Genomic DNA, 72089 nt, shown 5'->3' with positions numbered 1-72089 from the left:
GGGCCACCACATTGGGCTTTATACCCCAACAACCTCCCACTTAATGTCCAATGTGGTACTTTAAGTGTGAGAGAAGCTACTATACAAGCTAATGTACAAGAGATGTAGAGAAGTGATGTACTACCCTACACCTAACTGCTTGTGAAAATGCACAAAGCTCTCTGAGGGGAGTCCTTTTGTAAGTAGATCAGCAGGATTTTCTATGGTGTGAACTTTGACAAGCTGAAGTTGCTTATCCTCGAGCATTTCCTTGATGAAATGATACTTCACATCCACATGCTTTGTCTTTGAGTGATAAACTGGATTGCGAGCCAATTGTATAGCACTTTGACTATCACAATATAACACAGGCATCTCTTCTTTGATTCCCAAATCTGTTACTAGTCGATTAAGCCAAATTGATTCTTTGCATGCCTCTGATGCTGCAACATATTCAGCCTCTGTAGTAGACTGAGTAACACAATCTTGTAATCTAGAACGCCATGATACTGCTCCACCAGCCAATGTAAAGACATACCTTGACATAGACCTTCAGTTGTCTAAGTCACCTGCATAATCTGAGTCTGTAAAACCCTTTACACTTAGCTCCTCGCTCCCATAGCATATACGCATACTCTTTGTAGCTTTCAGGTATCTCAATATTCCTTTCACTGCCTCCCAATGTTTCTTTCCTAGGTTTGACATGTATCGACTTACTACTCCCACTGCCAATGCAATGTCTGGGCGAGTAGCAATCATTGCATACATCAAACTACCCATTGTAGACGCATATGGAATCTTATCCATTTCAGCCTGTTCTTCCTCAGACACATGACAATCTTGTTTGCTAAGTTTCACATATAGTGGAAATGGAACACTCAATGCCTTTCCCTTCTCCATATTGAAACGTTGCAAAACCTTGTCAATATACTCTGTTTGAGATAACCAAATCAGCTTCTTTGATCTGTCTCTCTCAATGCGCATACCAAGTATATGACTTGCCTCACCCATGTCTTTCAGGTCAAACGATTTTGCCATCTTTGACTCAAAGCTGAAATTTCTTCCAAGTGCTTGCCAGCAATCAACATGTCATCCACATGCAAAATAAGGATCAGACAAATACAATCCTTAGCCTTCTTTGTATATAGACAGTGATCGAACTCACTACGTTTGTAGCCTTGAGAAAGCATAAACTTGTGGAATTTACGGTACCATGCCCTCGGTGATTGTTTTAAGCCATAAAGACTCTTTAACAACTGGCATACCCAATCTTCCTTGCCTTTCTCAACAAACCCTTCTGGCTACTGCATGTAAATTTCCACATCTAAATCACCATGCAAGAACGCTGTCTTGACATCCATTTGGTGCAACACCAAATCTAATATGGCAACCAATGCAAGAAAGCATCTCAATGTAGTCATCTTGACCACCGGAGAGCAGACTATATCAAAGTCAATGCCTTGTTCTTGCTTAAAGCCCTTGGCAACAAGCCTTGTTTTGTACTTTGGTTGAATATCATGAGCCGTGATCTTATACCTTTAAACCCATTTACAAGGTAGAGCCTTTTTGCCCTGTGTTAATTTAACTAGATTCCATGTCTTGTTTTTATGCAGAGCTGTCATCTCTGACTGCATGGCCAATTGCCAATTCCCGGAGTCCTTCATTTGCACTGCTTCCTTGTAACATGAAGGATCATTGCAATCAGTCAACATGACATAATTCATAGATGGAACAAACCTATCAGGAGGTCGCGTGACACGTCCAGATCTACGCACAATAGGTGTCTCAGGCTCATCCACAACCTGTGGTTCTACTCTATCCTGTCCTTGCTCCTCTTGAGCCCTGACATTTTGTCTTGCACGTGCAGGTCTATCTTCTTGGAAGACAACTCTTCTAATCTCCTCAACCCTCTCAGGTTTAGAATGATATTTGGATTCATTAAAGTGAACATCATTGCTGCGGACAACCTTTCTAGATTCGGGATCCCAAAGTCTGTACCCCATCTCACCAAAATTACCATAGCCTAGAAAGATGCACTTTCTACTCTTTTGCTCAAGTTTGTTCCTAAATTCCTTTGGAACATGAGTATATGCCTCATAGCTAAAGACTCTGAGATGCTTGTATGAGGGCATTTTGCCTGACCATACCATCTCTCACACTGAATCCTTCTGTAAAACCTTGCTAGGAGATCTATTTACAAGATGAACAGCTGTTGATATAGCTTTAGCCCAAAACTCATTTGGCAGCTTTGCATTAGACAACATACTTCTGACTTCTCTTGTATGGTCCTATTCATCCTCTCAGCAAAACCATTTTGAGGAGGATTGTAAGGAGTAGTAAGTTCACGTTTTATACCTTTTTACTCACAAAAGTCCTGAAAGGCCTTTGAAACATACTCTCCACCATTGTCGGTGCGTAAGCATTTAAGCTTCTTGGCACTCTGATTCTCCACAAGTGTCACAAACGTTTTGAAAACACTAAACGCTTCATCCTTGTGCTTGAGAAAGTAAACCCATACTTTCCTCGAGTAATCGTCTATAAATGTCATAAAGTAAGAAGCTCCCCCTAGAGATAGGTTAGGCATAGGTCCACACAAATCACTATGAACAAGTGCCAACTATGTATCTCTTCTACTACTTCTATGCTTATGTGGCTGCTGTGTTTGCTTACCATTCATACAATGTTCACAGAATTAAAAATCATTAAATGAAAAGCCAAGCAAATAACCAGAACGAGACAAGATTTCCATTCCCTTCTTGGACATATGTCCTAACCGGCTATGCCACAAAGAAACGTTCGGCTCCTTGGTTACATTGATTACATTTTTAGAGACATTTGATACATAAATCATGTAAAGTCCTCCAAACTTTACTCCATGTGCTACTGTCATAGAACCCTTAGATATCTTCCACATATTCTGTCCAAAAGTGGTGACGTAGCCAGCATCATCAAGTAAACCTGTGCTGATCAAGCTCTTTGTAATGGCGGGAACATGTCTCACATTCTTCAGCGTGAAAGAAGAGCCATTCTGAAACTTCAATTGAACATCTCCAACACCTAAGATCTCACATGTCTGTCCATTGCCTAGCCGAACATGATCTTTAGTGGTCACATAAGAGGTAAACCACTCCTTTTTTAGAGACACATGAAGTGATGCCCCTGAGTTTATAATCCAGTCACTCAGTGCATTTCCATCAGATGCTATAAGAAGAGCTGAGTCCATTGTATTCTTCAAGAAGTAGATGTCTCCTGACACTAGACTGTCATCCTCTGCAACAGTGTTTGTCACATTTATTTCTTGAATCTTCACTGAGGACTTGTTCTTCTCACCATGGTCTTCAGCTTTCTCTTTGCCTTTTTCTGCTTTCCATTCTCTGCAGTCTCTTTTCATGTGACCCTTCTTGCCACAATGGTAGCATTCTATGTCACTCTTGCCTTTAGCACTGCGGGACTTGCTACGAGACTGATTCCTCTTTCCACCTTTGTACTTTTCTTTGGTCCTTCCCCTGACAACTAAGGCTGTTCCTTTGCCTTTGTCCATTGTCTTTCTATTGGTTTCTTCAGTAAGAAGACTTCCTTCTACACCTGCTGTGTTCAAACCATCTGGAGGTGCAAAATTACTCAAAGCTGTGCGAAAGTTGTCCCAACTTTCCGGCAATGTGATCAACAGGAACATAGCTCTAACAGGTTCATCAAACTTGACACCTTGAGCTGACAACTGACTATAGATTGTGTTGAATTCATTCAGATGATTGGACATAGGTGTCCCTTCTTTCATCTTCAAGTCAACAAGCTTCTTAAGCTAGTATACTTGTGAAGCTGCACTCTGCTTCTCATAAAGATCACTCAGCTTTAACCATGCTTGATAAGCCGACATCTCGTCTGCTACATTGAAGTAAACGCTTTCTGCCAAAGTCATCATAATGGTAGAAAGTGCCAATTCATCCATTTCGCTCCATTCATCTTCGTCCATATCTTTTGGTTTTATCCCCTTGAGCTTTATACGTTTTATCTGCTTCTTTTGTACCAACACGTGCCAAATCTTCTTCTTCCACAATGGGAAACTGGTTCCATCTAGCTTCTTGATATTGTAAAGAGCAGTGTCCTGTGATCCAGCCATAGCTACGCTTCACAGTAGTTTACTTTCCTAGGAAAAATTCGGCAGAGTTTCCCCTGTAAAATGACCTCTGAACCAATATCAAACTGTCAAATGAACCAAGAAGGCTTCAGATTTTGCATAAATTTCGGCAGAGTCTCCTTTGTAAAATGGTTCTGGTGTACTCAAAAACAGACCAAAAAACAGCTCAAAAAACACTGTCTCTCTGACACTGTAAGCTGCGGGTAGACCTGTCCTGCACCTGTATTGTCTCTGACTGTCCTGTAAGCATAGACTGCGACAATGCCTCAACGAGAGTAAAGCAAAGATGCAATCCCAACTGTCTAACTCACAGTCAACACATCCTAGCTGCCTATCTAAGGATGCTCGAGGGATCGCTCCAAGACCGGTATCACCGAAAGGATCTCAACATTCGAGAATCCCCCAGCTCAATAAAAACTCACTCGACCCTCAAAAAAGGCTGCAGTAAATCTGACAGTACATAGACTTCCCACAAAGTCATACATCCACAAATTTCCCACTGTATGCTGTAACCGCTGCAGCGGTTGTTTGCTGCGTGACTCACAGCCAGCAAACCCTCAACAAACATACATCATCTCTGACAATACATCCCATGTGGAAGTACCTGCAATGTCAAGATGAAATCTGGAATATGAAGCAGCAAACACAAGCTACTTGATGAACTAGTGGATGTCGCCTACAGTCTCTGTGTAGATGCGCCCGTGTCGTATGTGACACGCCTCCAAGAACTGTGAGCCGTCCTTCAATGTGTAGACAGCCACAAATCAACACTCTGGGAGTGTTGATATCCTCAACACCTGCAGTCGTAGGCCAAAAACCCCAAATTTGCAGAGTCGGATCTGCACCCGTTGAGACCACGTAGTCGAAAATGGTCTGCGCACAACTTTGTCGAAGCCGAATGGTAACCGAGATGACCTCAGAATGAATGTCTGAGCACACCAAGCCCTATGGGCTCACCCACAAGATTTGGGGACGTGTCTTTGCCTGTCGAATTTCACTCCAATCTGAGCTGGTGACTCTAGCCTCCTGCAATGCTGGCCAGAGCCTCGATCTGAGCTCTGATACCAGTTGAAGGAGTACGAGCGGAAGTGCGACGCGAGAGAGAGTGCGAGAAGAAGAGCACGACGATATGGTGAACTCGCTCTACTGTAATGTGTAGAGCATAGTGAGTTCTTATTAGGTTTTTACAAAAGAATATGTGTACATACCTGGATGCCCACCCACTTACCTGGGCGACCACATTGGGCTTTATACCGCAACAGATTTGTTTTCCAACCTTTCTTTGGCAAGTCCATTAGGGTAGTCTTGGATGATTTTTGTACTTATAGTGATAGAATCTCTCATTGCCAAAAGGTCAAGGAAGGACTTCAATGGCTCTACCAATATGGGGGGCCAACTTAATCCAGACAAGTGTCATGTAGCAAAAAAGAAATTTTTCTTTTTAGGACATGTGATCTCAAAATAAGGCATTAAGGTGGACCCTTCACGTGTTCAAGCCATTTTAAGTTTATCACCACCTATTAATGCACGGAAAGTGATTATGTTTGTACAAAAGGTATTTGGCAAAAAAAAACCCTAAATCCGCAACAAACAGGGTTTACCTTCCCCTTATTTGCTTACTATTGACCTCTGTACTAGCAGACATCACTTAACTTTTCTTTTGGTCAGTACCAAGCGAGTAGGGCTCTTCGGACTAAGTGACCTTACCTTATTCGCTTGGTACTGACCAAGGACGATGGTCAGTACCAAGCGAACAGATGCATCAAATAGGGTTTACCTTTCCTTATTCGCCTGGTACTGACTACACAAAATACAAGTGCACAGAAGGGTAGTAAGTAGCATACCTCTTCACTGTGTGTAGAGTTCCGCGTCACTGAAGCACTGCAGAACAAGAGTAAGAGAAGGAGGATGCGCGAGAGTAAGAGGTGATGGAGTTTGCTTACCAAGTAGCGCCGATGGGGGTAGAGTTAATTAGAATGATGCACAGTAGAGGTCAAGAAAAGAGGAAGAATAGTTGAAACTTAAGATGTTTGGCGGGGGTAATGCCTCAACTTAGAATGCTTACGTCAGGGAGGGTGACAACTTCACTTATGCGCGAGATTGTGGTTGGTAAAGTGTATTGCATGGGAATCTAAGACAATTTATTACTGGTTGTCTTTGAGAGTGTAGCCCACGTGCCTTTTTCAATGACCGTTTAGGGTCAAACAGATGCCAATCTCCCTTGCAGTCGCCATCTCCATCTCCATCGCCGCTGCCTTTTCCTTTTCGGCGCTCTTCCCCTTGGCTAGCTCTCGTGATCCTGCGTTTAGAGTCAGATGCCAATCACCCTTGCATTCGCCATCGCCTTTGCATTTTCTGTGCTCTTTCCGTTGGCCACTTCTCGTGATCGTGCGTTGAGAGTCAGACGCCGATCGCCCTTGCAGTCGTCATCTCCATGTCCAAGTAGAACAAACAGATCGCCGTTGCCTTTGCATTTTCTGCGCTCTTCTGCTTGGCCACATCTCATGATCCTGTTTTAAGCGACCTCCATTGGGTTGAGTCCTTTATTGCCGCATCGCCATTGCCCCCCTCTAGTTCTTGCTGTCGATGGCCTGCAACATCACAATCCAACTCGGTGCCATTGGATATTGCAGAGACAGGTTCTTTATCCTTGCCTCTCCCCTTTGTATGTGCTATTAATTGTGTGTGCACCGAAGCCACTGCGTTAGGGTAAGAACACATGCATAGTTGGAATAATTACTCCTTATGTGACCGTGCCTGAGTTTGGACATAGTGAGTGAGTAGGCCTATAAATCTATCACTGGTAACATTAAATGCTCTTATCTTACCCACCTATTCCGAACGCTTGCGTCACAGGACAGAACCAAGCGAATAGGGCCCTTCGAAGATTCTTGGGGCCCCTACTCGCTTGGTTCTGACTCAACTAATGTCACTTCTTATGACATTAGCGCACATGACAAAACCAAGTGAATAGGGTCCTTCGGTGATTCTTTGGGCCCCTACTCGCTTGGTTCTGACTCAACTAACGTCACCTCTTATGACATTAGCACACGGGACAGAACCAAGCCAATAGGGCCCTTCGGTGATTCATGCGGCCCCTATTTGCTTGGTTCTAAGTCAACTAACATCACCTCTTATGACATTAGCGCACGGGACAGAACCAAGAGAATATGTCCCTTCAGAGATTCTTGGAGCCCCTACTCTCTTGGTTCTGACTCAACTAACGTCACCTCTTATGACATTAGCGCACGGGACAGAACCAAGCGAAAAGAGACATTGAGGGGTACTCGAGGCTCAACATTTGCTTGGTTATACACCAAATAGTTTTGGCTTGCTTTTTCTTTCATTCATGGGGATCATAGTCCTAGAGACAGACGTGAGCGAGGATACATGTGAAGAAAAACTATTCACGTTCTTATATAACGCCCGTGCTCATCACCGTGCACCAGAACTATCAAGAATGTTCAATCTAGAGTTTTCTATACAGAGGATTATAGATTGCTCATTTGAGTACCTACAAACCCATTTGCAACAATATGAGGCAGTCACTTGTGACAATTCCATGACAGTTGATGGCATGAGATATGTGCACCCAGTTGACCTTGACCCTGACAAGAGTGCTTCAAGGAGACTAAATCGCTGTCTAGAAAAGTGTCCCTCCAATGCACTGCTTGTACAAGACAGGTGTATGAAGCACTTCAAAAAGTGCAGCTTAGTGGAATTCTACCATGGGTTTGTTTGTTACTTATACTTGCAGACGGATGTTGAGTCAGAGACTTTGCAGTCAACAACTTTTGATAGTTGTCCATTGGCGTCGGAGGAAGAGGTAGATGATGTGGAGGTGCAGTTCGAACCAGAAGAAGAGCAACTAGAGGAACTAAAGGAAACATCTGCTTGTTTCTCTTGCGGATGCAGAATAGGGTGCAAGCAATAAAGTCCAAGTAAGGAAGTGACTTTGCCTCTGAATTGTGCTCCCAGCTTTGCTATGGCGTGCGACGCCCACTATGTCCTGCTCACAGATATCATGCATTAGCTCAATAGACGGGAGGAATACTTCCTAGTGGCAATTGCAAATTTTTGTGAGGCATACATGGGGTTTTTGAACGATGATAGAGTTGACCAACATCTTGCTGACACAGCTATCCGCGACTCACAGTTCACTTTAGGGTGACTGATCAAAGGTACGTTCAATGAAGCGAAGTCCTGAGAGGCCAATTTTTGAACAGATGAGCAGTTTGAATCAACAACAAAAAAACTCGGCTTGGAAAACATGGGTAGACACGTGGCACCCAAAGATCAAGTAATGAATAGTTAGTCTATTCACTTGTGGGGGAGGTCGATGCTGGAAATGGACGAGAATCAGATAGTAACTTTTTGTCGTGCATCAGATGGTATTAGAGATGGCCCAGTGATAAAATATCATGATCATTTTTTTTTGCTACCAGGTGCTAGCGTATGAGGATAGTTTCCTTAGAAAAGCGGGAAGCTCACGGCAAGGGCTTGTCACTAGAGTCCAAGGCAAGGATGCGGCGCTATCTCACTACATCGGGTGTTTCAACCACAAAAAGGTTTGTAGAAACAATTCAAGTACTTGGCAACTTTACTCATCTCACTTACGGCCCATAAATTATTTGCAATTTTTATGTAGATCAAAATATACCACAAGGAATACTCCGATGACAATGCAAAGTTCCCACTGTTTGCAATGAGAGTTATTATAAGATTGTGTGGTGGACACCCCCTCCCACTAAACGCAGAAAGACTAGTTTTGATTGAGAAACAGTTTGCTCTACGCGTATTTGGCATTGGGTATGGGTGCCAAGCACTCAGAGCCTCCTATTACATGTCCTACACATCTCAGGCTCTAGGTGTAGGGGTTGAAGACCCGAAAAGCTTAGATCCATACAACAAGAGGCTGTTTCTAAGGGAAAGAAGAAGCCTGATGCCCATGGGGATGCTGCCATCAAACAGAGGAACGAGCTCGTCTACAGAGCTTGCACATCGAAGAGGTACAAACTGAGGAAGAAGGAGGTGCATTGAAGAGGATAAAAACGACGGGCCCGGGTCCATCTTCTCTCGCTCCTGACTCGTGACCGTCACCACCTCGCATGGAGCTCCGTATTTGAAGCTCCCCAAGCCATCTCTTTCTTCTCTTTGTGGATGTGTTGTAAAGACCGTGTAATTTCTGAACTCTTAAGAAGTTCCTTCTGCCTTGCTCTATGAATTAGTCATCTATAAGTCCATTGGTGTAACTCTAATAGGCTATTGGCCTTTTCTTTTCCTCCCCGATGTTGAGTGTGCTTAAAATAAGTCCATTGGTGTAACTCTAATAGTCTATTGGCCTTTTATTTTCCTCCCCCATGTTGAGTGTGCTTAAAATAACCTATTCTTGCCATGTAGTGGGTTTTTTCCATGCCTTGTGTGGACCATATTGATAGTGAGCCATATGTCTTGGCAAAATATGGACCATGGTTGAACAATATGAGCTACATTGAAATAAAACAAAATGGTCAGTAGAGTACAATTTAAAATTTTGTTTTGTATACGCAGAATGCCAACCCACCATGTAATGTGTGATATGTTGCCCACCCCACCCTGTAAGGTATGTCTTTTTCCAATCCAGCAAGGCTACTTGAAATGATGTGAGCTTACTTTGGTCCCAAGAATGCTGCTCAGCGTAATGGAAAATTTTATCTAGTGATTTCCACATGTTTGCCTTGTGATTCTAGATTGCCCCACCATGAGCATTCTCTTTAACGACTTTATGTAACTGTTTCCATTTGTTGAACAGGTTTCTCCTTTCTTCTCTATCTGAATCTTTTAGGCTAAACCCAAGAAACCTTCTTGTCTTCACTCCGCCTATCGATGCTTTCCTCGGTACCTTGTACCGAGTTTCAGACATCTTAGGGTCCTCTTCGATTTTGGCATTGCCTCCGTGCAAACCAATGTTTGAGAGCACTCCCTCTAATGCTTTGATCACTCTGTTCACTCACTCTCTGGCTTTGATGTCCATGCAAAACATATGTACAAATGAAGCACCTTTTCAATTATTTGATAGAGTGCATGAAGTGTACATACATGAACTCTACTCAGAGGAATATCAAGCACTAGTTTAAAAGTTTTATCTTGAAGATGTCTGTTGGGAGATTTAATCCATTGCACACCCTCAAAGTGATTGTGCATCATCCATGCAATATAAGCATGGATTTTCCACAACTGCTCCGTGTGTTATGTTGCACATACACTTAAGAGTCTTTAAGTCACCTGCCATGTGCCATTCCACTGTGTAGTCACCAAATCCTTCTAATGAAAGAATAGCTCCATTTCTTGGTTCACTAATGATAGAAGGAATTTGGGTTTGACTAAAAACCCAATCGAGGATTTCAAAATTTTCCTTATCAACCTGCAGCATTGAAAAATGAAAACACAAAATCAATAACCAAATAATCAATATTTTTGTTATCATAGAGTGAACGAAGTATACCTGAAATGATCCTATAGTTAGAACGTTGTTTTCTGATTGCACTTTAAAGTATCATGGATCCTCTTTCGTTATTGATGGATCCAGAGCTCTGTTCATGAGGGTAATGGTGACTCTCTCCAACTTCTTCTTCTTCAGGACCTCGCACTCGTCGAGCTTGAAAACAAACTTGAGAACCCCACCGCACTTGTCTTGACTGATGTCAAAGAAGTGAACTGCATACCTTTGCAATGCTTCAAGATAAAGTGCTTGTTAAACTGTACCTTTCTGCCACCCTTGCCTAAGAACGTTGCTTCAATATGGAATGGTGACCCAAGTTTCTCAAACACCTCATCGTTTACGTGCCGGCGAGCAGCCTTTACAGGTGATGGCTTTGGCAACAATCATCCTCTCTGTAGTTTATTTTGAGACTTTTTAGCTAATGCTTTGAAGAGTTCCCTGTATCCCACATGCGAAATGCCACTCTCATCAAGTATTGCTTGCACTTCCATTGGTTCCAGCTGATTCTCGTTCATGAAGGAGGTAAGTAGCCTCCCTTTCAACTTACAAATTTTTTTCTGAGTTATCATCTCTTCAACTACTTCTTTGGGAACTAGACGGCTGTAATGCACTCCGACATTGAAGCCTGCACCATTCGAGTTTGGATGCAGTAAAGACCTGCCAAAAAAGCACAATGCGTTATGATCATGTATAGGAAAGTAAGTGTATCCATTTCTTTAATGAAGCACATTGAAGAAACAAACTTCAAGTTACCTTAAAGATCGTATTTGTTTTTTCAGGCCACCACTACCAACCTTCATGTTCTCAATGTTGCACAAATCTTTTCTTCTTTTCCAACTACCAAGAACGGTGTCTTTCTCTCACAAACTTGTGATCTTCTTCTCAAGGTCTTGGATTGTCTCTCTCTTTGATGAAATCCTTTGAGAGCATGATTCATTAAGTTTCTTTAGCTGCATGTTCTCCATCGCCAGGAAGTTTCTTTGCCTTTCCGCATTCAATCCTCTCATTTCCATATGTTCGGTGTATCCCAATAGCCCATCCTTGCCATCCCCTGTGAAATGTAAGAGGTTAGTGATATTAACAAAGGGAGGTGGCACATTTGTCGCAAGATCCTTTGGATAAATAGACCCATCGGTCCACAAATCCAAATGATGTTCCTTGTTTGTCCTTCTAAGTTCTTTCTCCCATTGAGATAAGAAAGACTCCTTCCTACGTTTTTGCAACAGTGCGTTCTCTTGCAATACATCAACATTAAGATAATGTGTGTTCTTTCTTTGGGTAAGTGTTAAAGATGAAGGGGTTGAGGATTGTAAGTTCAAATTAGTGTTTTCATCACGAAAAGATACGTTCTCCATTCCTAGAGTTGATAGAGAAGAAGACGGAGAAATATCTCAGGTTTTGGGAGGGAAGGCCATATTCTCAAGTTTAGAGTTGATAGAGTTCATGTGGCTTATGTTTCTAGAGGGAACGCTTGTAAGTTGACATTTCAAATCATTAGTCATATGGTTAGTTGGATTCCTGACAAGAGAACGAAGGAGAAAAATGATCAAGACGGCGGCTACCTACCAAAGAATGTCATTTTGGCTTTTTGTTGCGCAGAAAAGTATCACATAAAATGCACAACTTAACATTTTCATTTTCTCTCTCTAAGCCGACGTGGCACTTCTTACAGGGCCCAAAAGTAAGTCCAACTTTCTCCTAATGCGAGGTTTACAAGGAACTCAAAAATAAAAATAAAGACCTCGATCTGGAGCTGAAGTTAGAGCAATCTCAACATAGAGACCTGGCCTTGATGCGGGTCCAAAGAGAAGATGAACTACTGAAGGAGATAGCTGAACTCAAACGAGTCAACCAGCTACTACTGAGAGAGGAAAGGCCAAAAACACAAGAAGAGGTAGGCACTTTGGAGCATCATCAATTATAAATTCCCTGAGTATCATTTGCTAAAATGGAGATGTAGTCCATAGTAGAGTTGAGTGGTGAGGAAGATTTTTAGGTACCCATTACAGAAGAAGACATGGTGCCCATGCTCCATCTCTCAAAGGCTGAAGAAGAAGCTCTAAAAGAAAAAGTTACAGAAGAGGTAGATGAGCAGTGGAAGGTAGCAATGGATTGGGAGCTGAGAGTACATCATTTCGTCAATGTCACACAACTCACTCCCAATCAAATAAATGTGGAATGGAACCAACAGTGCCTTCCCTACCCTCTGATCAAAGTTGAGTTTGCACAGGTAAAAGAAAGGCTTTACACTGACATGCAAGTTGAGGGCGCAGATAAAGACCACCCATAAGTGCAGGTTGAGTTGGCTCAAAAAGAATCCAAGGTACTTGATTCTGCTCACAAGAGCACCTGCGCCCCTGCAAAAGGAGCTGACTTTCTGTCCTGTACCAAGAGTAAGGACCTGGATAGCACATGAGGCACCACTAAAGAAGTGGCCAACTTGGCTAAATTACCCCAGATTGCCTGCTCCAGAAAAGGGACAGCCGGTTGAAGAATACATGGTGAAAACCCTAAAGGGTGGCATGTCATTCTTTAAAAGTCTACCAGATTTGTCGTGTGCTATTCTATATAAGATCTTACAAATGCTGCTCCCATGCATCGAAGTGTTCAATGAGCCAGAGCAAGCGGGTGGACCCTGGATGTCATTCCTCGAGGGTAACAACGGTTTGTGCTATGATCTCAGTGGCCAACCTTCTGAAGAAGTCCTTTATGGCTTCTATGCTAGGTGCATGTTTCTACCTTATCACAATATGTTAGTATTTGAGGAAGCATTTTACATGGTATTCTTCACTTGGCAAACGAAGATGTTTGCACCAGTGATCAACAACCTCACATCAAGGTTTGTAGGCTACTTAGTAGTGGAGTTGAAAAACAGAGTAACAATGCAATTTTTGCAAGTGCCAGATAAGGAACGAAAACACAGATATCAGAAGGCTCTAACAATGCTAAAAGACCACCTCACCAGTCGCCAACTCGTAGACTACTTCAGCCCATAAAGTTGTGTCAAGGGAGGACACAGGCGAGGAGGGGGGAATGTTAGCCGCAGGCTAACACGGATACCATTTTTAGGAGTTCTTGTTGTAAAATACTTATTATTTTTTATAAATCGGGAATATTGCAACTCCTTTTTTATCGGATAAACTTTGTAATTGATGAGTCGGGGCTACAAGCTTCTAGATTCTATCAACCTGTCATTACCCATCTTTGGAAGTACTCCCAGATTATTAGTTTTGACCACCGAAAACCTTGCCTAAGGTATAAAAGCCAATTTTTGAAAAATAATATAAAGTTTTGGATAATGAAATACACAACGTGATCTAATGGCACTCACTCTCCTTCTTGTGCTTCCTACTCCCTCCCCGGTTGTCACATTGTAGTTACGTTTGTTGAATTGCAACCGTAGGTAAGAGCTCTACGCATTGATGTAAGCAGATCATAGTATTTCGTAGCTTTTGGCATTGCCAACTTGCGGCCTAATTTCATCATAACTAGGAATTTACACTTTTGACTCAAACACTAAGCATAGGCGGGGTATTGGGGCATCATTGCTAAGCATTTAGATGCATTCTAGGTCAAAAATCCACTCTTTTTTATAATCGCAATTGTGACACTTGACCTAAAGTGGAGTATGAGACCATAAGCATGTATTCTTAGGTCTTATAATCTTTTCCTAGAAGTTTCATTACGTCTGGATGTCATTTGATACTGTAACGGATGTGATTTGTTTCCCGATGAGCGATTGGGTTTTGGTGATTTCAGTCACTTGAGTGCAGCTTGAGTTAGATGCAAGTTGTTAGTTGTTTTTCGAGAGATTGATACCCTCTTATAGCCTCTATGCACTAGTCAAGTCAGCTTAATCCCATGGATCGACAATTTAATCGTGGTTCTCGCTAATACTGCAATAAGATAGGATAGTGAGGTGAGACACGCATCCCATAGTCCATATCCAAGAACGATTCTTGGAAACATGTACCCTCCTGGATGACCTCTACAAACACAAATTCAATTCCGCTCAACAACCTCCAACCATACTTAGAAGAGCCCCTACACCTCCTCAACGCATAGCAACAATTCCACCAGTGCAAAGCGAGAGGTCAACATAATCAAGCTTGAAGAGCCAAAGGAAAATAATGTCATGACAGAAATTAGGAGAACGAGATCTCAAGGAAAGGATGAAGAGATGGCAAGTGACAACCTTGTGGGGACAAAGAAAGGAAAGAAGAAGATCAAAGAGGATGAAGTAGAGAGTAGTAATAAGAAGAGGAAGTGAAGGCAACCTCGTAGAGTCATCACCATGGACGACTTTCCTCTTGTTAAGGATCTTGAACCCTATAATGTGATGGAAGACCTGAAAACTCAATGACCTAATATCAGTTGTCCACAACTCATGCATCTTTCCTCCTCAATGCGTCGTCAATGGCCCAAATTGGCTAGCACAAGGATTCCCAAAAAGATAAGAGACAAAGTTGTGAAGTCCATAAAGTCAAGTACCCCCAAAGATATAGAGCCTGTAGTAGAAGCATATGTAAAGGGAAAGAGGGTGTTAACTGTTTATGTAGATGGGGGTGCACAAGTGTGTGTAACTGAATAGACAATGCATCAATTGGGTTCCGATGTTATAGAATCATCGGACTATCATGCAAAGTTGGCTAACAACTCCAAAGTTAAATTTCTTGGAATCATAAAGGATGTTCAAATTATTTTCTTGGGACTTTTGTGTTATGCTATCCAAGGGGGAGGGCTATCCTCTTATCCTTGGAAGGCCTTGGTTAATGGAGGTAAATGTAGATCAAAAGTGGGGTAGCGGTAAACTTGTCCTCCAAAAGGGTAAAAAGATTGTTTATGACATGAAGTTCGGTAAACAATCTATCATTTGCTATGAGACAAGTACATATGGGGATCCAGAAATTGATGAGAGAGTTTATGATGAAGAACACTCTTACATGAGTGAGGAGTCGTCAATTGAAGTAATGAGAATTGTCTTCCAACCACATACGAAGGAGTCTACAAAATCAAAGGAGGCCAAAGTGACAAAGGAAGAAGAATTTTTGTTGGAGGACCGAGTAAGGAAAATGCTATCCAAGGACCTCAACAAAGAAGAGGAGGAGGATTATATCAACACGTTCAAAAGGTACCCACATCTTTTCATCACGGACTACTGAATGATCAAGGAAGAATGTAATAGGACTTATTTTGCAAAGTTTTGATATATATATTTTTTGGATTCAATTTTCTTCACTTCAGTGTTTTCCCACAGTATAGGACTTTATTCTAATCGTTTCCATGAAGTTTCAAATTTTGATCAGGGACATCTGTCGAGAGCCTAAAACCTAGATTCCAAGCCCGTAGCACAAAAGCTAAGGAGGCTTGCGCCGGTGCAACAAGAAGCACTTTTTGTGGAGGTAAATCAGCTTCTAGAAGCTGGCTTTATTTATCCTATCACAAATGCAGAATGGATCCCTTGAGTTGTTCTAAATCCCAAAAAGAATGGTAAATGGAGAATATGTGTTGATTATAAGATTCTAAATGCAACAACTAAAAGGGATCATTTCCCTCTTCCCTTTCAAGATGAAATTTTAAATGAAGTGGTAGGATATGGATGATACATAGTTTGTGATAGTTATTCTAGCTACTATCAAATTTGAATTGTGGTGGAGAATCAGCACAAAACCACCTAAATATAACTCCATGGGGCTGTTTTGGATTTCATGTCATGCCATTTGGTTTGACAAATGATCCGCGCACCTTCACCAGGTTTACAAGATCTGTTTTCCAACCTTTCTTTGGCAAGTCCATTAGGGTAGTCTTGGATGATTTTTGTACTTATAGTGATAGAATCTCTCATTGCCAAAAGGTCAAGGAAGGACTTCAACGGCTCTACCAATATGGGGGGACAACTTAATCCAGACAAGTGTCATGTAGCAAAAAAGGAAGTTGTCTTTTTAGAACATGTGATCTCAAAATAAGGCATTAAGGTGGACCCTTCACGTGTTCAAGCCATTTTAAGTCTATCACAACCTATTAATGCACAGAAAGTGATTATGTTTGTACAAAAGGTAAGGTATATGTCACACTTCATTCACCTCTTTTCTCAAATCATCTCTCCTTTGTAACAACTAACAAATCAAGAGGTATTCTATTGGAAACAAGAACATATGGAGTGCTTCAACGAGGTGAAGAAAGTCTTGGGATCCCTACCTACCATCATGCTTGTTGATCCTCAAAGCACCTACTACCTATGTCCAAGTGTGGGTTCAGATGCAATCAATGGTGTGTTGATGCAAAAGGACCTAAAGGAAACTTATATGCGGCCAATATACTTCATTAGCAAAGCCATGACTCAAGGACAAAAGGGCTACACCGACATCGAGCAACTTGTTAAGCCATGACTCAAGGACAAAAGGGCTACACCGACATCGAGCAACTTGTTTTGTTTCTAATACTGACCATAGGGAATTTAGAGATTATCTTTGGCCTAAATATTTTATCATTCTTACTCTAGATAAAAAATCTACCATATTCCATAAAACACATGCACATATCATGTAAGATTTCAAAGTGGGTTTTAGAGCTTCAAGAGTATGAATACACATTTATTGTAGAAGATAACACAAGGGCTAGTTTAGCAGATATGCTCACCTACAAGGTTTGAGAGAAGAAAACAACCCCTAAGCTGCAAGGAGGGCTCAACCCTTTCCCCCAAAGTGAACTTGAAGATGCCCACACTCTATTCTTTGATGGAGCCTATCAAATACAATTAAACAAAGCAGCTGGAGTAATGGTCATCCTTAATGAAGAGAAGAAGGTGGTCTTCAAGAAAGGTATACAACTCCATTTGGCACACTCCAACAATGAATCTAAGTATGCAACTCTAAAAGTGGGCCTAGACAAATGTAAGAACATGGGAATAAAGAGACTAATGGTAAAAGGAGATGCTTTGTTAATTGCTAAACAAGTGTAGGGAACTTGGGCATGCAAGAACTACAAGCTTTTGATATGGTTGCATGAAGTCAAAAATCTCATGAAGGAATTTGAAGCCAATCAAATACAACACATCTCACATCAGCATAAGAAGGAGGAGGATCAATTGGAAAACACTCAATTTGAAGTAGTTGTGGGAGCAATCAATCTCAAAGAGCCTCTGTTTCAAGGACAAGAGACCGTGCAGGATATCTTGTATTTTTTAGAGACAAGTGAGTGTCCAAAACATCTTGAGAGGGTTCAAAGACATCGACTAGTGAGGAAAGCTTTTAACTACTAGTTGATTGGTGAACATCTCTACCAAAGTGGGAAAGATCTAGTGCTTAGGAGTGTACCTATAGTGAAAGAAATAGAGAGCATACTTGTGTCTTTTCATGATGGTGTGTGTGGTGGGCATTTTGCTCAAGAAATTACGGGACGAAAGATATTTTACAAGCAGGTTTTGTATGGCCTGGTCTACATTGCAATGTTCAACATTGGTGTAAATCTTGCACATCATGTCAACAAGTAGGTGATTTCAAGATCTCTTATGGACCTATAGTCCCATTTGTCTCTTATAGCGCATTTGAGAAATGGGGCATTGATTCCATATGTCCATTACCTCATACAACCACATGGAAGCAAGTGTATCTCAAGTAATTGCAGCACAAGTGATAAAGTTTTTGCTTGACTACATTTGTAGTAGGTTTAGGAAACCTCTTAAAATATTTCTTGATAGAGGTCCAGGTTTTAGGGCGTATGTACTTGATACTCTGTTGAATATATTGAACATTAGGCATATCCATTCTACACACTACTACCGACAATGTAATGGTCTTGCTGAAAAAATGAATGATGTTCTATGCAAGATCATTCCCAAGCATGTGAAGGATAGTCCCCACGATTGTAACAAGCACCTCATAACATCATTGTGGGCTTATAGGACGTATTTTAAAGTGTCTACTCAGTTCACCCCTTTTCATTTGGTATATGGACATAAGGCAATTTTTCCCATTGAAGTGGAGCTAGGGAGCTTAAGGGTGTTGGCTAGGAGTATCAAATTACCAAAGGAGAGGTTGGAGAAAAGGATACTAGGTCTTCAATGACTTGAGCTTGACAAAGATGCAACTGTAGATTACTATATGTCTCAAGCCATCAGGAAGAGGGAGGAGCTCAATAGAAAAGTCAAGGATAAAGGCCTAGAGGAAGGTATGTTGGTCTTGAAGTAAGTTAACCATTTGTAGATTTCTCAGAGCAAGAAGTTACTTCAACGATGGAGGGTCCTTATGTCATCTTCAAGAAGGTCAAGAATGGAAGCTTTGGCTGCAAGATCTCAATGGCAAGGTACACAAGTACCCTGTCAGTGGATGGAGGATGAAGAAAATATTTCAACGCATATATCCTCATCATGAAGAGGAGACAACAACCATCAAGCCCCCACAAGATTCTTTACTTCAATAGGTAAGGCCCTTTGGATTAGAGAATGCTCCATTTACTTTTCAGGGAATGATGGCAACAATTCACAGCGGTATGGACACAAAGAAGGAGGCAACTACTGCTTAGGTGCATAAATGCATCCTAAGCTTAGGGGAGGGAAAATGATGAGTACAAAATTTTTGAGACCTCATTTGAAAACCATAATACCATTTGTACATATTTACACACTTTAGATAGTCCACAATTGCATATTCTACCCCAACTTGTATATAAAATAATTGCACTTGTCCTTTTCATGTTTCACTTTTATCGCTCATATTTTAATTTTACTTTTTAATTTCAACTTTGTCTTTATCTTTTATCTTATCCTACCTCTTTATCTTCATCCTTTCATTCTCACACTCTTGTATTAAAAAAAACACTCTTATGCATGTGTAAACCTATTATACCTCACATATCATTCACTTTTATACTCTATTTACATAAATATTTGCCTAAATAATATTTTGTAATAATTAACCAAATCAATCACTCATATTTATCCATGGTTTTATCCTTTTCCCATATTTTTATAGTTACACATGAAAAATCTTTAGAAAATTCCATGTGACCTGGACCCCGTAGACTCCCCGTTTTCACACTACACTCTAGGGAGGATTGAAAAAGAGGATGCATGCACACCATAGGAGATTTGATTCTCTTGCATCACCTCCTTGGCACTTAGTTCCACCTACTAACATGTGCGGGATGGGGATGAAATCATTGTGACCCAAAGGAAAGACGTTTTAGTTTGGCTCTTTTTCACCCTACACTCTCCACCTATGTATGAAGACACCCACTTTCTCAATGTCTCTTTTGGAGCCTTTCCACCAAATTTTCAGTTCAAGGAATTTCTCAAGTCATGTGGAAAATTCTTGTCCATCTTTGTACATATAAAGCATGCAACAAATTGGAGTTACGGAGTGAAAGTTATGGCCAAAATAGTGATTCCAGGTAAAGCTATTTTTAATGTGGACCAGCCATTTTTGCCGCTCTTTGTCACCATATATTGCAGATTATCCATTCTTAGTCACTCTTAAACTCAGTAGCAACTCTCTCTAATCTCCCACCCACATGCACCATCCCTTTCTCCATTTCTCTCTCTCTCTCTCTCTCTCTCTCTCTCTCTCTCTCTCTCTCTCTCTTCCTCTCTTATGTATGTTACTAGATACTCCTCCTACACTAACTACCATTTACCATTATCTATTCTCATAATCACAAATAATAATGATATCAAGTGGAGATTTGGAGGATATTACAACAGATTTGTGGATATTCAACTTAAAAAATCAAGGTTCAAAGCGGTCATCCCCTCCGTCAAAAACATACAGCATGCTACTCTCACCTACACCGAAGACATGGTAAGAGGAAATGGAAACTCTCCTCTGTGAGTTACCTCCAGGAATGAAATGTTGAGATGTAGAGATAAAGAGAGAGACGAGACAAGAGACACACCATGTACGCTCCCAAAGACTCATTCATATTGAGGACAAGATACAAATATATAGATGAGACCAAGTTGACTAGAGTGAGCCATATATAGCTCCAACACCCCCACTCAAACAAAAATATCTAGCTTTGGATGAAAAAACCCTTGTGGAGTTCAAGGAAAAAACCCAAGCCCCTATACAATGTGAACGTATGAACCAGTGATGATGATGTGAAAGTGAATTATGTATCTATGTAAAAATATACAAGTGACTTAGAGATCACGTTGCGCAAATGTGGAGTGTGCATAGTGCATGGTACCTATAGGATTACAATGTCATATGTACAAAGATATTACAATATCAAGGAAGCTAATCCACAAAGAGTGAGGCTGAAGAAACTCCAAGCTTCGAGTGCAAGAGGATGAAACGTGACTCGCTGAGGCCTTTGGTAAGAATATCCGTAATCATCTGGTCACTTGGAGAGTGTTCAACCATAATGGCTCCTTTGCGTACTTCATACCTGACATAATGATAATGGACAAATTAAAAATGTGCTTTGACTTATTATATTGAACATAGTCTTTTGTAAGACTAATAGCACTTTGGTTGTCACGCCGCAAGGGTGTGCTAGAAAGATAAGAGTGACCAATATCAACCAGCATTTGTCGAATCCAAATCAACTCACGAGATGCAAGTGATACCGCAACATATTCTAACTCGGTCGTAGAAGGTGCAACATAGTGTTGTTTCTTATTGGCCCAAGAAACATTACAACCATTTATAAAGAAGTAATTTCCACTAGTAGATCGCATAGATAAATGTGAGCTTGCCCAGTTTGCATCTGTGTAACCCAAAAGAGAAAGATATTGCATAGAATCCGATGTGAGTTGTCGTTGATAGACCAATCCAAAATCTATAGTGCCTTTCAAGTATTTCAATACACGCTTTTCTGCATACCAATTATTAAGAGCAGGACGTGCAAGATGTTTTCCAAGATAATTAGCAACAAACAGAATATCACGATGAGTGTTCATGCCAACAAATTGAAGACATCCAATCAAATTATCATACGGTTGATTTGTGACAAGTTGACCGCCATTGTTAGAAGTGTTCTTTGTAGAGCTCGCAAGACAAGATGTGCTGGCTGAATGTGCAGATTCCATACCAAATTTTTGAAAAGTATCTACAATAAACATTGATTGTCGAAGGAATAAAATACATTTTTTATGGTTTCGTTGGATCTGAATGCCAAGACACGAGTGAATCTCTCCAAGATCCACCATATCAAATGCAGAAGACAATAACCTTTTCACCTGCTGAAGAAATCCCAAATCATTGGAAACAAGGATGGTATCATCCACATAAAAGTAAGAATCAACCTTGGTCTTTTATGTATAAGTTGGGGTCTGAAAAGCAAGAGATGAATCGTTTAGAGGTGAGAAAAATATCAAATTTTGTATATCAGGCTCGCAAAGCTTGTATGAGACCATATAGTGCCTTATAAAGTTGAGCAACAGGGTCTTCTTTACCTGGAATAACAAACCCTTATGGTTGTTCCATATAAATTTTCTCTTCCAAGTCACCATTAAGAAAATAAATCCACACATCCATTAGATGAGCTTCTAAATCAAATTGAGCAGCAAATGCCAATAAAACTCGAACACTTGTAATGCAAACAACTTGTGAAAAGGTCTCTTGATAATCAACACCAGCTACTTGGGAGTAACCTTTTGCAACTAAACATGCCTTGAACTTTTCAAAAGATCCATCTGCCTTTTACTTTTGTCTTATGCACCCACTTACACTTAATAGATGTACGATCAGGAGGTAGTTCAATTAGTATCCATGTACCTTTAGAGATAAGAGAATCATACTCTGCTTCCATAGCCTCTTGCCATTGATCTTTTTGTGGCCAACAGATAGCTTCATCATAAGTAACGGGATCTTCAGAAGTAGATAAAGAATTCTCAAAAATATCATCATCATAAACATGACATGAGCCATATTCAAAATCAATAGGCAAATCAACAAAAATATCAATATCATCATTGGCAACATTCGGAATGGATGGTTGTGAAGAGGAAAGTTGCTCTATAGAAAGAGTTTCATCATATAAAAGAAATGGAAAAGCCTGAAGCAATGATTTAGTATCATCAAAATCATCCATGGACCATGAGCCTCCCATAAGCTGTTTGTTAAAAGCAGCATCATGATTCACAATTACTTTCTTGGAGGAAGGATCATAGAATTTGTAGCCTTTGGAAGTATCATAATATCCAATAAAAATAACTTTTAAGACCAAGAGCATCAAGCTTTGTTTGTGTTTCTTTGGGAACATGAATATAAGCAATACATCCAAAGGTTCAAACATGAGATACAGAAGAAATGTCACCTGCCCATGCTGTGATGGGTATCTTACCAGAGGGTGTAGTAGTAGGAAGATGATTCTGAATAAATAATACTGTCAAAGGAGCTTCAGTGAAGAAAACACAAGATAAACCAAAATGAATCAGCATACATCTTACAACATTGAGAATAGTGCAATTCTTTCGTTCAACAACGCCGTTTTGTTGAGGTGAATATGGAATAGTGTGTTCATGATGAATTCCATTGTCAGCTTAGTAACTCACAAACTCTCAAGAAACATATTCACCTCCATTGTCACTACAAAGCTTCTTAACACTAGTTCTGTAATTGGACACTTAAGTGTCCTGAGACACTAAAGTGTCCTATTTTCCTTCCAAGTTTTGGTAATTTATTTGTCAAGCTAAAAAGAAGTTTTTAATACCTTGCTTCTACCATACATTGTTCATGAGCGAAAGAAAACACTTGATTTTTCTCCATGTCAAAATACAATCCGTATGGATAGAATTTTGGTAAGTTCTAAGTCATAAATTTTAGTAAAATTTCAAGCTGTTTTACCAAAAAAATCATAAAATTCTTATATTTTTTTGTAGAGATGGCCATTTTTATGTTTATAAAAGCCAAGTGTTAGCACTTAGTGTTACAAAACAACGGAATGCATCTTAAAGACAAGTTTCCAAGTCACACGCAAGTTATAGACATAATTTCATACTTGAGCACGTGCTGAATAAGAGCATAATTTTGGTCTTCCAAAGGTCCCCTCGTGGAATTGGGGCTATTCTAGTTCAATTTGACAACTACAAATGACTTTATATGTTCAAACCAAGAAACTAATTATTTTTGGGGCTCCCTAACTCAATTAAATCTCCTTGCTTGAACTCTATCTTGAATTGTTTATAGTGGAAAAACTCTTGAAAATATTGAGTTCTCCATAATAACATTAAAACCAAGGTTTTGGGCACCCCAATTGTGTATATACCATGTACTTTGATACATTTAGTTGATCTACATAGAAAATTTGATATTTTTTGAGGTTTTGAATGCTTATGTCTCAAGAATGAAAATATCAAAGTTCTCTCTTATGTAGTTTTGAATATTTAAAATAATCCAATAATTGTTGCATACCAAAGCCCTTCTACTTGCCACCTTTAGTCCTCAATGGAAAGGGTAAGCAATGCATCACTTTCTAAAACTCACAAATACATCAAAAATATATTTTTCTTTGTATACAACGATATGCTTGAAATGGCTATATCAAACACATAGAGCTTTTCATTATTTTATATACTCCCAACTCAATTTTTTTTCACATGAAACTTTCAATTATCTATAGAAACATTGTGGAAAAGACACCTAGAATTTTCTACAAGGCTGATTTATTTTTTCTTGAGCTTATAAAGTAAATTTCTTAAAATCATCAATCGCAGTCTTACGAGGGTCAACTTGATGAGTGTAGTTCTTGATCATGGTAGATTCTAAAATGCAAGGTTATATTTTTAAAAGATCCTCTAGCTAACATATTTAAAAGTATCAAGAGGGTGGGTTTTCTTAAATAAATTGTCTAATGCAAGTAGCATTTAATTTAAATTTGTAAAAAAACGACACTTACGTGTCCTGTTTTGGTACCAAACTAGTGTTAAGGCGACGACCAGTTTGAAGTTTCGCAGCCTTGTGGAATTGTGTTTGAAAACAGATAAGGCCTTTGATTTTTGTCTAAGTAGATATACAGTTGTATACAGTGAGAGATCATCAATGAAAGTAATGAAGTAGCGATATTGTGATCTCGAAGAAGGTAGAGGTCCAAATATATCAGTATGAACAAGATCCAATATGTCATGAGAATGAGTTGTATTTGAAAGAGAAAAGGGTTTACAATTATGTTTCCCAAGAGCACAAAACTCTCAAATTCCCATATGGGGATGAGCTTTAAGATCCATGCCATGAACAAGATCACGACGTTGAAGATCAAGAAGTTTTGAGAAATCAACATGACCAAAACGATGATGCCATACTTTGCAATCATGATCACCTGGAGCAGTGACAACATTTGCCACAATATCATGAGAGAGAGTTCATACAAACTATCGTTTTGAGGAACAGTGGCTATAGTGTGTCCATCTCAATTCGGCATTTGGTATGATCAAATCCAACAAAGAGACCAAGATCAACAATTCTAGCAATTGAAAGAAGATTATGTTGAATATCTGGTACATATAATACTCCTCGCAAAATTCGAGTGGAATAAGATAAGGTACCAAGATATGAATCTCCAATACCCTTTACTTGACAAGTCGTATCATCAGCAAGATAAAAAACACGTTTAACTGGTAGTGGATGATAGTTATGGAGCCACTTAGACTGATATGTCATATTTCTTGTAGCACCAAAATCGACAATAAAAAGTGATTCATTACGTACATGAAGTATTCTATCTGGAGCAATTGAACATGGGATGCAGCTTGTTTCTAGTTCAATATTATTTTGATGTTCAGTAGCATATGATCTATTACGATCTGTGCCGAATCGACACTTATAGCACATACCAAAAAATCAGAAGTTCACGATGTCAAAAAATAAATCAACAAGAAAACGTAATCAATGATTCATTACATTGATTAGCAATAAACACCACAGAAAACACTAATCCTATTCTTCTTAACACAAAACAACCACAATTAACAAGAATCAATCCTCAAAAAATAAAATTTGTAGCAATTTTGAATCTTACATGCGAATCGCATACACATACTGTTTTGTCACCATGAATTGAATGGACTCATGATCCTTACCGCTCTAATACCATGTTGAGATGTAGAGAGAAAGAGAGAGACGAGACAAGTGACACACCATGTACGCTCCCAAAGACTGATTTATATTGAGGACAAGATACAAATATAAAGGTGAGACCAAGTTGAGTAGAGTGAGCCATATATAGCTCCAACACGAAAATCACTCCAACACTATCCCCTTCAATATATGTAATATAGAAGTGGAAAATTTTAGCTTTTGATCACCTGCAATGTTTACCTCACCTTCTCCCTGCTCTCACCTTCTCTCTAAGTCATTTTGGTCAAGAGGAAGAGTGTAGAAGCTGAAACTATACATATTTCAAATAATGAAAAATTCTAACCCAACCATGGTTAAGAGTAGATCCAACCCTCTCCAAATTTTTATAAATACCCCTCCTTTTGACCTATCAGAGGAGATGTCTATAGCACTTCACAAGGTTGCTATAACCTGCCTAGTCTACACCACCCCATCACACTACTTCGTGTGCGTCTTCTACCTCTCAATTGAAGCATTTATTTTCTATTGTTTTGTCTCTTGTATCATTGATTTCTTGTGATCTGTTTTTTTAATTGATCTCAATCTTAGTGGAGGAGAATTCTCCTAAGATTTAAGATGGTTTGTGTGTGTGTGTGTGTTTGTGTGTCTATCTACGGCAGGAGAGGGGGTCAGGTTAGCTTCAAAAACACCATAGAAAGAGTGTATAATTGCTTTAGAATTTTATATATATATTATAGAGGGGGTCAGTTCAGCTTCAAAAACACCATAGAAAGAGTGTATGATTGCTTTATAATTTGTAGATACAGGGTTGAATTAGTGTTGTAGGGTCTGTAGATAGGGGATTTTTTTGGTATGGTTGCACGCAGGTGACTTCCGCCATAAGTATTGAGGAAAATATTACTTTTGGGAAAACATATATGATATCTATGCATTGATGTGTGTATTTGTGAAGGCTTGGTTTGCTAATTCTTACTCGTGTAATGCTTCCTAGTTCACCATATTAACTAGGTAGTACCCCTTTGTATTGGTCTTTGTTGCCTAGTGAGAGGAGCTTGAGGGTGGTGATAGAAGCCACTGTGTTATAGATTTTTTGCCTCATTTCTAAGACAATTATTCTTCCATGGAGATATTCCAGGATACCATGATGCATTTAGAAGTTGTTCAAAATAATCTTTTGTCACTAAGATTATTATTCTTTCATGGAGTTATTCCATGATGCCATGATACGTTGTCATGATTATTAGAAGTCGTTCGTACTGGTCGTTCATCTTATTGCTATGATCATTATTCCATAGAGTTGTTTCATGATGACATGATGTATTTTCATGATGATTAGAAGTCGTTCATACTGATTGTTCATTTTTTATTGATATGGTTATTCTTCTATGAAGCTATTTTGTGATTCCATGGAGCACTTCTATGATGATTATAAGTTGTTCGTACTGATTATTTGTTATTGAGATAGTTATTCTTCCATGGAGTGTTTCTTGATTCCATGATGTTTTTCCATGGTGATTCAAAGTTATTTGTACAGTTCATTTATTAGTGAGATGGTTATTATTCATGGAGTTGCTTCATGATGCCATGATACATTTTCACGATGATATTAAATTGTTCATACTGATCGTTTCTCATTAAGATGGTTATTCTTCCATAGAAGTGTTCCATGATTCCATGATGCATTTCCATGGTGATTAGAACTTGTGAGTACTGATTGTTCATTACTGACATGCTTATTGCTTTATAGAGTTGTTTCACGATGCCATGATACGTTCTCATGATGATTAAAAATCGTTTGTATTGATCATTTTTAATTGAGATTATTATTTTTCCATGGAGTTGCTCCATGATACCATGTGGGACGTGTTGATGCAGCCAAAGTTTGTCGAATCTGGGAGATGGTCTATGCCACGCAAAGGTGGAAGTCGAGGGTAGTGCAAAAGGCTAGGGCAGGTACCAAGGCCCTAGGCAACCGAAGGGTAGCGGGAATGTATGCTTAAAGCGGCTTTTTAGGCCAAAAGTGTTGTGGAATGGTCCAAATGGGATAGTAGTTCAAGGTTTCCAAAATACCAAACAATGTCCTGAAAGGTAGTGTTCAGTGTGCTCTAGAGGCCGGTCCAGATGGCTCGTCAAACGGAGCCCCCGTGTGCAAGATATTGTAGTTTGGAGGAAGAGTGTGTAGCAGATCCCCGACGGGTAGGGTAGCTGGGGACACGTGGCCCGCGTTGAAGTCAGTGCATACATGTGTAGAGCTTGAGTTATGGAGCATGCCTGTCTTCTTGGAATGCAAATCTTTCGGGAGCCGGGTCTGAGCCTAGTTGACCGCATGGAAGGATGTGCCATCTGGTAGTTTTTAGGCCTCGCCAGGGTTCTCGGTAATGGGGTGCACTAGGTGGAATCAGCACGAATCGACTACACATCAATCGAATGCTTGGTCGGCCGGATACAAAAAGATGGAGTTGGGAGCCATGGGCTGTGAAAGGCCATAGATAAATTTTTCCGTTTTTGGTTGCCTCGGATCGCACGCCTGGGAAAGTCGTGAAGCGATGCAGATTATGTTGAAGGAAGCCGGTGATGCAAGCCTTCATCCGGGCTTTGCAGCTTAGTAGTAGGATGTTGGAGCAATAAAAGGGGTCTTGGAAAAGAGGGCCAAAAAGAGGGGGAAAAAAAGAGGCCTTTTATATATTTTTTGAAGGGGTTGAGGGTGCATTAAATCCTGGCTACCATGTGGCATTTCAATGGTCCCACAGGCGCTGAGGGAGGCCCGAAGTTGGGTGTATATGGGCTGGGCCATGAGCCCCCATTAGCACACAAGAAAGCGTGGAGAGCTTGCAGCTCTAGCTATTGTGGGGTCGGCGGCTCTGCGTGCGGCGCGAGGTGGCCAATGGGCGCGCCCACAGTGGTTTTGGGCGAGGAGACTGGTGGAAGTTCCATGCGCAGGAGGTGCGCGCCCGCGTGCAAGAGGGTGAGGCGGCCATCCGATGATGATGTGGCACCCAACTGAAGGGTGGTCCCACGGCGCCGAAATTTTGAGGAAGGGAAGAGAGGCAATAGCGACATCGGTATTGCCCTCCCCCCCCATGTAAGAGGAAGCTCCCACAGCAAGGCAATAGAGTAAGAGAGAGAGAGAGAGAGAGAGAGAGAGAGAGAGAGAGAGAGAGAGAGAGAGAGAGAGAGAGAGAGAGAGAGAGAGAGAGAGAGAGAGAGAGAGAGAGAGGCAGAGCATGATGGCAGCCGCAAGACAAAGCGAAGCGAAGGCTGGACCAAAGCAAAGGAGAGGAAAAGGGAGGGTGAGCCGGACTAAAATGGGTGAAAAGTCAAAAAAGGAGTAGTGCAAGCTAAATTCCCCCAAGGGGTAAAAGTGTAAAATGAAGGATAAAAAATAAAAAAGAAAAAAAAATGCCAAGAGACAATAGTGACATCGCTATTTCCCCCCTCCCAAGTGCAAAGAGAGAAGAAAAGAGCAGATAGAGCAAGGCGGTGCCCTTTCCCAAAAGATGCCAATTCAAGATGCCAAGTGGACCTATTAAGTTGTAAATTCCCAAATTAAAGCCCCCCCCATAAAAGTCAAATAGGGATCAAATTTGGGGCTTTTTTCTTGGCCTTCGGAGTTTCATTTGAAGCCTGCAAAGTGGATTTCTCTAGCCAGTTATCTCCTTTGTAACTTTTGCTTGAAAATGGCCATGATAATGGCAGTGCAAGCTGTTGTATCGGTATTTTGAAGTGCAATCAAGCCACAGTTGCCTCTTGTGCTGTTGTTACCCCTTTTCTTTCTCCGGCTTTCATGGTTCTCCTTGGTGCTGTCTATGTGGATGTGTGTATCCCCCCGGACCAGCGGTGTTTTGAGTGAGAGAGTGAGATTGAGTGGCAGTGTATGTGTGTAAGGGTGGAGACTGGCAGTGGTAGCAGGTGTACCTTGTGTGGTGGTTTGTGGAGTGTGTGAACAGTGAAAATCGAGTAGGAAACGGTCTGCTAGTATAGAGTATTTCTTTGAAGGTGTTTTCTGAGAGGATAGGGGTGTTGTGAATACCCTGAGCTATAGAGAGGCCCTTGTGTTTGTGCCGGGCATGTTCCCCCATTCCCCCTCTCCATCTTCTGGTGCCCCCAAGGAGGAGCACGCTGATTGCTCCCATTTAATTGAAGTGAAGCATTTTTTTCGCGTTGGAAGTCATGGCAACTAAAATCTATGGACCTATTTTCATAGGAGAAGAGAGCCCTACCGAGTGGATGTTAGATTTTGAGTTGTATATGCTATCGTTGTGTATGCCGAACGAGGATAGCAAAATGCAGACTTTTCCTTTGGTGATGCGTGGTAGAGCTAAAGCATGGTACAAGGCATTAGAAGGTTGAGCCGAGGCAAGCATGGCCAGCTCTACGAGAGAGGTTTCTTCATGATTTTTTCAAGGAGACTTCCCCAGTCGAGATGGATGCAAAGTTGAAGGTGCTTAACACTAGACTGGTAACCTGACAGGACATAAAAGTGTCCTTTTAGGGTTTTGGAAAAAAATCCAAAACCATAGTAGATCCACTCATTTTGAAAAATCCTTTCATGAGCTTATAGGTGAAGGACTACATCATATGGAAAAAATGAGAAACTTGTAAGATTTATCATCCCCTGTTCCCTACAAGTCTCCAAAGTTGATGGACCAGTGCATTTTGCCCAAAACAGCAATTTCTTACGGTTGATTGCATATAAATAAGAGTGGGGGATTTTGTAGGACATGAGCTAAAATGCCCTGTTAACTTCAATGGGTTGGTGATCATAAAATTTGGTTGCTTTTATCTCACTAAATGTTTTTGGGCAAAACAAATAGGTACAAAAAAGTTGCATTTTTTGCCATTCTACGGACCTATCATCAAAGTTTCTATAGTCACGCTCAATACAGATATTATATAAATGTTTTCTTAGTTCCCTTTGGGCCTTTGGATTCAAAAGGAGCCATGGAGCATGTCAAAAGGATAATGTATCTCTTACTAAGTGGAACCTTGGGGGCAATGATAAAGTGCTAAATACAGCAAACATGAAAAAACTGGGTTTAGCAGTATGACCTCTAGAAACCCATAGAAATTACTCAATATCTAGCCAAGTTTGTAGTTTATGATTAGATATGGTTACTACCAACAAAATACACACATTTGACCTAAGATATTAGCAATATTGAGAAAGTTATACTTGCTACTCTAAAATGTCTCGTATTCTTCAGCAATCAAAAAACTCAACCATCATCATATACTATGCTATATAGCGTATTAGGTCCCCCAAAACTCAAGGAAGACTAGATTTATGTTATACATTATACTTACATAATCAAAATTGAATTTGGATATTAAGAAAGCCACCAGAAAAATCATAAAAGTGCTAATTTTGGCCAAAAAACAGGATTATGCAATTCTTATAAGTTGGTCATAACTTTCAATTTTAACACTTAGCTCTCCCTACAAGCATCAAAACATGTTGACAACTATAAAGGCATATCCTCTAGCAATCGAAACCTCACAAACATGAAGTTTAGAGTGGTATAGTTGCAAAAAAAAGAAAAAAAGCCAAAAATAGGACCCGTTTTTTCACACAGTTTAGGTTCAAAAATGTTGTGCAAGAGTAAGGTTAATGGTGAAATTGATACTCCAAAAAAATGTCAAGTTTTTTTCAGCTCAAAAGGAAATTTTGTGGATATATAGCACCTAGAAATTCCATTTCATACTCTTCAAATAATTCAAGAAAAATGGTCACTTAACAGGACACAAAAGTGTCCAAGGAAATAAAAGTGTACTGTTACCATTCTAGTGTTAAGCAAGATGTAAGTGAATAATTCTATTTGTTTTTAGGTCATTTTGAAGAGTGTTGGACAGAGTTAGCGGCAACCATGCAATTGTCTAATGGAGACTACTTCAAGCTAGACAAATTCATGGTGTGTCTGCATCCCAAGGTGAGAGAGAAAGTCGATTTCGAGAGCCCGGAGAATTACAACGGTACGGTAGCCATTGCATGGTCGAAGAGCAGAAAGATAAAGGAGAAGATAGAGCAGAGTGTGTCAGGCTACGACACGATGGCCCATGTTCAACCGTAGAGTCCGAGAGAGGTTGCACATGAAGATAATCATGAAAATCGAGGTGTAGCTATTGTGCCGCAAAGTTGGGTACGCACAGTACAAGATTTATCCGAGAAAACGCAGGAGTTGTGGCTCAGTGTCTTGGTAGAGGTCAAGGGCAAGGACAATACAATGGTCCAAGAGAGCAAGAGGTGGAAAATCCTGTGCAGCCGGCTCCGCAAAACGGAGGTGAGGTTGAAAGATTAAACATCATAGGGGTGGACAAGCAGGATGTCGAGAAGGCGTACGAAGGGAGAGAGCAACCCGATCCTAGCAAGAGAAGGAGGCATTGCAAAATCAAGCAAGCGGATTTCTAGCTAGGATGCGCGGCTATCCCAAGTACAATTTGGTGAGTGATGTTCAAAATCAAAAGGCAAATAGTACGTTTGGTCAACTGTTAGCTTTAAATCCAAAGTTGAGGAGGAAGTGGTCTACAAGTGTTAGTACCAGGCTGCCGAGAGCTAAGGGAAATGTCCAAGAAGTGCAAAACATGGCTTTGAGGGTAGGTAACCCCACTGACGTTCTTCCGCTTGTGGATGCAATTATAGAGAAGAGGATGTAGGTACAAGCCTACATAGACGGTGAAGCACAGGTTTGTGTTATGACAGAAGCAATCATGAAAGAGACGGGAGTTAAGGCACTAGTTAGGTCGAATGTGCGCATGAGGATGGCTAACCATACTAAAGCCAGGTGTCTGGGTGTGGCGCATGATGTGAAGTCAAGGTGATGGGTATAGAGTGCCTGATACATTTTTTCGTGATGAAGGCAAGAGATAATGCTTACCCTATCATTTTGGGTAGGCCATGGCTTAGGCCATGGCTTTTGGCAATATGAGCAAAGAAAGATTGGGAAAGAAAAGTGTTCACTTTGCCTAACAAAGAGAGAGGCAGACAAATTGTGCTTGATTTGAAGACCAAGGAGAGGAATTCTTGTCCTATGGAAGTTAAAGATGAGTGTGACACAACGAGCTATGAGTATGAGACAGAGATGGGCTATGATGAAGGTTACACTAGCACAAAGGTGAAAGAGATCAAGGATGACATACTCAAGATAGATGCAGACTTATTTGGAGTCACCATAGATGGCTCCCCACCTAAAGAAGAAGGTATGCAGTGTCGGGCTCATGGTTTAAGCATAGAGGAGGTTTCGAGCATGATACGTGAAGATTTAACCAAGGGTGAAAAGGAAGTATATTTTCAACTGTGTGAGTCCTATCCTAATCTATTTCCGATGGGGTACAAGCATTTGCGAGGTGCAAAAGGGGTGGAGCACAAGATTGTTATTAAGGAGGGACATAAGCCTAAGGCACAAAAGCTAAGAAGACTAGGGGAAATCCAAAAGGAAGCCCTTTGGCAGGAGATCACTAAGCTATCGGATGCAGGCATCATATTTCTTGTGAAAGAGTCAGAGTGGGTCTCACCAGTGGGTCTCACCAGTGGTTATAACCCCTAAGAAGATTGGGAAGTGGAGAGTGTGTTTCGACTACAAGCCATTGAATGCCGTGAATAGGAGGAATCATTATCCCTTGCTGTTTCAAGACAAAATCCTAAACCAGGTGGCTAGGCATGAGAGATACTTGATTATGGACGGCTTTTGAGGGTACTTTCAGATAGGGATCTCACATGAAGACCAGCTGAAGACCACATTCATATCTCCATGGGGTTGTTTCGATTACCCTGCAGGATACCATTTGGATTGGTGAACGCATATGCCACCTTCCAAGATTGGATGAACATGGTATTTGGTCCATACCTGGGCTGTTTTATTGGGGTCTTCATGGATGATATTGGCTGTTATAGTTCAAGATTAGATCACCTATTGAAGCTCCAATTATGATTTCAAAGGCTTGATGAAGAAGGAGGTCAGTTGAATCCCAAGAAGTGCAAGATAGCAGAGCGTCAAGTGCAGCTGTTTTTAGGTCATGTGGTGTGGCAAAACGGTATAGAGGCTGATCCCGAGAAGGTGAAGGAATTGGTGTTGATGGAGCCACCATCAGATGCTCAAGGTTTGGCTTCGTTTTTTCATAAGCTGAAGTATTTATCATGTTTCTTTTGGATGCTCTCGCAATATGTGCATCCTCTTCAAAAGAGGGCTCAGCAAGTGCTGGCTATGAGTGGGATGGGGAAGCTCAAGAGTCTTTTGATAGACTCAAAGATATTTTGTGTCAATTTTCCAGCGATGTGTCCTCCCAACCAAGAGGACAACTTCTATGTGTCTATGACAGTGCGCACAGTTGCTATTGGAGCGGTTTTGCTACAAAAAGTAGGGAGAAGCTGCAAGCTGATCTACTTCGAGAGCAGAGTGATTATCCCAAGAGAGGCTACCTACACCGATGTAGAGCAATGGGTGATGGTTCTAGTCTTTTCTTGCAGGAAGTACAAAGTCCATTTAATTGTGCGTAACTTTTTGTGTTGATGGATAATAATCTATTGGTAGAGGTAGTGCTACACAGTGAAGCTAGGAAGGAGGATTATGAAGTGGGTGTTGGATCTACAAGAGTTTGAGCTTGATTTTAAGGTAGATCACACTAGTCGGTCTCACTTGGCAGACATTCTTGTCAGCAAGGCCATCAATTTTCCGGACTATCCAAGAGTGGTACGCGATGAAGCCAAAGAGGAACCCAACTTGGAGGATGCTTTTACTATGTGGTTCGATGGAGCGTATCAAAGGGTAGTGCAGAAGGTAGGAGGAGGTGTGGTGATACACGACCCACATAGAAAAACTATATTCTCGAAGGCGTATGATCTGGAGGCGTATTCCACTCTGCATTTGGGTTTAAAACAATGTATAGAGTTTGGTATTTCAAGGTTGGTGGTGAAGGGAGATGCGTTGCTAGTCATCAAACAATTGTTAGGCCAATGGCAGGGAAAATGCGATTCCTTGAAGCATTGGTTTTTTTCCATCAAGAAGATGTTGAAGTCTTTTGAATAAGTCCAATTAAAGCATGTGAGAAGATAGCAGAACCAGGAGGCGGATTGGCTAGCTAGCAATAGAGTACAGGTGCATGTTGCAGGTTTATATGTGGCCCCAGCCACTTATGCAGGTAGAGAGACTCTCAAGGAGACTGAAGGTTTTTTGGGTATGGGGCAATGTTCAGAGGGTTTGTCCAAGCTGCAAAAGAGAAGAGTGGTGCAAAAGGCTCGCAAATTCACACTGGTGGGAGAAGATCTCATGAACTATGGGCGCGATGGAGTGCTTAGAAGGGTGATGTACAAAGAAGAGATATGAATGGTGCTGGAGCAATGTCACGAAGAGAGCGGAAATTAGGGCAAAGACCAGGTTCTATTTCGAGTGCTTCGAGTGGTATTTTGGTGGCTTCCATTGTGAGAGACGTGCATTATTGGTGTAAGATGTGCCACGAGTGTCAGACTATAGGTGAGAGACGACTTGTAGCGGAGTCACAAGGTGTCATCATCACACAAGGTGCTTCAAAGAAGTGGGGTCTGGATGCAATAGGCCCTCTCCCAAAGTCTACAAGTGGTAATAAATGCGTAGTGGTAGCCGTTGACTACCTCACAAGATGGGTCAAGGCCAAAGCAGTGAAGGAAGTAAATGCTACTGTGGTGGCTCAGTTTCTGCTTGATAATATCTGTTTCCATTTTGGGGTTCCGTGGGTGTCGGTTTTTGATAGAGGTGAGGGGTTGAGAAGTAGGCTCACGAGTGCATTAGTGGAGAAATTGAAGATTCAACATCGATTTTCCTCTCCCTATCACCCTTAATGCAATGGTCTAGTTGAAAGTGCTAATGGTCAAATCATCAAAATGTTAACAAAGTACGTGTATAAGCAGGAAGCTGACTGGGAAGCAAATCTAGAGAAGTGTATGTGGGCGTATATAGCATCCTATAAAGTGGCTACAAACTTCACTCCATTCAAGCAAGTTTATGGTAAGGAGGACGTGTTGTTGGTGCATGCACAACTAGGTTCTTTGAAGGGTATGTGGCGTGTCAATGCCACTCAACAAGAAGTTCTACAAGATCGGATAGCCAGTTTGGAGGCTTTACAGATGGACAGAGAGGTAGTCGTAGATTACTATGTGAAGCAGAGGGAGAAGCAAGTTGCCAAGTTCAATCAGAACCTGTCAGACAAGAAGATAGAATAAGGAGACCTAGTTATGAAGTACGAAAGCTACCTGGATTTCACATTCCAGAAGAAGTGGGCAGGTCCATATAAAGTGCAGAAGGCCTTTTGGAATGGGACCTATCAAATGGTAAGAGCAAATGGAAAGCTTCTTAGGAACAGAGTCAATGGTGTGCGGCTCAAACTGTATTTCGAGAGGGACCTATGTGCATGAAGTGTAGCAGATTATAGTCAAGGGGGGTCGGCAACCCACCTGAAACATGTGGTGTGTGAAAGGAAGGAGATGAAGCTTTGTACATAGTCTGTACATACAGTCATGGTATTGTGAATGCTTTTAATCATCACCTGGTGTGCCAGTTTCAAAGTTCTGTACATATGCTTTTGGTCGAACATAAATGTTCAACGAGGGGGCTGGGCAATGATGGTGCAGCCAAAGTTGGTCAAACCTGGGAGATGGTCTATGCCAGGCAAAGGCGGAAGTCGATGGCAGTGCAGAAGGCTAGGGCACGTACCAAGGCCCTAGCCAAGCAAAGGGTAGCGGGAATGTATGCTTAAAGCATCCTTTTAGGCCAAAAGTATTTTGGAATGGTCTAGATGGGATAGCAGGTCAAGGCATCCAAATTTCCAAAATAGTGTTCTGAAAGGTAGTGTTTAGTGTTCTCTAGAGGCCGGTCCAGACCACTCATCAAACGGCGCCCCAGTGTGCAAGATATTGCTGTTTAAGGGAAGAGTGTGTAGCAGATCCCCGACGGGTAGGGCAGCTGGGGACAAGTGGCCCGGGCTGATGTCAGTGCATACATGTGTAGATCTTGAGTTATGGAGCATGCCTGTCTTCTCGGAATGCAAATCGGAGCTCTGGCTACCAAGATATGGTCAGTTAAAGATTTTCTGAGGGCCGGGTCTGAGCCTAGTTGACCGCATGGAAGTGATAGCCGGCTTTCAAAACCATGCCCATGAGAACCACACCCTAAGGAAGGGAGGGGTTTTGTTACCAAAAAAAAAAAAAAAAACCCAACTAAAAGGCCCTTGCCATTCACCATACCCCTCCCCCAAAGTTAACCACCGGTGGGGCGCCGCCAGATTGGCCACACCCCTCCAATATCACCACAAGACGATCTCTCTCTCTCTCACACTGCTCGGCCCCACCCATAGTCTCTCTCTCCTACACACCTGTTGCATCATCCGTCCGGTAGGCACCATTGGTATCTCTGCCACACTTAAGCCCAGTGGGCCGCCATAGATAATATCCTCTCTCTATCTTCCAAATATTCTCTCTCTCTCTCTCTCCTCTCTGCTTGTCCACACTCCAGCCACGGTGGGCCATACCCCCATCTCTGCTCGTCCACACCCCCTCCCTTTTGGCCTTAAGCACCCCCAAACCCCCCCCTTTTTGGTGGACCATTACCCTAAGCACCCCCCCCCCCCCTTATCTACACCTAGCTCTCCCCCCCCCCCCTCTCTCTTGGAAGTAACCATGGCGGGCCTTAGGGCAAGCATAACCTCAACCTCCCTCCATCTCTCTCACCCTATCTTCTCTCTCTCCTCTAAACCCCATCATATCCTCCCTCTACCCTATCTCCCCACAACCCCTCTCACTCTCTCTCCCTCTCCTCCCTTGGTGGGAACCACCCCCCCCTTACCTACTCCCTCTCTCTTCCTCTCGTTGACTAAAACACCCCCCCCCCTGTCCCCTCCTTGTTGTGCCTGCTGTCCACTACCCTCGCCCCTCGGGCCTTGCGGTCCTCCCCTCCTGCCGCGCACGGTTCTGCCATACACCACACCCTTACCCTATCCCCTCATCCCCCCCCCCACTCTCACTCTCTCTCGTGCCCTGTCTCGTCCGCTCACTGTCCAGCTCCACACCACCGCAAGCTCGCGCTCCATCCATCATTGCCGCAATTGCATGCACACACACACACATACACCCTTTTTTCACCATCCTCACCCCCCCCCCATCGCTGCTTCGTTTGCACTACCAGAAACTGGAATAAAAAAATTATATATATATATATTGCATACATTCCCCCGTTACCATGCACGCTCACGCACGCACATTCGTTTATATATATACACATATACCCACTCATACACCAATACGTACACACACACACACACACACGCATATGTGCACCACACACAAATACAAATACAAAAAAAACGAAGGAGGTTTACGTCTACGACATCGACAAAAAGAAGGAGTACCCAAAGCATATGCCGCCAACAACAAAAAGAGGAAATGCGCTGAAGGCATGCCCCGGCCGACCCCGAAAAGACATACACTCTACACCGACGCATCGGCTACAAACCATTCGCTGGTATTACACAACCACGGCACCATTTTTAGTAATTTATAAGTTATTTTCATCATTTCTTCAGTTTTCACCCAAGCCGTTGTAAATTATCACCTTGTAAATTCCCTCTCTCTAGGTAATGGTCACAAAGGACCACCTATAGATTCTCATCTTTTAATAACCTCCCAAAACAAAGCAAGGGTGAACCACACCAGGTCCACCACCAGCTTTGTCTCCCCGAGTAAGATTACTCTAATCACACTAGGATTACCATAATTCAAGCAGCCAACACCTATAAATTGGCACTGAGAGGTCACTATCGGGGGGGGCAGCTCAGGAGAGGTCAGGACTTGATAGAGTGTAGTGGGAAGAGTTGACACTATCACCATCACGACGAGGGGGCTTGTGTGTTGGGTTTGGCCTTGGGAATTTCACCATGCGAAGGGAGCCACGTCCATCTCTCGACTCCAATGGTTGATGCATACGCGTATACACACTCTTGATAGCAAGCTTCACAATCATTGAGTCATCTTAGAGAACGTACCGAGTAGTTTGCACCACCTCTTCTCCCTACCTCTCTATCACCACAACGTGCCATTTGTAAATATTGCAAAAATAATTCTCCCTCACACCCCCGAGGGTTTTCATCATTTGTAAACCTCTCTCTCTCTCTCTCCGTGTGTAAGTTTGCGGTGTTCATATCATCGTGGTTTGCATCCTAGCCGCTCAAAGCTAGGTGGTGCCCCCTGTTCTCTTTACCCTGGCAGCACGCCATTCGGCCCCTGGTATTTTAGAGGCCGTTAGGGTTCGGAGTTCGCTTTGCTCCTGTCATTTGGTGCCCCCACAAAGGAGGGCTTCTAAGACCCTTCAGTTTACAATGCTAAAAGTGATGCCCACTATCAACCATGGATGAAGGGCTGAAGGAATTTTCTAACTAGAGGACGGAAGAAGACGAGACGAAGGAGGCACTAGCCGCCTTCATCGAAGTACTACTGTCAGGCTGCAAGGTCGTCAGTATTCAAGAGGTAAATTCTTCATCTCGTGTTGCTCATTCTAACCATAAATTGAGATCATCAGGTGGGAGGTCGGTGAGGTTCCATCACTGTTGTCAACCAAGACACACTGTCAATGAGTGCCAGCAACGAAGGTAGCGAGAGGGCTGAAATCGTCTACATCGACATTCATCATGAAGAAGTCATTCACATCAAAGAAGGAAAGAAAACGGTGAGGCCTCTTTTCCCTAAAGAAAATGCAGTCAAAGTTATAACTCCAAAGTGGCCAAAAGGGGCTGCATGAGCCAAAGGTAAGGAAAATTTAAGCCAATCTGAAAACACATGACCACGAAGGGAGAAGCATCTGGCCAAGCAAGTGCTTCAAGCTCAGAAAGCCGGGTTATATCCAGCTTGCCAAAAAGGAAGTCATCCGAAGCTAAGTGGTGAAAGGTCGCCAACCGATTTGCACGGCGACGCATGCGAGTGCTACCAATCCACTTCGACAATCCTGAAGAAGAAGTGGTAAGAAGATTCCCATGTCCTAGGGAAAAGTGGTTCGGCTACTGCTCTCGCTGTTTTGGAAGACGGGTAGAGGATCTTCCTCCTCTCCCTGTACAACTTATCCTGAAGAAGCTCTCTACCATTGGTGAAACCCAGTGGGCTAGGGATGAGCTGAAATTGAATGGAGTAGGATTCATGCAACATGCCGACTACAGAAACTACCTGCAATTGCTACTAGCCAAGAGGCTGGGAGTGGTCAGATGTGTCGCCATCACCCCGTACGTGTTGAGCGGGCGACAAAGGAAAGGTACAGCCCATGAAAGGCAACGACCTCTTGTGGATGTGAAGACTCATCAACACTGGCATGGTAAGAGTATAAGTAGGTATTCCACTCTCTATGCATGATGGAAAACGGGCGGACAACATTTTCGTCCAGATTCCTGCAGCATATGCATGTGAATATCTATGTAGATAGGAAAGTCTTCTACCAACAGAAGATCGTATACCTATTTGGTGCGGCAATACTAGGAGAAATTCTCAATTCCCCAAACCCTATCATTCTTCCCATATTAGATTACCATCATTCCTTTAATATTTCTATTTGTATCCTGTCTTAACCTATTCACCCAACCCTGTAAAAAGCCGCTATGAGCCGCTACTATTGTTAATGTATTAATCTTTTTTAAAAAAAGGGTTTGAAATTTCCTGAGTCACTACCATGGCAAGTGTTTCTTTCCCCACGTTCAGTGGAAAGAAGGGAGAAGATCTCACCACCGACTTTTTGGATGATTTCGACATTGCTTGTGTCGTCTCCAACAAAGATGACGATGCTTCACGGCTTAGAATTTTTCCTCTACTGATGAAATTAGAGGCCAAGTCCTGGTATAATGCATTGCCCCAGGCTACCAAGAATGCATGGGATGTGTTAAGGGCTCCTTTTGTAAAGAGGTTTGGTGGAGGCACAACCTAGGAGAAGTTATGGCAGCTACTGACGGAATTGAAGCAGAGAGGTCTGCTAGAGTATGCCACCTACAGGGAGGTCTGCTAGAGTATGCCACCTACAAGTCCAAATTTGTGGAGTTATGGGAGAGATAGGTTTCCTCACTAGAGGAAGGCAAAGGAGCACATTATTTCCTAAAGAAGGACCATTTCATTGTTGGTCTATGGTCGCGGTCTATGGTCGCCGCTTAGAGAGAAGGTGAAGGGAAGGTTTCCTGCAACATATGAGTTGGCAGTCGAAGTAGCCCCCCTTAAAGACAAGAAGTTGCGCATGCAAGAAAAATTAAACGAGTCAGAGGAAACAAGCTCGGCCCGACCAACCCCAGTGGCTGCAACAGCCAACCATAGAGCCCAACCGCAAGAGACATCAGAAGAGTAGAAAGACCTGCTAAGTCGCATCACCACCAACTAGAGAGTTTATCTGTGCATCTGGTGCAGCAAGGGCATGCACTTGTCAGGAATCCAGAACAAGGAAGAGGACAACGAAGGCAAAAACAAGAGCACCACTGTTACAACTGCGGGGAAGACGGCCATGGAATGTTTTACTGTCCACACCCAAGGAGGCATAATTTCAAGAGAGGGGTGAGACAGAATCAGATCTCTCCGCCAAGAGCAAGACCACCACCACCTAGGCAACCAGGACCAATCCCACCATTCCAAATTCTTTGACCACCTGTACAACAACAACCACCACCCCAACCTCTCATTTCACCACTACCCCCACCACCTGCTGTGAACCAAGCGGTGAGTGTTATTAGCTTGGAGGCTAAAGGGAAGGCAAAGGTAGAATAATAAGTTCAAGAGAAGCACAAAGGGAAAGAGAAGGTAGAAGAAGTGGATACTATGGGAGTGAAGCGTTCCAGGCACGAGGAAGCATCTCAAAGATAAGAGAAGATGAAAGGGAAGGCGGAGTTTAGCAAGCAAGCAGCTAAACCGTGGTGGAAGATAGACATCGTGGACTTCTCACTAGGTGAGTATGCAAAACCCTATGACTTAGTTCAGGATGTGTTAATGCAGGGCCTGAAGATAACTTGGCCCCAATTACTCCACCTTGCACCAAGGATGAGGAGGCAATGGACAAAAATGGTAAGTACCAGGAAATCAAGGCCCAGGATAGCTAGGGCTATCTCTGGAAGGGATCTCGATGACATCCTACCAACCATGGATGCCCACATCAAGGGGAAACAAATCTCAAACGTCTACATAGATGGTGGCGCAAAAATATGCGTCATGAGTGAAAAGATGATGCACCATCTAGGTCTAGAGGTAAGAAGGCCGGCACCCTGCCAAGCCAAGATGGAAAACAATGTAAGAGTGAAATGCGTGAGCATTGTAATTGCGGTCAATGTAAAATCATTCAATACAGAAGTGGAGGTAGAAATCTTGGTCATGCCACACAAAGGGGAGGGCTACGCCATCATTCTTGGGAGGCCTTGCCTTATGGATATGGAAGCTAAACAAGATTGGAGCACCGGGATGATTCAGATGAAGGACGGTAAAGGGAAGTCCATATTCTATGACATGAGGACTGGAAAGAAGTGCAACATGATCTTGGAGGCTTCAGAAGATGAGTCCATCAGCGACTATTCATCCACCTTAGGAGAAGAGACGACCACCACCGACGGGAGTGACAGTAGCATCGAGGTGATGGGGGTCATTCATAAAGACCCAAAAAGATTGACACAATCTGAAACACCCCCAATAAACCAAGATGAATCATCAGGTATGGAGTCCTTGGAGGATGCAGGTAAGTTACAAAAAATGCTCTCAAATGAGTTAACAAACAAAGAAAGGAAGGAGTACGTCTCCATGCTAGGTAACTTCACTACTTTGTTCGTTGATGGCTATGATAAGATCACAGGAATTACAATAGTTCAACACCACATAAAACTCAAGGAAGGCAGTAAACCAGTAGTAAAAAATCTCAGAAGACTTGGAGTAATCCAACAAGAGGCACTACTTAAAGAAGTGAGAAGTTTGTTACAAACAAACAGGTTTCATCTACCCTACCGAAGACTCAGAATGGGTCTCCCCGATAGTAGTCACGCCAAAAAAAAAAGTTAAGTGGAGAGTTTTTGTTGATTATAAACCTCTCAATGCATCCACGAAGAGGAATCACTTTCCCCTCCCATTCCAGGATGAAATACTCAATGAGGTGGCAGGTCACGAACGATACACAGTGTGTGACGGCTACTCACGATACTTCCAGATTAGAATTGCGGAGGAGGATCGTAAGAAGACAACCTTCATCACACCTTGGGGATGCTTTGCCTACAGAGTGATGCCATTTGGCCTCACTAATTCTCCAGCCACATTTCAGCGCTATGTGACCTTTGTTTTCCAACCCTACTTTGGAACATCAATACGGGTTCTCATTGATGATTTTTGCATCTATAGCTCACGAGCCCTTCATTTAAGCAAATTCTATGATAGCTTAACCAGGCTGCAAACCTTGGGTGGCCATCTCAACGTGGATAAGTGTCACATTGGTGAAAGCAAAGTCACTCTCCTTGGCCATGTAATTTCAGCAAAAGGGATTGAGGCTGACCCTAGCAAGATACTTAAGCAGGTTCATTCACTTGCTATTTCAAGTGCTCCTTCCCCTACAAAAACTTACCTAGAGGGATGTCTTCTCATGAAGTGAAGAGAATGAGCAGCAGTTTACTGAGGTAAAGCAAATCCTAGCTAAGCTTCCCACTATTTCACCTCCTAAGTGGGACGAGCCATTTTATGTGAACCCTAGTGTGGGAAGTGATACACTCGGAGCTATGGTAATGCAAAAGGACCCCCAAACTTCTTTCATGCGCCCTATTTACTTCTCTAGTCGTGTCATGACCCCGTCAGAAAAGGGATTTACCGAAATACAACACATGGTTCTGGCACTAATGTTTGCTACCACAAAGTTCCGCTCCTACCTCCTGCCTAGACCCTTTGTAATCTTGAAAATGGAAGAGGTTTCCCCATATGTAATGCGACACATGGATGTCTCATCTAGGATCTTAAAGTGGTTAATTAGATTACAAGAGTTTGACTACACCATGCAAGTAGAAAATCCACCAGGGCTAGTTTAGCGGGAATTCTCACTTATCGCCATTATGAGAAGAAGTTGAAGTTCAACACGGAAGCAAAGGAAGAAACACCAATGGTAGAGAGTCCTAGGCTAGAAAGAGCTCACTCTCTTTTCTTTGACGGAGCATACAAGACAACAATGGACCAGTCTGCGCATAGTCATTTTCAATGAGCAACAAGAAAGAGTATTCTCCATCGGACAGTTATTACACTCCCACTCCAACAATGAAGCAGAGTATGCAGCCCTTATTCTTGGGTTGGAAAAATGTATCTCACAAGGAATTCAGCGCCTAAATGTGTTTGGTGATGCTTTGATTTTGATAAGGCAGATAAATGGCACTTGGGTTTGTAAGAATCAGGTTTTACTTGGTCAACTACGCCAAGTTAAGGATCTTCTAAAAAAATTTGAAGGAGTGAAACTATTTCATGTCCCTAGAGCAAAAAATCAGGAGGCAAATGCTCTAGCCAAAGAAAGAATACAAGATGTTCTCGTAGGAGCCATCAAACTAAAGCTACCCCTCTTTCAAGGTAGTGATGCTATGCCTGACATCATCAGTTTTTTGATACAGGAGAATGTCCGGAAGGATACACCAAAGGCCAGAAACAATGGCTGGTAAGGAAGGCTACTAGATACCGCCTTGTAAACAACCACTTGTATTGTAAGGGCAAGGATCAAATTCTCAGGCGGGTACCAACCTCCAGTGAGATCACAGAGGTAATTTCAAGCTGCCATGATGGCGTCTGCGATGGTCATTTTGCTCTAGATATCACCAGTAGGAAGATTCTACAGGTAGATACTCTTGGCCTAGCTTGAACAAGGATGTACGCCATTGGTGTAAAGCATGTAAGGCTTCTCAAGTGGACAGTGATCGCACATTAACCTACGAGCCACAAACTCCTATCATCTCATATGGTCCATTTGAGAAATGGGGAATAGTTGCAATCGGTCCTTTACCAAGGGCTTAGTCTGGTGAATTGTACATCATAGTGGGAGTAGACTACCTGACTCGATGGGCAGAAGCAATAGCGACCGCCCGTATTACAGCCCAAGAGGTAGCAAAGTTCTTTTTTGAGCATATCTGTTGCCATTTTGGCACTCCTCTTGAGATAATATTAGATAGAGGACCAGGATTGAGAGGTGATTTGGTGGGAGAACGGATGAATAAGTTAGGCATCACACGCTGACATTCCACACCATACTATCCACAATGCAATGGCTTGGTAGAGAAGGTAAACAGAATGATTTGCAAAATCATCACAAAGTAGGTGAACAATCACACAGGGGACAGGGATAAACATCTCATGGCAGGTCTTTGGGCTTACAGAACAATGTTTTAAACATCACTAGGTTTCACCCCTTTCCATCTAGTTTATGGAAAGGAGGTAATTCTACCTATTGAGGTACAGATAGCCAGCTTACGAGTTTTGGCCAGCCAGATACACGGTCCAATTGTAAATCTCAGAAACCATATCCTGGATCTAGAGAGACTCCAACTAGATAGGGAAGAAGCAATCAATCACTATGCAACACAGGCAGAACGACGTTGGCTCACTTTCAATCAAGGGATTAAAGAAAAGGGACTCGAAAAAGGTATGTTAGTGCTGAGATATGACAACAGATTCGACACCAAAAAAGACAAGAAATTTCAACCTAGACGGGAGGGACCATTCATCATCAAGAAACGCTATGACAATGGCAGCTATAAGCTGATGGAAGCAGATGGAAGAATTCACAAGACTAGGGTCAATGGATGGAGACTCAAAAGGTATTTTCTCAGGTTTGATCCATAATTTATGCTAGACATTCCAGAGGAGAAAGAACCCTCTAACTCCACAACTAAAGATGCAGAGGAAGGGCTAGAAGCATGAATGCCTCTAGCCAGATGAGAGGGCTAATCATAGCTGGCTTTCGAAACCATTCCCGTGAGAACCACACCCTAAGGAATGGAGGGGTTTTGTTACCAAAAAAAAAAAACACAAAGAAAAGGCCCTTGCCACTCACCATACCCCTCCCCCAAAGTTAACCACCGGTGGGGCGCCACCAGATTGGCCACACCCCTCCAATATCACCACAAGATGATCTCTCTCTCTCTCACATTGCCCAGCCCCGCCCATATTCTCTCTCCCCTACACACCTGCTGCATCATCCGACTGGTAGGCACCGTTGGTATCTCTGCCACATTTAAGCCCGGAAGGCCGCCATAGATAATATCCTCTCTCTCTCTTCCAAATATTCTCTCTCCCTCTCCTCTCTACTTGTTGACACTCCAGCCACGGTGGGCCGTACCCCCATTTCTGCTCGTCCACACCCCCCCCCCTTTCAGCCTTAAGCACCCCCCCCCCCTCTTTTTGGCGGACCATTAGCCTTAGCACCCCCCCTCTCTCTTGGAAGTAACCACGGCGGGCCTTAGGGCAAGCATAACTTCACCCTCCCTCCATCTCTCTCACCCTATCTTCTCTCTCTACTCTAACCCCCATCATATCCTCCCTCTACCCTATCTCCCCCCAACCCCTCTCACTCTCTCTCCCTCTCCTCCCTTGGTGGGAACCACCACCCCCCCCTTATCTACTCCCTCTCTCTTCCTCTCATTGACTAAAACACCCCCCGCCCTCTACCCTCCTTGTCCCCTCCCTATATCACTGCTGCAACCGCACGCACTCACACGCTCACGCACACACACACACACACCCCTCCCTTTTTTCACCATCCTCACCCCCCCCCATCACTACCTCGTCTGCACTGCCAGAACCGGAAAAAAAAAGAGATATATATATATATATATATATATTGATAGCCGTTTTTCGGCTCTCCATAATTGCCATAGTAAGCTACCTCACCCTACCAAATTCACCCAAACACTATGGCTATCCCTGCCATTTCACTGTACATAGACGTGTGTGCGTTACGGGGCTTTTTCCATATCTCCTTAAAAACCCTCAGCTAGCTAGTCACTGGGCTAGTTGAGCCAAAAAAATATAAATAAATAAAAAAATAAAAGTATATTATGGAATCTTTGTGTGTAAATATTTCATTGTATATATGGCCTAAATATAGGGATTTTTTATAATTATGTTGGTATTTTATTTAAATATTTCTACTTAGGTGTGTGTTTTATTAAACCTATGTACACCTTCTTTCATTATCTTACACCATAATTATATTTTTTGCCAATATGTACATACTCTAACCTCATATTTTTCCTTTATACAAATCACTCCCACATTTTGACCCTCACCCTCGTGAAAACAGAAAATTGATTTCTACTCATTGGTTACTTTTATTATATTATCTACTTGCATACCTTTCCCTCTTTCACCCAAAATAATTCAAGGAGGGACCATATCATATGATTCCTATATCTTTTCATATCCATAACTCCTCCATATTTTTTTTATTATTTTTACTCATTATTCTAACACCATGTGCTCAATGAGCTAAAGTCCATGAATAGTCCATACACTAGTCCCACCATGTATATATTTCTTTATTCACCAATAATCCTCCTCCATGCATGGGTCAAGGGCAACTTGGATTCTTTGTATTATCATATGACAAAGGAGGGGCTCACTCTTGGATGCATTGTACAAATTCAACAAAGGAGGGGGCCACTAAAAGACTTTTGCAGGCATAAAAAAAGGCTTTTTGGTGAGAATTTTGGCACCTATCTCCACTCCAAATTTGGAGCGGTGGTCAAAAAAGAAAATGTAGCCCACGCTCTAAATAATCACCTCAAATTTTTTCATGATTTTTGGAGCTACCAGCGGTGAGATATGATGTTTTGAGTGGACCCCAATCTGCCCACTTTTCTCACAAGTAGCCCATAGTCTTCTCTCACCTCTTTCCACACTTCTATACACACACACACACACATTCCTCTCAATCCCTCACTCAAACCTGCACCTTCAATGGTTTCTCTCACCTTCTTCACCATTAACCTCCCCTCTTACTTCCATAGCTCTCATATGAGCTCTCCATGTACATACACCATCTCTATGCCTCTCTATTATCTCCAAAGTACAATTCCATCTTAACCCTTATATATATACATAAATTCATCATGTGTACCATGATTAACCTCTGCAAATCAAGAGATCTCATCAATGGAATTACCATTTTCATCGTGATAATCAACCTTGGCGGCGGTGGCTTAAAGAAGAGAAGACGAAGAAGAAGATCGATAGTCATTTTGAGAACCTACACAAGTAAGTCCAAAACTTCTTCAAGCTTCACAATCACAAGGATTTTCTCACTTCATTCAACCATCCACCCCATTCTACCCATTGTAAATATATCATTAGCTTTCTAGTGATTACTAACGACTAACATACTAACACAAAATAGCATTGACCTAACCATAAAAGACACCTCACCTCAATACATGTGTATAGTAACTCTCTCTCTCTCTCTCTCTCCTTACTTAATTTCACCTTATCTACCATCAATAATGCTCTCTTTTGAGCCCACACCCATGACTGAATCAGACAAAGAAGGCCCGCAATGTTTTGATATTCAAAAAAATCATAATCCTGATTTGCTAGCTTGTAAATTAGGATTTCCAATAATCTTAATGAGGGGTTTCCAACCTATAAATAGGCCCCTCTCCTTCTTGTAAAACAACCTCCAACATCTCACATAGCACCCCAACACTCTATGCGTGAGGAGAGACTTAGGTGTAGCAACCACTTGTGAGCTTCACTCTTGGTGTGAGAGAAGTCTTCAAGCGACACATTGCAAGTGAGAGAGCGTGAGTTCCTCAAATCTCAAAACCACTATTGTATATGCTCCTTCATCATCAATAAATTGAGGTTTGGTGCATCAAAGGCGTGATTCGACGTTCAAATCTTCGTCCTTCCATTTGTGCAATACGGTTTGGTGAATTCAAGGTGACTTGTGTATTTTGAGTTTTTATCGGTTGATCTTGATTTTAGAAATTGTTTTAGTGTGTTTTTCATTGCCAGTTTTTTGTCCATTGTAAGAGGGTATTGTGGTGAGAGGTCTCCCACACCCTAAGACAGTGTGTGTATGTGTTTTGGCAATGTTTAGTAATCACTAAGCATTGAGTGAGTTTTGTACAAGCTCTACGATAGCATCATAACAAACCATCTCCATTTACAAGTCACAAATAAGGTATTACGCAAGATCCTTTTCTCTCTCTCTTCCCTTTTCTCTAGGTCTCTCTGGTCCATTTTGTGTGTGTCTTGGTGTGAGTTTTCTTGTGTGTGTTGTGTGGTGCATCTTCTTGGTTGTGCCAAAATCTCTCTTGCGTCCTAGTTCGCATACCATAACTAGGTGGTGCCCCTATCTTGTTTGGGTTTGGCTGTGGGTTTGATGTTTTGTTGTGCTTGTGGTTGCCCCAACCCCAATTGAGCAGCACGGGAGCCTTGAGGGGTGTTTAGAGGTCGCCTCTCTTGTTGCCCGCCCCGGACCGCCTCAATATATATACATATATATATATTGCATACATTCCTCTGTTCCCACGCACGCCCGCACATGCACATTCGTTTATATATATACAGGCATACCCATTCATACACCAATATGTACGCACACACGCATATACGCACCACACACAAATACAAATACAAAAGAAACAAAGGAGGTTTACGACTAGGACATCGACAAAAAGAAGGAGAACCCAAAGCACGCGCCACCAACAACAAAAAGAGGAAATGCGCCAAAGGCATGCCCCAGTCGACCCCGAAAAGAAGTATGCTCTACACCGACGCATCGGCTATAAACCATTTGCCGGCATTACGCAACCACGCCGCTATTTTTAGTAATTTATAGGTTATTTTCATCATTTCTTCAGTTCTCACCCAAGCCGTTGTAAATTATCACCTTGTAAATTCCCTCTCTCTAGGTGTCCCACCTAGAGATTCTCATCTTTTAATAACCTCCCAAACCAAAGCAAGGGTGAACCACACCGGTCCCACCACTTGCTTTGTCTCCCCGATTAAGATTATCCTAATCACACCAGGATTACCATAATCCAAGCAGCAAACACCTATAAATTGGTAGCTCACGAGAGGGGGGGGGGGGGGGGGGGCAGCTCACGAGAGGTCAGCACTTGTTGATAGAGTGTAGTGGGAAGAGTTGACACTATCACCATCACGGGGAGGGGGCTTGTGTGTTCGGTTTGGCCTTGGTAATTACACCATGTGAAGGGAGCCACATCCATCTCTCGACTCCAATGGTCGATGCATACGCGTATACACACTCTTGATAGCAAGCTTCACAATCATTGAGTCGTCTTAGAGAACGCACAAAGTAGTTTGCACCACCTCTTCTCCCTACCTCTCTATCACCACGGCGTGCCATTTGTAAATACTGCAGAAATAATTCTCCCTCACACCCCCGAGGGTTTTCATCATTTGCAAATCTCTCTCTCTCTCTCTCTCTCTCTCTCTCTCTCTCTCTCTCTCTCTCTCCGTGTGTAAGTTTGCGGTGTTCATATCATTGTGGTTTGCGTCGTAGCCGCTCAAAGCTATGTGGTGCCCCCTGTTCGCTTTATCGTGGCAGGCTCGACGCGCCCCATTTGGCCCCCATCATTTTACAGGTCGTTAGGGTTCGGGGTTTGCTTTGCTCCCATCAGAAGGATGTGCCATCTAGCAGTTTTTAGGCCTCGCCAGGGTTCTCAATAATGGGGTGCACTAGGTGGAATCAACACCAATCGATTGCAAGTCAATCGGATGCTTGGTCAGCCGGATATAGAGAGATGGAGTTGGGAGCCGTGGGCAGTGAAAGGCCACAGATAATTTTTTCCGTTTTTGGTTGCCTCGGATCGCGTGGTGCCCCCTGTTCGCTTTATCGTGGCAAGCTCGACGCGCCCCATTTGGCCCCCAGCATTTTACAGGTCGTTAGGGTTCGGGGTTTGCTTTGCTCCCGTCAGAAGGATGTGCCATCTAGCAGTTTTTAGGCCTCGCCTGGGTTCTCAATAATGGGTTGCACTAGGTGGAATCAACACCAATCGACTGCAAGTCAATCGGATGCTTGGTCAGCCGGATATAGAGAGATGGAGTTGGGAGCCGTGGGCAGTGAAAGGCCACAGATAATTTTTTCCGTTTTTGGTTGCCTCGGATCGCGGGCCTGGAAAGTCGTGAAGTGATGCGGACTATGTTGAAGCAAGCTAGTGATGCAAGCCTTCATCCAATCTTTGCGGCTTGGCCAAAAAAAGGGGGAAAAAAAGAGGCCTTTTATATATTTTTTGAGGGGTTCAGGGTGCATTGAACCCGTGGCTGCCACCTGGAATTGCGATGGTCCCACATGCACTAAGGGAGGCCGGAAGTTGGGTGTATATGGGCTTGGCCGTGAGCCCCCATTAGCACACAAGAAAGCGTGGAGAGCTTGGAGCTCTGGCTATGGTGGAGGGTCGGCGGCTCTGTGTGTGACGCGAGGCGGACAATGGGCGCGCCCGCAGTGGTTTTGGGCAAGGAGACCGGTGGGAGTGCCATGCGCAGGAGGCACCCGCCTGCATGCAAGAGGGTGAGGCGGCCATCCAATGATGATGTGGCGCCCGACTAAGGGGTGGTCCCACGGCCCAAAATTTTGAGGAAGGGAAGAGAGGCAATAGCGACATGGCTATTGCCCTTCCCCCCATGTAAGAGGAAGCTCCCATAGCAAGGCAGTAGGGTAAGAGAGAGAGAGAGAGGTAGAGGCCGATAGTGGCCGCAAGCCAAGGCCAAGCAAAGGAGAGGAAAGGTGAGGGTGAGCCGGATAAAATGGGCGGAAAGTGAAAAAAAGAGCAATACAAGCTAAATTCCCCCAAAGGGTAAACGTGTAAAATGAAGGATAAAAAATAAGAAAACAAAAAAAATGCCAAGAGGCAATAGCGACATCGCTATTGCCCCCCTCCCAAGTCCCAAGAGAGAAGAAAAGAGCAGATAGAAAAACGCGGTGCCCCTTTTCCAAAAGATGCCAATTTAAGATGCCAAGTGGACCTATTAAGTTGTACATTCCCAAATTAAACCCCCCCCCTTTAAAAGTCAAAAAAGGATCAAATTTGGGGCTTTTTTCCTGGCCTTTGGAGTGCCGTTTGAAGCTTGTAAAGTGGAGTTCTCTAGCCAATTAGCTCCTTTCTAACTTTTGCTTGAAAATGGCCAGGATGATGGCAGTGCAAGCTGTTGTATGGGTGTTTTGAAGTGCAATCAAGCCACCGTTGCCTCTCGTGTTGTTGTTTCCCCTTCCTCCTTCTCTTTCTCCTGCTTTCATGGTTCTCCTCGGTGTCGGCTGTGTGGATGTGTGTGCCCCCCCAGACCAACAGTGTTTTGAGTGAGAGTGAGATTGAGTGGTAGTGTGTGTGTGTGTAAGGGTGGAGATAGGCAGTGGTAGCAGGTGTACCTTGTGTGGTGGTTTGTGGAGTGTGTGAACAATGGAAATCGAGCAGGCAATGGTCTGCTAGTGTAGATGTTTCTTTGAAGGTGTTTTCTAAGAGGATAGGGGTGCTGTGAATACCGTGATCTACAGAGAGGTCCTTGTGTTTGTGTCGGACATGTTCCCCCATTCCCCCTCTCTAGCGTGTCTAACCTCACTATCCTATGTTATTGCAGTATTAGCGAGAACCACGATTAAATTGTCAATCCATGGAATGAGGCTGACTCGACTAGTGCTCAGAGGCTACAAGAGGTTGTCAATATCTCGGAAAACAACTAACTACTTGCATCTAACTCAAGCTACACTCAAGTGACTGAAATCATCAAAAGCCAATCTCTCATTGGCAAACAAATCACATCTGTGTCAACATCAAATGACATCCAAACGTTACGAAACTTCAAGGACAAGTTTATAAGACCTAAGCACACATCCTTATGGTCTCAAACCCCACTTTAGTTCAAGCGCCAAAATCGCGATTATTAATAACAATGGATTTTTGACCTAGTCGTTTTTGACCTAGAATGCATCTAAATGCTTAGCAATGATGCCCCAATACCCTGCCTATACTTAGTTTTTTATTTTGAAATGTAAATTCCTAGTTATGATGAAATTAGGCCACAAGTCGGCGACGTCAAAAGATACAAAATACGATGATGTGTTTATGTCAATGCGTAGAGCTCTTACCTGCGGTTGCAATGCAACAAACACGACTGCAATGTGACAAGCGGGGAGGGAGTAGGAAGCACGAGAAGGAGAGAAGTGATCCTCGTTAGCTCACGCTGTGTATTTCATTATCCAAAACTTAATTATAACTTACAAAAATTGGCTTTTATACCTTAGTCAAGGGTTTTGGTGGTCAAAACTAATAATCTGGGAGTTCTACCAAAGATGGGTAATGACAGGTTCATACAATCTGGAAGCTTGTAGCCTCGGCTCATCAATTACAAGGTTTATCCGAGAAACAGGAGTTACAATATTCTCGATTTATCAAAATAATAAGTGTTTTTACAATGAGAACTTCAAAAAATGGTATTCAAGTTAGCCTGTTGCTAACATTCCCCCCCTCCTCGCCTGTGTCGTCCCTTGACACAGCTTTCTGGGCTAAAGTAGTCTTCTGGCTGGTGGCTGGCGAGGCAGTCTGCACTGCTAGAGCCTTTTGGTATCTGATCTTTGTTTCTTTATCTAGCACTTGCAAAAATTGCATAGTTACTTTGTTTTTCAACTCCACTGCTAAGTAGCCTACAAACCTTGATGTGAGGTTGTTGATCATTGGTGCAAATACATTTGTTTACCAAGTGAAGAATCCCGTGTAGAATGCTTCCTCGAATGCCAGCATATTGTGAGATGGTACAAACATACACCTGGCATAGAAGCCATAAAGGACTTTTTCGGAAGGTTGTCCCCACTGAGATCATAGCACAAACCTTTATTACCCTCGAGGAATGACATCCAAGGGGCGCCTGCTTGCTCTGGCTCATTGAACACTTCGATGCATGTGAGTAGCATTCCGCAAATTTTGTATAACATAGCACATGACAAATCTGGTAGACTTTTAATGAATGACATAGCGCCCTTTAGGGTTTTCACCATGTATTGTTCAGCACTGGTCCCTTTTCTGGAACAGGGCATCTAGGGTAATTCATCCAAGTTGGCTTCTTCTTTAGTAGAACCTCATGTGCTATCCAGGTCCTTACTCTTGGTACAAGACAGAAGGTAGGATCCTTTTACAAGTCTGTAGGTGCTCTTGTGAATAGAATCAAGTATCTTGTTCAACTAAACCTCCACCTCAAGTGGTCTTTATCTGCGCCCTTGACTTGCATGTCTGTGTAAAGCCTTTTTTTTACCTATAGCAACTCAACTTTAATCAGAGGATAGGGTAGGGACTGTTGGTGCCATTGTGCATTGATTTGATTGGGAGTGAATTGTGTGACATTGACAGAATGAAGTACTCTCAGCTCCCAACCCATTGCTACCTTCCATTGCTCCTCTCGTATAACTTTTTCCTTCAGTGCATCTTCTTCATCCTTTGAGAGTTGGACCATGGGCACTGTGTTTGCTTTTGTAATAGGTATTTGAAACTCCTCCTCTCCACTTAACTCTACTGCGAACTGTGTCTCCATCTCAGCAAATGATACTGAGGGGATTTTGATCTAAGGTTTCTCCAAAGTGCATGCCTTTTCTTGCGTTTCTGGCCTTCCCTCTCTCAGTAGATCTGATTGACTCTTTTGAATTCAGCTATCTCCTTCAGCAGCTCGTCTTCTCTTTGGACCCGCATCAAGGCCAGGTCTCTGCACTGAGACTGCTCTAATTTTAGTTGCAGCTCGAGGTCTTTATTTTTCTTTTCTAATGCCTTGTAGACCTCATATGTTCCTTTGATCTAGGCGACGCTTGGATTTTCTCGTATTTGTAGCAAGAATATCTCCTAATCATTGATTTTTTGTTCTAAGTACTGTAGGGAAGCATTGGCTACATCTAACTATACCTGGATCTTTTGAGCTGATAGGGTTGTAGTTAGAAGCTCATTTGTAACTTTCTTCAGAGCTGATCATCCTTTGCTTTGCATGCATCAAACAGTTTTGTGAGCAACTCACCCAGTTCCTCCATTTCTTTCTATTGCTTATCTCTTGCAAGCTGATGTTGTTCAGCTTTCGCTCTCAAATCCTGCACTTGCCTCTGTAGATCGGTGATGACATTGAGTGTGTCTTCCAACTCCCCTTGGAGTGTGTTGATCACCATCTCTAATTCTTTGGCACTTGTGCTACGGCCAAGTGTTGTTGTGCAAAGTCTTTCAGTCATCTCCTGCATTTGCTTATCATATTAATTAACCTGTAGAATGACTTCGTCAACATTGGATTTCCAGTCTTCATTTCTTGCCAACTGTCTTGATGTTTTTGCAGATTCCTGGGTGTCTTTTGGATGCATCAGGATGGTTGGTTGCTGTTAGTGCCCTTTTGGCTCTTGCTGATCTTTTTTTGTTGAGGTACAGGGTGGTGCCTCGGCCATTTCTTGATGTGTTGAGGTAGAGGGTGGTGCTCCTCCCTCTTGTTCTCTTGGCTGCTCAAGCTTTGTGGTGTCCTCTTATTATGCAGGACTTGCTCCTTTTTTTGTCTCTAGCTCTTTCTCTATTTTCTGCTCTTGAGTATATATTCAGCTGCTTGTTTTGTAGATTGAGCTTCCTCTTTGTGTTTAGGTTCTGCTTCTTTTGTTGGCTCAGCTATTGTGGTTCTAACTGCTAGTGATGGTGGTGGGCTCTGCATTGGGTGATCAAGGTGTTCAGAGACAGGAGAAGAGATGCGAGGAGACACATCACCTTGGTCATGTTGTGCTTCTCCTTGTGCAGTGGCTTCCTCTTGTTTCTTTTGTTGTTATGATGCCTCTATCGCTTGCTTTGCCACCTCTTGTGCTTATTTCAGCTTTTGAGATTCTGCTTCTTGATACATCTGTTCTAGTACCTCCACGGGTTTTTCAGCCTGCTTCCTGGTGTGCTGCTTGGTTCTTGGTCCTTTAAGTTCAATTGGCTCCCACTTTTTCGGGTCCTTTCCTTGTGCTTGGCGACTCCGTTGGTAAGAATTTTTTTCTCATTGAAATCGGGTCTACTTTTGTACGAGCTCCTCCTGGTGTGCTACCACGGCTTTTCTCTTCATCTCTTCTATCCATGCTCTCCTTTCTTCGTTACCTAAGCCTTCACTATTGTGCTATTCCGGCGAGCTTCAACAGACTCTTCACCTGACTTATATGATCTTTTGGCAAATCTTGTAGCTTGACGAGATGGTTGAGCTGACACTATCCAAGTGTTCTGATCTGGGGCAGGTGGTAAGTTGTTGGCCATGCGGATGGCGTATGCAATTCTTGTCAACACCTCTGGTGCACCCAGGTATGTAACCTTTCCTTCTTTCTTTGTTCCTTTCAGAGTGGTCAAGACATATTGTGTGTGGTCCACCAGTTGCCTGGTTGTTGACTTGAGGACTTGTGTGAAGGTGGTGGCAACGGCATGATAGGGCGTGGTATACCTTGGTGGCCTCTTAGCCAGGAAGCGGAAATGTTGGTGGTATAACCTTGCTGTCTCTTAAATCTGTTTGTGAATAAGGTCTATAAAGGTGTCCGTGGCGGTTTAATTTGTGAAAGTTCCTGCTTCCTCATGCAATTGGTCTCCATGGCTCTCAGAATTTCCTTGGACCCTTTTTGGAGGGAAGTTTCACGTTGAGGCGGTCCGAGGCGGGCAACAAGAAGAGTGGCCTCTAGACACCCTTCAAGGCTCCCGTGCTGCTCAATGGGGCTGGGGCACAACACAACACAAACCAAAACAACAAACCCACAGCCAAATCCCAACTACACAAGGGGCACCACCTAGTTTAAGAGCGAACTAGGACGCAAAAGAGGAGAATCGTTAGAGCAACCCACAAACAAGCAAGGAATTTACACTAACCCTAACACCAATGGAATACTCTCACACCCTAAAACACGAGAGAGAGAGAGAGAGAGAGAGAGAGAGTGCTCGGGCTGCTTTGAAACGTATCGGCAATGATCAAGCAAACACAACTATATATTTAAGAAAGAGAGAGAAAGGGGGAAGGGGTGCTTGTTGCATTAATACCTTCTTACAAATCTGTCATGACAAATCAAAGTGCGATTAGTACTTGTTCAACATAGCTTGCGTAAATTTCACCACCACACATCACAAGAAAAGCCACCCCAATCACTGTCTTAAAGCCAGGGGAGTCCTCTCCACCCTGTCGCCCTCTTACAGTATGTGGGATTTATGGCTAGATTGATGACAACACCAGAGACAAGATATCAAGAACTTAACAAAAAACACCAAGACACTTACGCATCATTGTTTTCCATTACTTCACGTTGGAAGGGAGACAAAATATCCAAGCTTAGTCCAAATCCGCCCTCCTTGATTCAGCAAATGTTGGGGCTTACACTAGTAGGAGAAATGATAGATTTCCTACTCTCAATTGAATGATCACTCTCTCTCTTACAATGGCATAGAGTTCCCTTGCTAATCCTCTATTACAACACATGCACATGCATAAGACAATGAGCTTCCACTCAAGAGCTCCTTCTAGAGAGGTTGAGCTTGGCTTCTCAAGCTATAGCATAGTGCTCTTGCTTATGGCTCCCCCCTTTTGTGCTAGCTACACCCTCCTTTTATAGCAATTTGAAGGCTAGGGTTACTCCTTTAACCATGGTTGGGTTAGATTTTCAGCAATTTATCTAATTTCTTTTGCTTGGAATTATCAAGAAGTTGGTGGGGAAAGAGAGAGGAGAGAAATGGAGGTGATAGGACTTTTCATAGTGGGTTAGTGTTAGTAGAGTTAGTATTAATTTACAAATGGAATTGGATATTTACAATGGGAGTATCCATGTAGGATACAAATAAGGAAGAAAAACTCTTAAGAGATAAGAAAAGGTGGATTTCTTACAAGGTTGATGCTCCAAGTGTCTTGAGTAGGGCCGATTTTGACGCTTGTTGACGGTCCACTAGCTTTGACGGTACATTTTTTCTCCACTCTTGACCTTCCTTGAGAGACAAGGTAATTGAAGCTGAGTAATCAACCACCATGATGTTGTCTTTTAAGAGAAGAGGCTGAATTTTGTGGTTTTTTTGAAAGATATGGGTAACTTGGAGGAGGAAAAATGAGACTAGGTGGTCAATTTTGGAATGGAATTGTGTGTGGGAGGTATGAGTTCACCATGGTTTCTCTTATTCTTCAAGGTTGAGGAGAAGGTGAGTAGTGTGCAGAGAGGAGTGGTGAGAGAGATGGGGATGATGAGTGCAGAAGTGTGTGTGAAAGAGGAAAATGATAAAGTGGAAGAGAGAGTGTGGCTGCATAGCATGGGAAAACTGGGGTCCACTAAAAAAATCATAGCTCACAGCTCGTAGCTCAAAAAAATATGAAACAATTTGAGACAAAAGTTCAGCCCACGAGCTACAACTTTTGTTTGTATCACCTTTTCAAATTCGGAGAGCAAGTGAACTTTAAAAATTCAGCAAAACCGACCGTTTTTTTCCACTGCAAAGGTCCTTGTGGGGTCCTTCTTTGGATGATTCTTTTGAATACCTCCAAGAGTGAGCCCTCCATAGTGCATGTATGCATGCCACCTGCCCTTGACCTTATTTGGTAGGTCTATAATTGAAGATATTGTTGAGATCATGATATAAGTGAATAGTACAACTAAGAATATCAAATATTGAGGGGTCTAAAAAATATGTACATGTCAAATATAAATAATATAAGTGGAAAAAATATAAAGGGGTCAAAAGAAATCTCTCTCATTATGAGGCTACCATAAAAAGATAAATATTTTTGGTGTTCTAATTTTTTAGAAAAAAACAAAATAGATGTAGGAAGGGAAAAATCAAAATAGTGAAAAAATATACACATAAATAAAACTAGTTTTTTTTTTATTTTTGTTGGGGTGGAGTTACACCAAATATAAGAGAAGCTTACATGAAAATATTTCTATATGGAATAAAAAGTATGAAAAATGGTAAGAAAAAATTGTGGTAATGGTGAGGCAATGTACAGAGTATAAATAACACACACCTAGGTAGAAATATTTAAATAAATACCAGAATAATTATGAAAAAATCTTTTATTTAGGCCCTATATATAAAGAAATATGTACATACGCATGGGGCATAATATAATTATATTTTTTGTATTTATTATTATTATTTTTTTGGCTCAACTAGCCCAATGACTAGCTAATTGAGGGTTTTTTAAGAAGATATGGGAAAAGTCCCGTGACTCACGCACGCCTATGTACAGTGAAATGGTAGGGATAGCCACAATGTTTGGGTGATTTTGGTAGGGTGAGGTAACTCACTGTGGTAATTACAAAGAGCCGAAAAAACGGCTATGAACGGAAAGTGAGCAATAAAGGAATCTATAAGCCTTGGTATCTCTAGGATGATAGAAGTTTTTGCTGGAAGGACGGGGAGCTCATGGTGTTGGAACATAAATTGGGGATCTACAAAAGGTTTCGGATTGGGAGACTCTTGGAAGTACTTGCAACCTCATGTCCTTCTGTATGCGGATCATAAATAGATTAGAGAGCCTAGTATTGGCCGAAAGACAAAGTGTTCTCGCTTCCAAAGACCTGAAGTACATATAATGTGTTGGTGTACCAAGATGACTAGTTTGTCCCACTCAACAAAATCTGGAAGAAAAAGTGGTCATAAGAACACTGGAAAAAGAGGGCTACTACCATTTGGGAGACTAAAAGACTGGACTACATAAAGGTATTCTTCTAGAATGTGCTTTGAGAAGCTTTTCCCATTCTAGAATGTGCTTTGGGAAGCTTTTCCCACTAGGGTTAAGGTGCAAGCTCGAGGTCTCAGCTCAGGAACTTTCTCAGGCTACAAGGCAACCTTGGAGGATCCCCTTCATTTTTTTTGCAAGTTCCCTACTTTGCGAGGGCTAGCCACCAGAGTGTGCGAGTGGGTAAGAAGAAATTGGAAGATCACCTTTGTTACGGATAACTTCATCTTGGGAGGGCGTGGTTTCCAAAGCTAGGCCTTTATCGTATGCACTCAAGTGATCAGATTCTGCTACTTGAACCAAGTATGGAAGTCCAGGAAGATTCAAGTCTTTGAGGGCAAATTGGAGGTAGCTCTCTTTGATGATTTTGTGGGATTAAGCACTGAGACTATTCACATTGTAGGAGGGGTAGTTGAGAAAGATGAAGGTTGGATGCATGCTTTGAGCTATTTAGAACACCCAAGAGGATAGGAGTAGCACATATGGTCTTCTTTATGTACAAGGCTCTGATGGAACCCTAGCCCCCTCAAGGCACATGTAGTGCTTGAGGGCTATTGTATTCTTATTGGGTTAATATAAATTATCTCAACTCACAATTGTGAGTATGGACAAAAAAAAAGTTTGAACGAGCAAAAATGATAGCTTTAGTCTATCATACAAGAGCCAGGTAGCTATTACCATCTAGTAGCTCTCTCTAAACCTAGCAGATATCTATCACCCACTACCTATGGAAGCCATTGGCAAACTAATAATAGGTTTAAAGCTATATCTAATAGATTTTTAAAAGCTTGTGATAAGCAGCTATTGGTAATTGGAGAGTAAGTTGTATTAGTAGCCAATAGCTAACTCATAGTTGTACCTAATACAGCTATTAATTACTAATACAGCTTACTACTAGCTACAAGCTATTGGTTACTAATATAATTTACTACTAATACAGCTATTGGTTACTAATAGAGCGTACTACTAATACAGCTTTTCCTTCCTTTGGAGCTTGAGTAACCAGAATTGGGAACATACCTATTGGAGTAAATTTTTCTTCTGCCACTGACGTTGTCTTTGCACCAAACATCTTCTTGACCAAAGCAGGGATCTCTATGCCGCATCTCGGTGCCAAGCAGGAATAATTCACCGTGGACAAAGTTGCGAAACAAAAATTGTGATAGGGGTGTTGGCATGGTAGCATGCAAACACCCACCAGTATTTTATCCTAAAGTTCCAACCCATAGGCTGTCCACGGCTCATCAAACAATAAATATAACGCCTCGATGTACATTTGGCATGATTGGAGGTGATGGAGAGAATACATGTGCTTTGCCCGGTTGCAATTGTAAAATTGCACTGCGAACAAAAGCCTCCTGATTTTTGAGTCTCGCCAAGAGCACATTCTTTTTTTGCATCCTCTCTTGTATCGGACAAAAAAATTCAGTAAAAATGTTCAAACACAAAATAAGAGGAACAACAGTATCTTCTTGGTGTTTGCAAATCAACCTGTATGGCTACAACATCGTTGTTTTCAAACGTGCTACCCTCTGCGACACCAAGAACACCAAGAACTTGCAAGTTAGCATTGATCACAACTTGCAACATCATCACCCTCTCCAACGGCACATTGCCACTAGCCTCAAGCATGGCTAATTCTTCTAGTGCTTCTAGTAATTGTTTCAAGAAAGTGTCTGCCTTTGACTGAACCTACACTTCCACCTGTTCTTGCTGCATTTCTTTAGAGATTTTCCCTATTTCACTCTCAAGCTGCCTAACTTTAGCTTGTACATTAGACCACATGATCTGTGCCAACTCTACATCCCAACTATTTGACGTATCCACACTCGCCTTTGATGACTGAGCTACCAATACTGACTTGCACACTGTTTTCCCGTCAGTCATGTGCGTCATTACTCTGGACATCTTGTTGGAGAGCCCTTGCTTATGTGTCCCTAGTCGATTAACTGAGTTCTCAGCCCCACAAAAACCCAAGCTACCCGGTATTTGGACTTGTCGAGAGACAAGTCCGCCCTCTGGCAATTTTGGAATGCAAATTCTTTGGCAAACAAGGCATCACACTCACCGTTTGTAGGTAAATTCTGGTAAACCATTTGATACAGCATCATGAATTTATTATAAAGCTCTAACCGTATGGTTCGAAGATTCACCTTCTACCCTTTGGTTCATAGCACAGTGAACACGGACAACCAGTCTTTCTCTATAACATCCATAAAGTGTGGGTTCTCAACCCCATCGAGGCTGAGGTTGTAGACTTCATGGAAGTCTTGTCTTGACATGCAAAGTTTTGTATGTTGGATTCTAGTAAATGGAGGTGGGTTCCACCTGAAATATACATATAAAACCAGTTTTATAATTAAATGACCCATCGAAATAACATTTTTAATCATCATTTTACCACAAGAAGTAACTAATAACAGATAAAATATCCTAAAAGGAAGGATTTTTGCACCAATAACAAATCCTAATGCTGAAACAAGACTCTCTGTGTGTAGAGGTGTGTGTGTGTGTGTGTGTTCATATCTATGTCCATGGATATGCATCATGGAACAAAATGAAACTGAAAAAGAAACATACAACGGTCACGGTTGGGTGGTGAAGCTATCAGGACATGAAGCACCTTGTAATGGTGAGGACAGGGGAAAAAGCAAGCAAAACATGTCCAATCAAAGGTGGCAAACTTGAGACTACGCTACCATGTTTCAAACATGCAATACTTTCAGTTGTGCATGTGTGTGTGTGTGTGTGTGTGACATAGAAAGAGAGAGAGGGATGGCAGATATTGACCACCCTGCCTCAGAGAGCGAGAGAGAACCTGAGAGACATGTTGCCCTGCTACTATTGCTTCTTTCTTGAGAAAAAGAAGCTACATCAATGCGCTTAGTGTGCTCAACACCCACGCAAGTACGAGCTTCTGGGACCTCTCTCGCACGTACGATCTTTGGTGTGTTTTTTTAGTATTTTTTGAATCCAAAAATTTCAAAGGTGCTAATAGCTAATAACATAGTTATTAAGTGGCTATTAAATAAGAGATTTCAACCCATTAAAGTGTACCACTCAGTCATGCTTTACGAACCCATTTTTGGGTACATAGGTAGGAAGTCCACTTGTAGAAATGATGAATAAAAAATTGAAGGACACTCAACATCCCACATTATGGGCCAAGGAGATGTTGACGGGGCCAATTTTATATGAATAACAATTTTCAAAATTATTCAAGAATAATTAGGAGAAGAAAATTAGAAGAAAATCAAAAGCAAGCTTGATTAAGTCTGTGTTTAGAGTACTTACGGGGGACTCAAGAAGATCGACCGAAGTTCTCCCCCTCCCATTTACACAGCTCAAAAAGTGACTCTTTTGAAAGATGGATCTATGGCTGTTATAAATCCAATGCGAGCCCTTCTTCTACACTACAAAATTGTATGGCCATAGCTTATTGCAAGGGGGGATGGCCACCCGTTCTCTTGGTGGGTTTGGAAACCCCTTACTGCTTCTTCCCCCAATCTACAAACGCAATAGAGGTAGCACATCCCTATTTCTCTTTGTTTTGCGGGCAGTGTGAACATGGAAGACCTAGAAATATTGAGTAGATTTCTTCCCCTTCTCCCATTCACACGGCTTGCAAAGCCGTCGTAGTAGTGAAGTCAATAGTCCGCAAAAGTTTTTCTCCTCACTCGGAAGAAAGGATCTTCACAACTTTTACATGCTTATGTTCCGTTGAGATTGTGTTTCACCAATGTTGCCACCATTTAGTTCTTTGCATAAGTTTGGTAAATTGCCTCCTTGTGCTCCTAGAGCATGAACACATGCAAATTCATATATGGGGATGCTTACACTAGGTATGTCACCTTTTATCCCCTCTAATTTCCCCACCCTCTTTTTTGATGAAGTGTACTAATAACACCCACTTGGATCTATGCTTTATGAATCCACAACAAATGACTTGGAGCATATGTAATCTAGTATTTATGGAACAAAAATTCCATTCTGGAGCCAAACCAATATTTTTAGATCCATGTGCTTGATCTTGAAACTATGCAACGTTGCCAATGTTTCTACAAGAAAGGACATCCAACTCAGAATTGTTGACCTTGTTCTTTCTACTTCTTTCACAGATTTCCACCACGTATATGCATCCTTTTGTGAAAAGTGTTCAATGTCCCACTCTACCCAGGATAGAGGATGAGGTAAATATGATCATTTTGCATATATAAAGCCCTTAGCTTCAAAAGGTGTCTTGACTCTGGCAAGATATTGACCAAAATTCTTCTTTCCTTTCTACAAGATTTCTTAGCCTCATTTCTTTACATGCAAATACACAATCCCCTTCTTTGACTTTATAAACTACACCAAAACTTCCTCTCCTCTCCCTGCCACAATCCGTAGGATCTTTGAAAAATGGCACAAAATCTTCATTGTTTAAGACCTTGTGTTGCTTTTCATCAAAAATCAAGGCAAGATATAATTTTTGAAATTGGAGAAAGGCGATGCAAAATTGAGCGGGCACAAATAGAAGTTGTTGAGTAGTGTAGGGAATGAGCCCATCTTACAAACCATTCTTCCTAAAGTGATCAATGGAATTAAGAGGGAACCCTGTGGCCTTGGAGGCCATTTGAATAACATCTCATGTTTGAAACAGACTAACGATTACATAGTGACCAGAGATGCCTACTCATGGCATGTTGCAGAAACTCGATGACTACTTTTTTATAAGAGGGGTTGTCTAAAATCTATAGATGGCAACACCTATTCAAGATCAGCTAGAGATAGAGATAAGTTATTCCCATTAGACTCCTCCATGTCTTTACTCCTTGATCTCCTCGTTGTCACTGTGTGTATCGTATTTGATAGGTGTTAGCTTCTCTTTCTTTTAATCACGCTCGCTTTGGCTTTTATTCTCCTAATCAACTCCTGCTTTCTTTCTTTTTCCTGCTCAGCTCTGTACAACCTTTTTCTAATTTCAAATTTATACCTCCCTAGTTTTGTATGAAAAGAAACACAGGGTCCTAAACCGTGAAGAATTTTGTGCCATTCGTCAAAGATCCTAGGGAGAGAAGAGGTAGTTTCAACGTAGTTTACAAAGTTAGAGAAGGGGGTCGTGCATTTGTGTGTAAAGAAATGAGGCTAAGCAATGCTGTAGAGAAGGAAAGAAGAATTTTGGATGATATCTTACGAGATTCAAAACGCATGTTTACGATAAGGGCTTCATAAGTGCAAAATGATCATATTTAGGTGGCTTTTAACTCTCCTCTTGCACGATTGAAAATCGGGTTCGCTCTGAAAAAACCTGAGCACCCGTCTGCTGCTGTCCCGCCCCCTCCCCCTTTGTTGCTCCTTGGCTGCCCACCCCCTCACTCCTTCCTCCTCGCTCCAGCCCCGCCCGACGCTGCTTCCCCGCCCTTTACCCTCCACACTGCCCTCTCCCGCTGGCTGCCTCCATCCCCCCCAACCCGCCCACCCTCAGCCCCTAACGCTACCCCTGCCCCTGTCCGTCCGCCCGCCATCCTCAGCCCCCGTTGCCACCGCCCGCTTCCCTCTCCCCTGCGCCAATCGCGCTGCCTATCCCACTTGCCCCAGCCCGCTGTTCCCCCCCCTCCCCACTTTTTTCTTTCACCCCATCATCTCCTTGCAGTTCAGCCCATTCGGCACTGAATCAATCCTTGGGGCAGTGCTCTGCACACCCAATTGTAGCGCCCTCCCGTCGCTCTCTTCTTATGCCACAACAGTAGACACATATAAGGGCTCCAGCTTCGGCATAGAGGGACTCGCCAGAAGCCCCCTCGCCCGTCCCCGCTGAGCTCACCATTCGACTTGCTCTCTCGCCAATAGAGCAAGCGAGCCTTGCTGCAGAGGTAGAGCGATTGCAAGCAACTTCGGTCATCTGCAAGATTCTCGGCACCCGACCTAGCAGAGGAGAGATGAAAAAACTTCTCCAGGCCCGCCCTCTCGCAGAGGTGGGCAAGATCTTGGATGTTCAGATTCTCGGATGGAGTTACTATCAGATCGATTTTGAGACCTCTGAGATGGCATTAAAAGTCATAGCTATAAGTCCACTGGCCATTCGAGCATCACGGGCCCACTTTTGACAGTGGCGACATGGTTTTGACCTGGCTTTGGATGTTCTAGTAGAGGAGGCAGACATCCCCATCTTAGTCTGCTTTCCGGGTTTACGGAGGGAGTACTTACCACTTCTTTCCAAGATCGGTTCCGCCATTGGGACTGCCCTAGAGACACCTCGTACGGAAGCATCAGTAGCTGCCAAGGCAGCTGGCATTCCCTCAGTTCGAATTTTGGTCAGAGATACCCACAGGCTCCTGAAGGTTATCCTTTTGCCTCGAGTGAGTGGGGGTTGGTTTAGAGAGAGTGTGGAGTACTCGGGCCTCTCAAACCAGTGCTTCATTTGTCAATAGATGGGCCATCTAGCGAAGGCCTATCCACGGAGGAGCTCGCAACCTACACCATAGCCTCATCCGCAGCAGGCCCATGGTCGACAATGCCAAGGGCCACAGCGTCAGTCTGGCACTCATAGTGGCCCTCAGGTGCCTACTCAGCAGCAGTGGGTTCCCACAGGAAACCGCTTTGGTCCTCTTGAGTAGGAGGAGAGCCCTGCGCCAACCCCCACCTTTGCTTCACCCTCGATAGCCTCTCCCCCTCAGGGTTCCCCCCTCTTCCTCATCCTCCCTCCGGCCTGCTACTCCCATCACCTCTCTACCTCGCCCCTCTACCTCTGTCGCCCCATCCTGCCCCTCTTCTCCTCCGCTCCCCCTAGCTCCTTCTCCCCCCCCTCCTACTCCAGTTCCACAGTCGACTCAGGGGTCAGGTCCTTCTCGGGCGGCTAGGAGAACTCTTGGCAATGCATTTGCCATGAGTCGCCTAGCGAGAGAGGGTCAAAATGTCTTACGGCCCCCTTTGAAGATTCAGACATCTTCCCTTGCAGCTATCCCTCGTGGTCTTACAAGCATTGACATCCGATGCCGCTAGGATTTCTTCGACTACGGGTTCACTCCTTTTCTCGTAAATTCCACAGCAGACCATGAGGTAGCCTGCTTCAAGGTCCATGCTTTGTTCCTTTCCGCTACGGGGACAGAGGCCTTGGACTCAACAGTAGTTGGTTTTTCCTTCCCCCTCTGTGGCAGGGCCGAGACAGAGTGGTCCCTTGACTCAGTGTTGATATGGTTGCATACACAGGTCCTAGAGTTCTCTCACCATACGGGAGAACTTCGAGTTACAGATATGCTGCAGACTTTATGGCCATTTGGCCAAGTTTGCGGTGACACCCCCAGACTCAGCAGGATGTAGGCACATTGTGGTGTACTTCTTTGTTGATACACAGTGCTTGCCTTGCTATGTATAAATTCATGAGGACTCTTAGACAGAGGAGGTTTCTTTATGCACAACTCGATCTCCTTGGTCTTGGGCTAGGAACTCACTGCAGTCACGCCTATCTAGAGGACGCTCGGATGCGGATTACTCCCCATCCAAGCCAATCTCGAAGATAGCCCGTCTAGCTGGTGTGGCAACATCTGTTCTCTCTCACCCCCCATGAGGATTGTCTCATGGAACGTGCAGGGACTAGGTGGGCCCCAGTTTCAGCATCAGCGGGGCCAATTTCATTAGGAGCTTTAGCGTTGCCTTGTGGGAGGAGAGATTGATCTCCTTATGCTTCACGAGCACCATCTATGTGAGAGCCGCATTAGGAGATGTGGTCAGATTTTTCGTGGACGATATGATACCTTTTGGTTAGCTGCTTTTGGACTAGGAGGCATCCAGGGTGGGGTATGTATGACTATTGCGGACTCATTGCAACAGGCCATTGTGGGCAGAGGTATTATTGTGCGAGGCAGGGCTCAATGGATTTTTATGCAGGTTCAGGATGGCCTTGTGGTTTTCCTGAACATCTATGCGCCCAATGTGGCGAGTGCTCGTGTAGATTTTTGGTCACAGATTGTTGAGTCTTTGCCCCGGAGGCAGATCATTGGTGTATAGGAGGGGACTTTAACATGTTGGAGGACCCTTCTGATAGGATTGGTGGCAGCCATGCTACTATGCATGGAGTCGAGTTGGCAGCTTGGGAGAGGTTGTGTATGACTTTGAGGGTCTCCGGATACATGCCAGCACTCTGGTTTTGTGAGGCCCCTTGACACTCTTGCCTTCTCTAGATCGGACCGTAGAGTGGGAGGAGTGAATCTATCGCGGATAGATTGCTTCTACACTAGTGACCACTTCAGTGACTTGGGAGATCAGTGGGCATCCTGGCAGGGACCTCCTTCTTGGACCATGCACCAGTGATCCTCATAGTGGCAGACAGGCAGAGGAGTGGTAGCATGATGCTTCTCATCCCAGAGAGAGTCTTGTTGGACTCAACACTCAGAGAGAGGGTAGAGGCATGGACAGACAAGATTTACCTGCAGACAGAGTAGCCTCACGCCTAGCTCAGCTTAGCCACTTTTTTCTTTAGGAGTCTCTGGCTCGCCGGGCTAGCGAGAGAGTGTCTCAGACGGGGCATTGCTTCACTATAGAGGATGCAGGAGCAGCATCCAGACAGTCCATGGTTGCAGGAGCAATTAGAGCATGCTCAACGGGAGCTTGCTAGCACAGATGAGAGGCGTCATGAGTCTGTCTTCCACCGACAGGCATCTCAGTGGACTCACGTGGGTTACAGAGTGACTGGTGCTTTTTTTAAGACAGTGGGACCTCGGCACTTGCATGCTAAGGTCTGTCAGTTGAGGAGGCTTGATGGGTCAGCTTCTTCTGACCCAAGGATATGCATGCTGTTGCTACTGACTTTTATCGTGAGTTACTGTCGGCGGCTGAACCCCAATCAGGGCGGCAGGATGCATGCAGGGACTAGGTTTCGGCACAGATGCCATGTCTTGTGAGTGAGGAGATGTGCCAGAGAGTAGAGATGCCACTGCAGCTGGAGGAGCTACACACGGCTCTTAGGGCCATCCCCCGTGGTAGTTGTCCAGGTGAGGATGGGTTCACTCCCAGCTTTTTCTTAGAGTCCTGGGACCTGGTTGGCCCAGATCTTTGTAGTGCTTTTTAGTACATTTTGCACACAGGAGTGATGCCTGTGTCATAAAACCTAATATCTAATATCTAACCAACCGAAATGATTCTCTCATATTACACTGATCACTTAATGTGGGAGAATAAACGGTAACAAGGGCTAAGATATAGACATGTGCTTAGAGATCTATCTCAACACGGTACCAATGGTAAAGGGGCCCAAATGAGAGGTGGTCTATCAAAGATAAAGGCTAACTAATGGAGAATAAGACCTTAGGGCTAGCTTCATTGAAGACCTCTAATAATGTGTGTAAAAGTCGTTTGACCTTAGGTAAGCTAGGGCTGACCTTGAGGCGTGGGAACCCGACCTAGCTCGAGGTGCTTGTCCTACTTGTCATGCTTGATGAATAAGGTGCTTGAATTGCTTAATGATTAAGGTGCTTGAGATGATTAAGGTACTTAATGATTGAGATGCTTGAGGTGCCTGACATGCTTGAGATGCTAGGGTTGCACTTGAGGTGAGAACCCAGTCCAAGCTTAAAATGCTTAAGAGTCAAGCTTGTGGTGGGAACTTGGCCTATGCATGAAGGGCTTGAGGTGTCAAAAAGTCAAATAATCAATCCCTACAAGGAGGGGGCGAGCTCTACATGAGGGGGGATGAGAGAGAACACCCACACACTCACACAAGGCATGCATGGTACAAAGAAATCAAAAGGGACACTTGTCAAGTTCCTCCTCATGTTGCCCTCATGGTGTTCCTGAAGCCTATTGGTTGGCCACCCAAGGGGTCCAATAATAATTAAGGAGATTAATTAATTGATTTAGCATTTATCTGGCCCTCTCTCTCAAAGGGGAAAGGGGGACACTTGTCTCAAGGCTAACCCTTGCTGCTTGTAATGCCTCCTGCTTATGATTGGCTAGTCTTGGAGGGGTCCAATGAGCTTCAAGCATGAGCTACAAGGGGGGGTTGACCCAAACAAGCTAGGGGGTTGCTTAGGGGGTATACTCACGCACACACACACTCACAAACACTCTCATTGTGTTCTATGCAAAGTGCAAGAGCTCCCTCTCCTTCTCCAAGCAAGTAGAGGTTGAGAGCCTACACCAACACTCTTGGCTATGGAGTGCAAATCCAACCAAGAGCCATGCTTCAATGCTTAAGCTTGCCATCTCCTTCTTCTTCATTGCTATGATATTATGTATGCTAGCAACAAGAGTTATGATAAGTAAGGAACTAATTCTTTCTCCTATGACATGATTCTTCTTCCTCTTCCCTACCCTCATTTCGTGCTAGCTCTCTCCACCTTCGAAGGTGTTTGAGGTCTTGGGACTGAGGCTTGGGATGGTTAAATCTTTCTTCAAGTTGATGTTATGTTTGTGATGCGTGAAGCTTTCCATCTTCATTGCATCACCTAGGTCACAAGGAACACAAAGATTGTATTGTAACAAGTCTCTCTTAATGGGAGAAATCATAATACAAATGCCTATTGGAGGGGGAACCAGCTCCACATAAATCCGGTTCTCAACTGTTGTCATGTTCTCTAAATTCTCTCTCTTGCAAAAGTATTGTTCATTCCAAGTTAGCTAATTTCTATGATTATGTTGCTTTCTTCAATTATGTTCACCCGCTATGCTCACAAAAACATTTCTCGAAAGTACTCTCATTAATTTCCGCTACTCTCAAAATAAATAGACCAATTCAATTACATTGGTATGAGAGCATTTGGTTTCTCTTTTCTTGCTTAAGAAGAGAGGTCCTTAAGTAGCCTATAAATGGTTGATGTTGTTAATTATATTAGGGTAAGTGGAACTGGGATCTATTATCGGTTTTGTTGAGCCCACTATATGGGGGATGGTGCACACCTCGGGAGATTTGGACTTAATAATGGAGTCTCTTTAGACTTGCCTATGGCTTTACCATTATTGAGCCCTAGGAAGTCTGAAAGGAGCTGCCCTTGGCAACTCTGCTATGTTAGACCTACTCCTCTACTCTCTATAATGAACCACTTCAAGCCGTGGGTGTAGATACTTAAGAGCCAATTTTGAAAGGCTAAGAGGGGTGGAAACTAAGGTTTTGAATTGCCAAAGCATACACTAAGTACATACATAAATTTTGTTAACATGGCTAATAATAATCAAGAGAGTAGAATGAACATTGATAGCTTTCATTTTGCACATGAAGGTGCTAATGATGATGCTCCCATGTTTGTGAATTATCTCCTCACTAGGTTGCAGCAAGCTATGGGCAACCCTGCTTTGCAAGTTGAAGTTACTCAACAACTTTGAGCTTATGGAATTTCCCTTCCTCTCCAAGAGGAGAGAGAGCTTAGGAGGCCTCTTGAAGAGACCCCCAAAAGAAGACTCTCTCCCATTCAAGAGGAGGAATCCAAAGAGCAAGAAAGCAATGAAAGTTTAAGTTCCTCTGAAGATGTGGCTCCACGAAGATGGCAGTCTAGATGATCGCCCACTCCTCCCAAGAGGAAAAGATCAACACATAGCCATTCTCCTCATCACTCTGAAAGGCAAGAGAGGAAATAGAGGAACAAAAGGGCTAGGAAGAGGTCACCCTCTTCTCATTCCTCTTCACCTTCCTCCTCTTCCGACGAAAGTTATGGCTACTCTCCTAGAGAATACAAGAGGGGAGGACATCACAAATCATTTCCTGCATGGTGAAGATCACAAAAGCTAAATAAGTTCAAGGAGGGAGGAAAGAGTATCTCTTTTCTCACCTATGATTGCACCTTTCCTGCTACTAACAAAGTGTTGGCCTTCATCCAGCAATTTGATGTGGCCTTTGGAGACAAGGGCTTCACAGAGTCCTCCAAGCTATGCCGTGTAGGTATGCACTTCCAAAAATCAGCTCGTCAATGGTGGGCTAGCCTTCGTGGCAATGGTGAAGCCCCAAAGACATGGAAAACTCTACAAGTTTCCATCATGAAGCAATTCCTTGCAAGCGATGCAAAAGACAAAGTGCTTACTGAATGGCGCAGCTTGAAGCTTCTCTCTCATGAGTCTATCCACAAGTACGTAGACAAGTTTTGGGATTTACATCTCAAGGCTACTGTCTTTCAAAAGATATAATTTGCCGAGCAAAGGCAACAATTCTGTGCGAGATTACCTGAAGAGATGGTCGAATACATCAACTCTCAATGGCCTGGTACTATTAGCGAAGTAATCCATCACACCATGGTTGCTTCACGCATCAATTTCCATCAAGGGGCTACACGTAATGTCAAGCCCATGGAAAACAAAGACAAAAACGATGCAAAGGGGAAAACCAATGTTCAAAATACTTCCTGAGTCACTTCCAACGACAACAACAATCGGTCCAAGGAGAAGGGAGTTTACAAAGGTAAAAACAAAATCTCTCCTGAAGATCTTGAACCTTTTCGCAAGGAACATAAGTGTTTTAAGTGTGGGGAGAAAGGACATGGCTATCGTTCTTGCCCCAAGAGGAATACTCGCAATGAGACTCGTAGGGATTTCACCATCAAAGCTCCAAAAGAGGATGATCATTGCAAAGGATCATCACTTTTCTATGCTTGGGGAAAGATAAGAGAGCATGATGCCTTCATCTTGTTTGACCCTGGCTCTACTCTGAACTTCATATCAATGGAGTTGGCCACCAAGCTGGGCATTCAAGCTTTTGAGATAGGAGATATGGTAATGGTTGACGCTGCTTTCAAGGGACAACAAGCCTCCGTTACTCCCTTGATTGGGAATTTGAGGCTTCATGTGTCAAATTTTCTAAAAGGATTCCAATATGTGTTCATCGATGATATCCCCATGGACATACCTCCA

The 72089-nt window shown here is 42.8% G+C and overlaps 1 pseudogene; it reads right to left on the bottom strand.

The window, feature by feature from the left end:
* Positions 1-60968: 60968 nt before the first annotated feature.
* LOC147433213 (uncharacterized) lies at positions 60969-61539 on the bottom strand (annotated as a pseudogene).
* Between the last annotated feature and the right edge of the window lie 10550 nt (positions 61540-72089).

Source organism: Adiantum capillus-veneris, chromosome 20, assembly GCF_014529385.1.
Source record: "Adiantum capillus-veneris isolate H3 chromosome 20, ASM1452938v2, whole genome shotgun sequence".
Classification (NCBI taxonomy): Eukaryota; Viridiplantae; Streptophyta; class Polypodiopsida; order Polypodiales; family Pteridaceae; genus Adiantum; species Adiantum capillus-veneris.
Note: the sequence above shows the minus strand (reverse complement) of the source record. Positions and strands in the feature narration are given on the sequence as shown.